Genomic DNA, 72089 nt, shown 5'->3' with positions numbered 1-72089 from the left:
AGATATATACATATTTCTTAGTTTTGTTTTGTTTTGTTTTGTTTTTGAGACAGTCTCACTCTGTCACCCAGGCTGGAGTATAATGGCGTGATCTCAGCTCACTGCAAACTCTGCCTCCTGGGTTCAAGTGATTCTCCTGCTTCAGCGTCCCAAGTAGCTGGGATTACAGGCACCTGACACCATGCCTGGCTAATTTTGTATTTTTAGTAGAGACAGGGTTTCACCATGTTGGTCAGGCTGGTCTTGAACTCCTGACCTCAGGCGATCTACCCACCTCAACCTCCCGAAGTGCTGAGATTACAGGCATGAGCCACGGTGCCCAGCCAAGATCAATATCTTTAAAACCATTAACTTTCCTATACATCTGAAAGAACCAATTAGAAATGCATAGAAAAATCTCATGTGTAATAAAAAAACTATAATAAACCGAGAAAGAAACTTCACAATAAATGTTCAAGATTACAGAGAAAACTATAAAACTTTACTGACAAACACGTTTACAAGACCAGACTATGTTGTGGGAGTTATTGTATTCACAAATGAAAAGATTCAGCAGTGCAAAGATTTTAATGGAACTAGACAAGTTGAATCTCAGAGTAATATGGAAGAGGAACCGTGTAACAATAGTCAGAACCTGTAAAGGAAAAGAATAAAGAGGGATGGTTGTGTACCCTACCAGACTTCCTAAAAGGTACAGAGACGTGCTGATTCAGGAAGGGGTGACACCATCCGTGGAGGAGATAAAGCCTAGAAACTCATTTATTTGTTCATTCAAGAATAAATAACAATTGTTGCCAGGCACGGTGGCTCAAGCCTGTAATCCCAGTACTTTGGGAGGCTGAGGCGGGTGGATCACAAGGTCAGGAGATTGAGACCATCTAAATATACAAAAAAATTAGCTGGGCATGGTGGCGGGTGCCTATAGTCCCAGCTACTCAGCAAGCTGAGGCAGGAGAATGGTGTAAACACAGGAGGCGGAGCTTGCAGTGAGCTGAGATCCGGCCACTGCACTCCAGCCTGGGCGACAGAGTGAGACTCTGTCTCCAAAAAAAAAAAATTGTTAAACTGACCAGCTATGTTTTTGGCATTGGAAGTTTGGCATTGGCAAGTTAAATCCCTACCAGTACAGCATTCACCACAAAATATGTTTCATCTCAATTAAAGTCCTAAATACAAAAAAAAAAAAAAAAATGCCAATAAGGGAAAAAACAAAAAAGAGAATGTTGAGATAGAAAAGACATTCTAAATATGGTATAGGCTGGGTGTGGTGGCTCACGCCTGTAATCCCAGTACTTTGGAGGCCAGGATGGGTAGATCACTTGAGGTCAGGAGTTTGAGACCAGCCTGACCAACATGGTGAAACCCTGTCTCTATGAAAAATACAAAAAAAATTAGCTGGGCTTGGTGGTGAATGCCTGTAATCCCAGCTACTTGGGAGGCTGAGGCAGGGAAATTGGTTGAACTCGGGAGGTGGCGGTTGCAGTGAGCCTAGATCTCGCCATGGCACTCCAGCCTGGGCAACAAGAGTGAACCTCCATCTGAAAATAAAATAAAATAAAAATAAGTAAAATAATATATAAAGGAGGAGAAGACATCTCAATTTGTCTACTTTGAAATTTAAATAACAAAGCTTTAAGACATGGGACTAATCCGAGATAATATGTGTGATTCCTATCACAGGCAAGAGGCTAATTTCCATAGTAAATAAAGAACAGCAACAAATCCACACGGCAGATGTTCTTTCACCGCACCCAGGACTCCTGTGTTGGTGTAAACAGCTGGTGTCCATCCTATGGGGGCAGGTGTTTGGGCATTTGAAGATCCAATGCCCTCGTGGTTGCCAAATATTTTGGACATTTTCTCTGAACATCAATAAGAAGAATAGACAAATAGACAAAGACACTGAATAGGTAACTCATACTAAATGAAATTCAAATGACTAATAAACATGGAAGACATTTAGGTAATAATTAAGAAAATCAAACCTAAAACTAAATGAGATGCCCTGTCTCAGCCATCAGCATGGCCGGTAAGTATGGTGATGGTGTGGGAAATGTCTATTTGACGTTGCCTCCTGGAGTGTGGAATGTGCTCAGTCCTTGAATGACTGTTCGGCATGTGTATTACACTCAACATGCATTCCCTTTGTCTTAGTCCCTTTTCTGTTATTTATAACAGAATACCTGAAACTGGGATATTCATAAGAAAATACATTTATTTCTTGCAGTTCTGAAGGCTGAAGCGTTCAAGGTCAAGGAGCCACATCTGGTGAGGAGCCTTCTTGCTGACGGAGAACTCTCTGCAGAGTCCTGAGCTGGCCCAGGAGACCACATGGCGAGGGGCTGGGTGTACAAGTTCAAGTTCTCTTCTTCTTCTTATAACTCCGTGATAATCTATTAGTTCATTAACCGATTAATCCATGAATGAATTATTCCAATCACCTCTTAAAGGCCCCACCTCTCAATACTGACACCGTGGAAACTAAATTTCGACAGGAGTTTGGGAGAGGATGAATATTCAAACCATAGCACCTTTTGACTCATAAATCTCACTCTTGGCCAGGCACAGTGGCTCATGCCTGTAATCACAGCACTTTGGGAGGCTGAGGCAGGAGGATTGTTTGAGGCCAGGAGTTTGAGACCAGCCTGGGCAACATAGCAAGATGCCATCTCTATAAAAAATAAAAAAAGAATAGCCGGGCATGGTGGTGTATGCCTGTGGTCCCAGCTACTGGGGAGGCTGAGGTGGGCGGATCACTTGAGCCCAGGAGGTTGAAGCTGCAGTGAGCTGTGATCATGCCACTGCAATCCAGTCTAGATGATGACAAATTGAGACCCTGTCTTAAAAAACAAACAAACAAACAGACCAAAAAAAAAAAAAAAAAAAAAAAAAAAAAAACGCCTCACTTCTTTCATCTATCCCAGTGGTTCGGAACAGTCGGGAAGGCCAGTTTTTCCCCCAGGGGATATCTGACACCATGTGGGGACATTTTTGGTCGTGACAAGTAGTGCACACTACTGACACGTAGTGGGTGGAGGCCAGGGATGCTGCTAAATGCTGCTAAGCATTCTACAGCACACAGGACAGCACCCCCCAACACTAAAGAATTATCTGGCCCAATGTGTGGACAGTGTTCAAGGTGGAGACCTGATTCTGAAAAAATCCTCACACGTACACAAGAAGCCACAGCTAAGGATGGTCACTGAAGCATTGTTTGTGGTGGTAGAAAACTGGAAACAATCTAAACGTCCATCAGTGATGGAAGAAGGAGGTACAGAAATGGATGCGGGCACACTGTAGAACTCCGTAGCGTTCGGGAGAGAAGGCACACTACCCAGGCTTGGAAAGGTTCAGTAACTACAAACCCAGCCTTCCATGTAATCAAGCATCAGAATGCTTACAATAGAGAAATTATGCCAGTGACTGCCCTCCAGTAGCCCAAAGGGGTGAGCTTCCACCCTAAGGAGGACTCATCACCACTCCTACCACCCTCTGAAATGTTGATGCCCTCTTAAAGGGTCAGAATGGGCATCTTGCCCCCACACACCCTGAATTGAGATTTCTAGACACTCTGTTGAATGTAGAGTGACCTTTCTGCAGTTGTAGGCATTGACCACTAGGTCAGCTACGTCCATGGCGGCTCTGCCGCAAGCCACAGGTACCTCAGAGCTGAGAAGAGGACCGCGAGACCAGTTCTGAGGCCCCCTTCAGCTTCCTCAGGCACAGATTCTTAAATTGTAGTCTGGAAAAGACTGTTGATTTAGAGAACAGATGTGACTGTGCTATTATGCTCTTGCCCAGTTTCATTAGCCCCAGCACCTGCAACCACAGTCCCCAGCCAGAATCCTGGGCAACACAGCAAGACGCCATCTGTACAAAAAATTTTTAAAAATAGCCAGGCATGGTGGCACGCATCTGTGGTCCCAGCTACTAAACCAGAGTTCCACAAAATAACCTTCTCTCAGGCCTTGGAGGGGGTGCCTCCAATCTAGCTATTAATGTCTTCATTAAGATCCAAGGGCTTCTGTAACAAAATACCACACTCTGAGTGGCTCGAAACAACAGAAATTTATTCTCTCACAGTTCTGAAGGCCACACGTCCAAAGTCAAAGTGTCAGCAGGGTTGGATCCTTTTGGGGGCTCTAGTGGGAATCTGTTCCAGGCCCCTCCTCCAGCTCTGGTGATTGCTGGCAATGCTTGGTGGTCCTTGGCTTGCAGACATACACATTGCCCCAAATCGCTCCAATCTCTGCCTCCATCTTCACATAGCATTTCCCTCTGTGTTTCTCAGTACAAATTTCCCTTTTCATTAAAGAGGTCAGTTATTGAATTACAGACCACTTTAATCCAATATGACCTCATCTTAACTTGATTATATCTGCAAAGACCCGTTTTCAAATAAGGTCACAGTCACAGATTCTGGGGGTTAGGACTTCAATATCTTTTGAAGGTAATAAATTCAATCCTTAAGAGTCCTTGACCTGCACACCAGCTAAACTGAACTAGGAACCTGGCTAACAGGATGCAACATTACCAACCTGGTTCCTACCTCACAGACAAGAGGAGCTTCCCCAGCCATACCCAATGGGTTGATGTCAGGTTGACCAATGTCATTCATATAGGGAGCCCATCAGTCTTAAGAGACAGGGGAAGACCAGCCCTAATGGTAGAATCTCCCTCTTAGCTCCATTCTCTGGGCCCAGAAGGATCCTGAAGAAACTGGAAGAGACACAATCTATGTTCTGTGTCGTAGTCCATTTGGGCTGGTATAACAAAATGCCACAGACTGAATGACTTATCACATAACAGAAATTTATTACTCAGAGTTCTGGAGGCTGGGAAGTTCAAGGTCAAGCTGCAGGCCGATTCAGTGTCTGGTGAGTGCCCATTTCCTGGTTCAGGGATGGGACCTTCCCACTGTGTCCTCATACGGCAAAAGTGGCCAGGAGTCTCTCTCAGGCCTCTTTAAAACACTCATCCCATTCAAGGTCAGGTGCGGTGGCTCACGCCTGTAATCTCAGCACTCTGGGAGGCCAAGACAGGCAGATCACGAGGTCAAGAGATCGAGACCATCCTGGCCAACAAGGTGAAACCCCGTCTCTACTAAAAATACAAAAATTAGCTGGGTATGATGGCATGTGCCTGTAGTCCCAGCTACTCAGGAGACTGAGGCAGGAGACTCGCTTGAACCTGGGAGGCAGAGATTGCAGTGAGCTGAGATCACATCACTGCACTCCAGCCTGGCAACAGAGCAAGACTCTGTTTCACAACAAACAAACAAAAACAAAACACTAATTCCATTCATGAGGACTCCACCCTCATGAGCTAATCACCTCCCAAAGGCTGCACTTCCAAACACGCTCATATTGGCGATTAGGTTTCAACATACTAGTTTGGGGAAGACACAAACATTCAGTCTGATCATTCTGTCCCAGCTTGAGACTGCAGCCAACAGGACAGTGTGAGGGCACACTGAGTGGCAGACTTCTATCTAAAAAGATGTCTAGGGAGCTCTAGCAGACACCAGGAGCAGCAGGGAGCTCTAGCAGACACCAGGAACTCCGGGCCCCCAGGTTCCTGATTATCAGCCTGGGGTACTGCTCTGGTTCTTACATCTGAGTAGCCAATCAGAGGATTGGGGTAGGCTTTTAGAACTGCCAACCAGCCCCATCCTCTGAACTCTGTCAGTGAGGCCAGCAACTGCCATTCCAGGCAGGCAGCTGAGCTGAGGAGTGTGAAGCCACTTCAGGGGTAGGGATCTATATAAGTATGGGAAGCTAATTGTCTTGGATGAGGACAAAGTCTTGACAACTTCCAATGGACAGAATCCTTGACAGACTTTCCTAGGTTGCCATGAGGACAGGATTGGCCCCAAAGTTGGGAATCTGACTTAACTCAATCCTGTGGACTGAGTTGTCATCTAAGAAACTAGTTACAAATAAAGGCAATCATCCAGATCTTTCTAATGGAGCCCATTCGATGAGCTGTTGGTACTCCCCTCACCCTACACATGCATGGGAAGACTTCAAATAGTAGCTACTGTGACACCCTTAGGGGTTTGAAGCAGGGATTTAAGACAGGTTCACTGTGTTGGGGCCACCATCATCAGCTCAAAGGCATTTTCCTGCTAGTTACAATATGTGGTCTAAAATAGTATTAAGTTGCTTACCTTCTTCCAAATGGCAGAGTGGAGAAAGGAAGTGAATAAAAATCAACTGCAGACTCTTTCCCTCCAGCATCTTTTAACCCTGTCATGTTCTGAAGGGTCAGTGTCTTCTGACTTTCACGGTTATAGTCCATCTCAGGTGAATGGGCACAGGCGAGGAGAAGGCGCACCTGAGCTGCATCTGCACCAGAAAAAGCAGAAGGAGGAAGGGCTCAGGATGGATTTCATCCTTCACACCCCAGTTGGGCCAAATCAGGAGTCTGTGACATGTTTCAGAGCAATTTTCCCAGCTTGTCCATGTACGAATCGTTTTGGCAAACAGCTAGATTTTTACCTCCTAATTTAAAAAAATACTTCCTAATTTAAAAAAATACCTAAAGAATGGTTTGATGCATTACTTCCCATGATCACCTGAGCAACCCTTGCAGCAATTCTCTCAGCAGAATCCTTGTCCTTCACACTGTGCATTTCATCTGCTCTGTTTCCTGTGGAGGATAAGAATTTTTAATCCAAAGCAGCAGAAAGAGCTTTGTCCAAGTCACAGCCTCAGGAGTAAAACGAAGGGTACCGGGCGATGCCATGGGATGACAGAATACAACTGCCTTTGATCCCAGCACTCTTGCTGTGTGCCCAATTTGTACAATGAGCCAGAGTCTCTCAATAGTAAAGATTAGTGGAAGCGGACAGCTCTGCCAGCTTCCTGGATGCTCTCCTACAGCCTTTTCCTCCAGGAAGGATGTTTCCTCACCTGCCTGCCGGCACCTCCCCACCATGCCACCGTCTCTGAAACACGCGAGAGCATCGACGCTCACTGTGGTGCCAACAAGCACTATCACCACAGAGCAGCATGACTGTTAACCGTCTGAACACGGTGCACCACCGAGGTCACCAACGCTGCTGCCCAGAATTCAAAAATAATGGACTCAGGGCCTCCAGCCTCCCTGGTGTGTTTTCACATACAAGAAGCTGGGACAGAGGGAGAAGGATGGAGCTGCATCCTCTGAACTCAGTCAAGGAGGCCAGCAACAGCAGGGGAGCTGAACTGAGGAGTGAGGTGTTCCAAGCTGAGGGAGCCCCACCTTAAAGGGGCCGGGGTTCCCTCTAAGTATGAGTATGGGAAACTAATTGTCTTGGATGAAGACAACTCCCAGTGGAAAGAGTCCTGGATTGGGTTTCTTGGGTTGCCATGGGGGATAGATTGGTCCCAAAGCTGGAAATTTGACTTAACACCATCATGCGGATTAACTAACCATCTAAGACACCACATGGCTGCAAATCCAGGCGACCATCTGGATCCTTCTGAACAAGTGTTGTCATAACCCGACACTGGAGAAAATAATCTTGTCCTGTGTAGCTGCACTGGGACAGGCTCTTGGGAGCTTGCGCCCAGATCCCCGGACTCCGCCCCACATGCTTTTCCCCCGCTGGCTTGCTCTGTATCCTTTCATAGTAATGAACCATGCTGTGAGGATAGCACCACATGATAAGGGCTGTGAGTTCTCCTGGGAAAATCACCAACACTGGGGGTGGTCTTCAGGACCCTTGACACAAGCCCCAGGGCCAACAACTTCAAAAACATCCACAAACTGAAAGCCACTGTAAAGGAGAATGTGCCAGGCTCCAGGAGCCTTCCCTACACAGACTCTGGGGTAATTCAAGCTCGCTCCCCATGGGGCTTTGGGGCAGAGAGACCCCATTCTGCCCTCCGGTGTCCACGGAGTCCCCGATGAGCTGAACACCAAATGCTCAGAGGTCCCGGCCACAGGGATCAGTGTCCATCAGCACCCTGGTTCATTCAGGGTGGACGCTCTGACCAACGGGTGGGGTGAGAAGCCTTAAAAGCAGCACACCTCAGGCCAGGGCAGGCCACACCCCCACACCCTGACACAGCCTCAGGACTTGGAACCTCCGCTTTTCCAATACCCAACATGAAGGAAAAGCCCACCTCTGTCTGCCCGTTCTGTGTTTTCTTCGATTCTGCATGTCTGCTTGACATCCACAAGGCCAACTGTTGGCCAAAGAGATTCCCTCCTGCTACGAGGCAGCTTGGTGGACCCCACTGTATTAGTCCTTCGTGTTGCTGCAAAGAAATACCTGAGACTGGGTAATCCGTAAAGAAAAGAGGTTTCTTTGGCTCGCAGTTCTGCAGGCTGCACAGGAAGCATGGCACCAACATCTGCATCTGGTGAGGCCTTGGGAAGTTTCACTCATGGCAGGAGGCAAAGGGGGAGCAGGCACCTCACCTGGCGAAAGAAGGAGCCCGAGAGAGGGAGGAGGTGCCAGGCTCTTTAAACAACCAGAACTTGTGTGAACTCATAGTGGGAGCTCATTACCATGAGGACAGCAGCAACCACTGCAGGGGCATCAGCCCTCATGACCCAAACACCTCCCAGCAGGCCCCCCTCCAGCACTGGCGGCCACATTTCAACATATTTGGAGGGGACAAAACATCCCAACCCTATGACCCCCCCACCTCCATATCTGACACATCCAGCAGCACTCCCCGTACCCAAGTCACTCCAGGGCCAGGAAGCAGGCAACTAGAGCCCCACTGCAGCCCAAAGCCCACCGAATGATTGGTGCTGGCGGATGCTAAGCTGCTCGCCTCCCTGCAGAGGACACCCCCCATGCGGGCTGAGGCCTAACCCCTCCCTGGCCCCCGCCTCCTGTCTCCTGGCCACCCTGACACGCTGGCTAGAGAAGAGGGCTACTGTGTAATGACGAATCAGAGCAACTTGGGGACCAAGTTCCTGCCTCGTCCCCCAGCACCAATGCGGAGGCCTCGTGGGAAGGGTAGCCATGGAGCCAGCCCAGACTGGAAGACACAAGGCGAGTCCCACCTGTCCAGCCCGCTGGTACCTCCGCCTGCAGGATGTGAAATCACAGCAAAAAGGAGACAAAGATTACTCTAAAGAGTGGAGAGAGGGCCCGGCGTGGTGGCTCACACCTGTAATCCTAACACTTTGGGAGGCCAAGGTGAGCAGATCATGAGGTCAGGAGTTCGAGAACAGTCTGGCTGACATGGTGAAACCCTGTCTAAAGATACAAAAAATCAGTCAGGCGTGGTGGTGCACATCTGTCATCCCAGCCACTCGGGAGGCTGAGGCAGGAGAATCGATTGAACCCGGGAGGCGGGGATGCAGTGAGTCGAGATGGTGTCATTGCAATCCAGCCTGGGCGACAGGGTAAGACTTCTCTCAAAAAAATAAAAAAAAGAGTGGAGAGAGAGAAAAGACAGTTTTGTGTTCTTCTGTGCTGATAAAATAAGAAATATTTATTCTCTGCCAATGTAGGTTTTGAGTGTCTACTTATAGGTCATTCACCAAAACTGCTGTTCTCTTAATATAGCCATAAACCTAACAACCAAAATAAGCCAGCTCCTAGGACCCATGGCTGGCTAGTTGGCCACCCACTCCCAGCCTCTCCCATGTCCGGGAGGGATCCTCCTTGTCACCAGGCATGGCCCTGGCTTCCCGGCCTCACTCGCTCCACCCCACACAGCGCACTGGTTCCCTGAGGGAGAAGTGGTCTCGGGGTGGGGCTCCTGTAGAGTTCAGTGGCTGTTTTGCCCCCAGGGTTTCCGAGGCAGGTGCCTGGGACATTTCCCTGAGGCCTGCATGGCACCCAGCTGCTCCTCTGCATCTGCCCTGGACTCCAGCCTCCAGGGCCAGTCAGAGCCTCGGTCACCTCCTCAGCCCTTGGCGGTGACAGGGAAATGTCTGCTGGCGGTGAGCCAGGGGCCCTCCAGCAAGTCAGTGCCCAGGCAGCCAGACAGAGAGTGCCAGGGAGGGGAGAGGGAGGGAGGGAGCAGCAGAGGAGCAGGAGGTCCTAAAGGCTGCGGGCTTGGAGGGTAAGGAGAGGCATCGGCGAAGCACCAGGCAGTTTGCAAAGTGCCCTGCGCCAAGGCCTGCATCTGGGCTCCACCGCTCCAGGCAGTAAGTCTCATTCTCCACCCAGGCAGAGGTCACAGAATGCCACTGCCTCAGCTCACAAGCTCATTGGGGAGTGAGACGGAAACTGGACCCAGGACCCTGCATAGGCGGCTCTCTGCTCCTGTTTCCATTCCTGAGGTTTTGAGGCTGAGCCACAGGCAGATTCCAGGGAAGAACAGACCAGCATCCTCAGGGGGCCCAGCCCCTCCACTCATCAAACTCATGTCCCCCTCCCAGCACACTGGGGACCCTAATGGCAAAGCGGGCACCAATCCCCTGCCCACACCAGAATATGGCCCCAGAACTTGGTGCAAGTTCTGTTGGGTGAGTACAAGTCTGATTTCAGCAATTCTAGCAGCCCCTCCGGAACCGGTAGACTCCCCTGGGGAGCAGGAGGGACCCCAAGATCCCCAAGGTGCAGCATCTGTAGCTTCAACCTCATTGTCACTGTTAAAATTCTACAAGTTTTTCTTTTTTTCAATGGAGTGAAAAATTGCAGCCTCATGTCCCTGGGCCTTTTTTAAACCTGAATAGCTGGGGCTTTAAAAAATATTAATTCACAATCTACCTTAGCCGGGGCTCGCCTGCTTCATGGAGTGACGTGCTGCCGGCTGCAGCAGGCAGGCTGGCAGGGTGGTTTGACCACAGAGAAACTCTGCAAGGCTGAGGCAACAGCGCCCCCTTCTTCTCGAGGGTGAGACTGCGCAGCACAGCCAGAACTCCAAGGGCCTGCACCCAAGCACCAGGCCTGGCAGGCGGGAGGGAGCTCTCAGCCAGACTCCACGTGGAGGGGGTGAGGGGCACAACATGCCCACCCCGGACCCTGGGTCACCGTGCAGTGTTCCCTGCTGTGCAGGAGTGGATGGAGGCCTGGCTCACCTGAGAGGCAAGACAGACTCATCAGTAAGTGTCCTATCCAGGAACTTAAGAACTGAAATGAAACAGAACATTGGCAATCACCTGTCTCATTGTGGCTCCAAGTTGCCTTTCTCCTGTGCTGATGAGCTAGGAGGCACTTTTAAAAAATCAAAGAGGGGCCGAGAATGGTGGCTCACGGCACTTTGGGAGGCTGAGGAAGGAGGGTCACTTGAACCCAAGAGTTTGAGACTACCCTGGGCAACATGGCAAAACCCCGTCTCTACAAAAAATAATAATAATAATTAACTGGGCATGGTGGAACATGCCAGTAGTCCCAGCTACTCTGGAGGCTGAGATGAGAAGATTGCTTGAGCCTATGAGTACGAGGTTGCCATGAGCTGTGATCACACCACTGCACTCCAGACAAAGCAAGCCTGTCTTTAAAAAAAAAAAAAAAAAAAAAAAATCAAAGAAAATCATCCAGGATGGCAACACTTGAGTGACTTATGTTACAATTAAATGAAGGACCTTAGCATTGTATTAAATTCTATTACAGACAGTGCTTGACTTAATGATTTTTCAACTTTATGATGGTGTGGAAACTGTATGTGTTTTGGAGAAACCATACTTAAGAGTACCCATACGACCATTCTGTTTTTATTTCAGTAAACCACACACTATGTGAGATTGTGTACCCACTGATCAACCTCTCTTCATCCCCCTACTCCCAATCCCTCCCAACCCGTAGTAACACCAGTCTACTCTCTATCTTCAGAAGATCCACTTTAGCTCCCACATACGAGAACAGGCAATATTTACCTTTCTGCTTGGCTTGTTTCACTTAACATAATGGCCTCCAGTTCTATCTGTGTTGCAAATGGCTGAAGAGTATTCCACTGTGTATTCATACCACATTTTCTGTATCCATTCATCCACTGATGGCCGCTTAGGTTGATTCCACATCTTGGCTATTGTCAATAGTGCTGCAATAAACATGGAGTGCAGATGTCTCTTCAATAATTTTTTCTTTTGGATATATGCCCAATAGTGAGATTTCTGGATCACCTGGTAGTTCTAGATCAGTAGGGACACTAAAGTTTACAACAGTCCATTGTATATTTCAAAATAAATAGAATAATTCCAATGTTTTTAGCATAAAGAAATATTTAAGGCGATGGATCTCCCAATTACTCTGATTTGACCTGTATACAGTATATGAACATATTAAACTATCACATGTACTAAAATATGTACATATATTACATCAATTTTAATATTAATAGAATCGGCTTGTGTTAGATGATTTTGCCCGACTGTATGCTAATATAAGTGCTCTAAGCACATGTAAGATAGACATTCGGTAGGTTAGGTGTATTAAACGCATTTTTGACTTACAATGGGTTTACTGAGACCTAACCATAAGTCAAAGAGCATCTGTAGGTACCTAGATTTCAATTTTCCTTAATAAAGGAAACTTGAGTCTTAACTCTCCTTCCTGCTGCCTTTTTCAAGGTAAAATATTGTTCTTGTTCACTAAAGCTCTGCTATTTGCTTGCTACTGACTTTCTTTGGCATGGAATCACAGAAGCACAGAGAAGCATGACTGCCTCTCCACAAGCCAGTGAAACATCATCAAGCAATTTCTACATGCCTGGCAGTGGTGGTCCCATAAGGAACAGACATCCACGCTCACAATATATTGAGTAAAGAAGATAAATTTGAAAAGTTAAATAACGACCCAAGAGAAACATGTTCATATAATGAATAGGTAATTAACTGACAGATATGGGAGCCAACACTAGAGAAGAGAAAAGGAGTCCTCGAGGCTCTCCGGGATGCAGAGCCGCACTGCACGTGGAAGGGGTGGCTACCAGAGCGGGTGGACAGAGGTGGAGGAGGAGGGAGTTACCCGGAGGACAGATGGTCCCCATTCACAGAGGACACTCGGAACAACAGGCAGGGGGCTGTCCTGTCCCTGGGGACATACAACGGGAGACAGAAGCCTCAGCGCCTCCCTACATGTAGGCACGACCCCTTCTGTGCCAGACCAGCCTTGGGTCTTTGACCACTTTGAACAAGCTAGAAATTCAGGACACGTAGAGGGGGAGACCAAACAAGAAATGTCCCAGCCACCCTTTGTGCTGCACCCAAAACAGTGCTAAGCAGCACGTGGACCTTATCCCTGTGGTGTCACCTTTGGCCAGAGGATGTCTCCTTATCAAAGGGTCAAGCACTGTGGATCCCGTCCTGCCACTGCCTTTGAAAAAGGGTTCTGGGGCCCCCACCAGAAGGAGCCATGCTCTGCCCAGTTCTGAAGTCCCGTTCCAGGCAGGATCGTGGCCATCCCTATCCGTGCTTTGGTGCATGTCTCACGTGACAGGTCCTGTCCATGAGTGGTGGTGAAAAAAATTTCATGAGTGAGGCCACCAGCATTTTAAAAAATTAAATAGAACATGAAAGACAAGAGTGACTGTAGCAAGGGAGGTCATGACTTGATAAACATGAACAGTTACAGTGGCAAAGTAAGATGAGCTCCTCTGGCAAGGCAGCCCTGGCCACGTGAACAGCGATGGCTCCCAACCTGGCCACACGGGAGACTCGCCTGGTGCTCAGAGCTCTCCGGTGTGCAGGCTCCCTCCTGACCGTTTAATTCAGTCTCTGGAGGTGAGCCCCGGCATCCATGGCTCCTGGAAGAGGTGGCACCCAGGTCTCAGCACTTCCTTCTTAAAAGCAGGGCCCTGATGTGTGCCTCCACGCATTGCCCACAAGAAACAGCCATTGTGTACTAGGGGCTGTCCTGGGCCATTGGGGGTACACTGGCCGAAGAGGACTAAAGGATCTATAGTCCCCTGGGCGGGCCGTGGGAGAAACGGGTGCGGCTGGTAAGGTGAGTGGAGCAGGCCTGGGTGCGGCTCAGGGAGGGAGCTTTTGGGTCCTGGAAGCACAGCCCCGGGTGCAGTTGGTGAGTGTGGCCTACGGGTGGGCACCAAGGGGCTCCTGCAAGGATAGTTTCAGGTCTGTTGAATCCAATAGCAAAACAGTGTGGGCTTTTTTCTTTTTCCATTTCATTTTTCTTCAGTCATTCATTTTTGCCACATTTTACATAACTACTGATACATGACTGACTATTAAAAAATAGTAACAAGCCACTCAGGACAGATCAACAGGGAGGCAAGCATTCCAAGGGCAGAATGTCTCCAAAGACCTTGAATACCGGGTCCAGGGGCCAAGACTTCCACCCGCAGGGAAGCCACAGCCCGCAGCAGGCATCTGTGCACAGCCACTCCAGCCATGCTGCCCTGGGGCTATGTCTGCAGGCTGAGCTGTAAGCTCACCCGATACCTGTCTGTGACAAAGACTTTGGTAACAAAGCGGTGAAACCAGCACCCAGGTGGGGCCAGCGTTCCTAAGGGCGCAGGGAAGGGACTCCCCTGAGATCTCCAACCTGTGCCTTAGCTGGATTAGGACAAATGACCTGAGTGGAGCAGGCTCCCTTCCTGTTTCCTGACGGGCCCATTCCGCCGTGCACAGCAACCAGGGTGGGAGTTGCAGGGCTCTGGGGGAAGCTCCCGACTCCAGGTATGGGATCCAGGGCTCTGATCAGTCCAGCAGGCATCTATGCAAACCACAGGACACCCTCCTCAACCCCTGCCCAAAAGAGCTGAGAAAATAAAAATGAGAATAAGAGTGGGAAAGAATGGGTGGTTTCCTGGCTTAAAGATGGGTTCCATGGAAAGTGAGGGGTTCCACAGGGCATCCCCCAAAATCCGGCAGAAGGGAAAGGGAGTGGAGCAGAAATTCAAGCAATGAAGCGATGTCCCCTTTTTCCTCCCTACCAGACTGCTTTAACCAGAACCACCCATATGGAGTTTCACATGAGATTTTGTTTGAAATATGTGTTTCCTGTATATATCAGTTAAAATTGTATTCAGCTGAGAGCCCTGAATATCAGTGGCATAAACAGATGCGGGTGTCTTCTTCATGCAAATGTTATATATGAACATATAAAGAAGGCCCAAAGCCTCACAACTCTGGGTCCTTTCCAGCTTCCTGCTCTGTCAGCCTTACTACACAGCTAGCCGCTTCATGATTACAACATGGCTGCTGTGTCACCAGGCATTGCACTTGAATTCCAGCCAGAATCCAAGGAGGGAAGCAAAGTACTTTATCCCAGAAAAGTTTCATTCCAAAGGAAAGCACTCTGTTGCAACCACCCCTAGCTGCAAGGATGTTATACAAGTTATCTTTTCAGCTGTGCACCCTGCTGTCTAAACAAAGTTGAGCCAGATAAAATACAGGACACCCAGTTAAATTGCCCATGCAATATTGGAACATCCACCAAAAAAGTATTCATTGTCTACTTAAATTCAAATTTAACTTGGAGTTTTGCGTTTTCATTTTCTAAACCTGGCAATCCTGCAAGGAAAATGGATATTGGGTAAGTAACTAGCAGTATCTACCTACCATGCTGCCCTAAAATAGTAACCAGAACGCCAAATGACAGCATTTATTAAATGACACTACTTTTTCTTTCAAAATGTTCGAAGCTCTAGAGCAAGAATCTTAAATACCAAATAAGCAACATTATAAATTCAAAGGCAAGAAAAAGGGAAAAGGAAAATAGGAAGCCATGTATTACAGTATTTTCCCTTTTTGCCTGTCATTAAAAATGAGTTCTTCCTGCCACTCCCCTTTAAATTGACAGGCTTGATTGCCTGCGCCGGGCCTACCAGGTCTAACCACATGAGTCGATGCGGCCCAAATGCTCACATCGGGCCTGGCACGGCTCCAGGTGCTTTATGTGCGTTTAGTCTGTACAATGGCCCATTGCGAGGCTGAGGAAACTGGAGCACAGGAGTTGAGTGACATGCCCAGGGACACACAGCCAGGAAGCAGCAGAAGCGAGACTTGAAGCCTGTGACGGTCCATGGAGATCCACCCTCCCTTCTGCTCTGTGAACTGCCTGCTCACTGGTCCCCTTCCGGAGAAGGCTGTCTCTCTTATACCCGACTATTGATGACGATGATTTTTCTTTCACATTTGGAGACACTGAGAGGGAAATACCTATTTTCTAGCAGAAATAACTGCCGAGCGGCAAGATTGGAAGGGGAGGCAAAGGCAAGATCCTGGAAAGCTTTTTAAATCAATTTAAAGATTTGGGGTTTGATTTCCCAAAACAGAGAAGCTGTACTGATTATGTTAGTTGCTTTCAGTGGACACTTGAACCAGCAAGAAAAAGCCTGAAGCACAGAGTGAGGCTGTTACTCCCTTCTCCCCTGCCCTGCCAAACCCTTCCAGGGCTCTGCGTACCCCAGCTCCTAACTCCAGCTGTTTGGCCCTAGGCCCGGGCTCTCCGCTGGCAGGATCCTATCAATATTGGCCACAAAAAGTCCAACTGGAAGCCTCCCACGTTTCATGAGCCCACGTAGTTCCACCATAACCATTTCAACACACAGGGCCAGGCTGGTGATGCCGCTGTCCCTGAAAGGCTCCCACAGACGTGAGCCACGGGCACAAGACGCATCTTCAGAACCTGGTGAGACTCAATTATAGCGTAAGCACCAGTGTTCTGCGTAAACTCACAGCAATTTCTCTACATGTTGTCAGACAACAAAAAGGGGCCACAGGCCTTTGCAAAGAGCAGCGGCGTGGGAGCCAGGCCCAGCACACTCTCGGGGGCCTGGCAGATGTGCCACGTGACCTTTAGAAGCCCTTCCCATCACAGGACTTCAGTTTCTCATTTTTGGGGCTGAGCTGCTCTAGCTGATTCTTAAGATTCCTCCCAACTTGAAAATTCCAACAGTGACATGGCAGGATGTGCGGAGGTCTCCTGTCTGTTGAGGAGACCTGGATTCGGTCACAGCCACCTGAACTCATTACCACAAACCTCGCTCAGGACTTGATGAAATACAAGCAGGAATGACAGGAATCTGCCTCGAGTCATATACCTCTCAACCAAGTGTGAGTGACCCCACAGCACCTATGACGACCTGAGCATTGGCCGAGCTCCAAGCGTTCCATCTCAAGAGGCCTGGGCAGAGGACGCCATATCCACACTGGCAGGAAGGAACCCTGGGCAAGCTCACCCCACAGCCACGTGGCTTCCTAGGAGACAGGACTCGACCTCCCAGTGCAACTGGTCCACACCCCCTTCCTTTACCTAAGAACCCATGAAAAGCCTTGGTTTCTTGCCCTTGCCTGGAACTCACCCCAAGACCTCTGAAGTCCTTAGCTGGTCCTTCTCTAGGATCAAGTCATGGGGTAAGTAAATCTCACCATGAATGACACCAGGCAGTTTGCCCTTGCAACCCAGGGCTAGCGGGACCCGGCCCTCCCAAGCTACCCCTCCCACACAGGCCCTGGAGACACAGTGCAGGCAACATATTTTGGGGCCATTCTTAAACAACAGGCACAGCCCCCGGCGTGGTGTCTGGGATGTGTGTGTGTTTAACAGGAGCCACCATCCATTCTAGGCAATTACCTTGGACCAAAGGTAGTCAAAGTCACCTAAGGCTTGGGAAGAATCTCACAAGTTAGACAGCAAGAGGATAATGACACACACATGACAAGTTCTCAAGGCTTAGGGCATCACAGGTGACCCAGTCACAACGAAACCATATCTGGATTACAAATGTCGCCACGTCCCCTGCGTACGGTTCATGCCCAGGCCGAGGCACGCTGGGCACAGCGTTTACAGAGATCTCTGGGTATCTCACAGGGTAAAGAGGTGGCACTCGAGACCCCGGACAAATCAAAAGGAATGTACAAAAGCTGGTCATGAGGGGGTTACCTGTTACCATGAAATCCAGTCCACGGGGTCCCGAGATGACGTGGTGGGCTTACTGATGTTCACGCAGTGGCCTGGACAGGTTCACTCTGCCCCCAGAAAGCCCTTACCTTCCAGTACTCCCAGCTTCCGAGGACAGCGGGACCTAAATCTGACACCTCAGATGCCTCTGTGGGGCCTCAGGCTCCCTGGTAACGTGGCTGCTCCAGTGGCTGCTCCTGGAAGCCTCCTAAAGACAGCTCTCCCACAGGCAGCAGTGGCTCAGTAGGCAGCATCACCACCCATGGGGAAATCCGGGGCAGGCCGAGAGTGCCCCCCCACAACACCCACCACTCCCGCCTCCAACAGAGGCTAACTCAGCCACATCTCCCCACTCCAGTGCCCTGTACCTCAGCACTGTCGTGGGCTCCTCCTCCAGATGACCCTGGCTACAAGCCCTCCAGTTCCCTCGGAGGCCCAGCTCAGCTCCTGCCAGCCCCACCCTGGCCATGGCAGCTCATGCAGACCCTGCACAGGGCTCGGCCCCCTGGAGAGGCTTTCGAGTCCCACCCAGCTGCCTGCCATCTTCCCCACAGCACCACTAGGCAGTGCTGTCAGCAGCTTCTGCACCCTCGGAGGAACCAGGTGCCAAGAGGACAGGGCTACTCTGTTCTTTGGGTGGAAGGAATGTGTTTTACCCACAACACCCACCTTGACAACTGGAAGAACTCTAGAGTTGATAGTTCTACAACATGCACTCAAGGGGCTGCACAGGCTGGGACATGCAGTTCTGTCACTTACTGGCCTAGAAGAATTCTTATACCTTTCCTTATACATTCTAAATGTCGGCAGGGCATGGTGGCTCACACCTGTAATCCCAGCACTTTGGGAGGCCGAGGTGGGCAGATCACCTGAGGTCAGGAGTTCAAGACCAGCCTGGCTGACATGGTGAAACCCCATCTCTACTAAAAATACAAAAATCAGCCGGGCATGGTGGTGGGTGCCTCTAATCCCAGCTACTCAGCAGGCTGAGGCAGAAGCATCATTTGAACCTGGAAGGCAGAGCCTGCAGTGAGCCGAGATTGCACCACTGTACTCCGGCCTGGGCAACAGAGCGAGACTCCGAGACTCCGTCTCAAATAAATCCCAAACGTCAGTTCTCAAATAAATCCCAAATGTCCGTTACATTTTAAGCTACATTATGATTGTTTGGTTTGTAATGTCTTGTTTGCAAATGATGCAATGTTGACCTAAAAGAAATGAAGAAAGTAAAATGTTGCCCCTGGGCAGTCTAAGTACACAATATCACATAGCAGCTTGCCAGAAACTGCATGTAAGAACCATTTAAACAGTTTTACTGAATTTCTGTTAGCATCAGAATATGAGGACAGAGAGCACATTTCTGTTACTGTTATACAGGCCTTGTGCGTGCAAAGCCTAGAACCTCCACCCACTTTTTGTTTTTTGTTTTGGAGAAAGGGTCTCACTGTGTCACCCAGGCTGGAGTGCAGTAGCACGGTCTCGACTGACTGCAATCTCTGCCTCCCGGGTTCAAGCAATTCTCATGCCTCACCCTCCCGAGTAGCTGGGATTACAGCTACTCGGTGAGTCACCATGCCCGGCTAATTTTTGTATTTTTACCTCCCCCTACTTTAATGGACCAGTGACAACATAATCTCCCTGCCGCAACTTGCTTTATAGGACTGGGATCATCTGCCTTCTTTTGAATCTTATTTAGAATAACTGGTTAAAGTATTGCCCTAATTTAGAAATTCAAAACTGAAAATGTGGAAGCCGCTCTTACCCTTGAAAGCATACACTTGAACACAAACACAAAACTGGTTTCCAAAGTTTATTAAAAATCAAAGAATAGAAAAACTTTACATAAAAATATGTCAATTTTAGCTTCCATATTGTTGTCCACACACAAAAAAATCGAAACATGATATCTTTTGTCAAACCTGTAGCACACAACCACAGTGGTAGCCAGGCCAATTCATCTGCTTCACCATGACGGAAATGGAACATGGTACCTGTGTCTATGAATCGAGCTTTAAAATGCACACCCCACGGGACACTCACTGCCGGCCCCGTAGTGGTTTCCTTAATGTGGGTTTACAGTCAATATTGCTAATGCGTAGAGATTAGTACAGGCCTACAGATCAGTTTTTATAAATATTCTTTATCAATAGGTTCACAATTTAAATATTTTAAATATTTTTGATAACTTTCGGTCATCGAGAACTGCAGACACAGTGTGCTACTCTATTCTGGAATGCCTCCTAGAGAACCTGCAGTCGCAGCCGACAGCTCCCAATGACAGAGTGAGCCAGTCCTGCTTCAAAAGGGCAGACCGCAGACATTTTAAAGCTTGTCCTTGCTGGGCGTCCATCACATTCAGAGATCAATCTAGAACTCCCCACTGCTGCACATCCATCAGATGTCATGGTAGTAAGTATCTTGTCTCGACATTCTCCACTAGTGGACTTCAAAGACCAACCTACCTGTAGTGTTTAGAAAGACCAGACCCCCATTTTAACAACAGGAAGTCAGATGGCCTACAAGATGCAACCAACTCCCAGGACAACTGTGGTGCTCCAAAAACTCAGGGTTAGGCAGGATGGATATATTCTTTTTCAAAAAAAGGTAACAAAGACAGTGGTTGTTGTGGCAGAATACACTTGCATAGTATACCTGTATGCTTCCGACGTCGGGCGCCAGCGGTCCCGGCCCCAACGCTGGGCTGTGCTCTCCTGCGACATGATCCATTAAAACACTCCCCACGGCGCACTGGGCAGCTGAAGCACTTCTCCTAGATTTGCTCTTAACAGAACGAATGCATACGCTACAGATTCCTCAATGGAATCAACAGAATTCCTTTCTCCACATTCCTAAAACTGGGTACCACGGTCCGCAATAATAGTCACCAGACCCATCATCACAGGCTATGTCACTAAAACTGACTGAAGCATTTTCCAGTTCACATTTTCCTAAAGATTTTATAACGTGACAACCCTTCTCTCCTTAGAAAGTTATACTTCTGGCACTTGAAATGCTGGATTTGTTGTCCAGTTTAAAAGAACTGAAAACCAAAACGTTAAAACTCTGTGGTCAGAGCAAGACAACGGGCCTGGGGCCCGACAGCAGGGCCACGGGCAGTCCATCAGGTGGCTCTGGAGCCGAGCCCTCTGGAAAACCGTCAGGGCGACCTGACTCCTTCACTCACTCCGACCAAAAGAAAAGACATCAAAATAAAACCCCAAACCCCTCATCATGGTGTTTGTAACGATGCTCGTCAGACAACCAGCCGACACGATGACCCAACTTAGAAAATGCAGCTCGGGAAAGGACCTAAGCTTGTTTAAAAAAAATTCCCTCCTCCCTTAAATATAACTTATGTGAAAATAGGAAATTAAATAAAAAATATCTGAGTTATTGCACAAATCATAAGTTTTCAATATTTACATAGAAAAACAGTTCTGAAATTTCAAACAAAATGTGAGGGCAGTAAAACAATGACCTCCCAAGCCTATCCATGGAGGAAAGACACACGAACGGGGTTTGATCTCCTCTGCTGCTTTGACAAACAGGAAATGAAAATAGCAAACCGCGAAGGAACAGACACGGCTACCGCAAACCGCAAGCGCATGTTCACGTCCCTGCAGTTCCTGAGCCTGACCTGCCTCAGCACTGAAGGAAGAATCCTGGGAAGGCAGAAAACAACGTCCACGTTTAATAAGGCTTCACAGATGAGCACAACGAGCTGTTCTTGAAGATGGACGCGACCACCACACAAAGAAACATGCAGAGTGATCAGCGGCGGGCGTGCCGTGAGCCCGGCTGACGTGCGGGGTGCTGGTCTCGGTTCCCCTGCCGGTGGCCGAGGCCGCGGGGCAGTCTGCGGAGGGGTGGGGGAGGCCGACGCAGCCAGGAGCCATTATCTGCTGAGGCTCACGGGCAGACTGTCCCGCGTGTGTGTGTGTTTTTTCCTCCTCCATCCAGTGCGGTTATACTGGTGGTGTCCCCTGTTGCCCACAGGGGGCCGCACACCTCCGCTACCCACAGAGCTGTAGCCGCCGCCTTGGGTGTGGCCATGAGAGCCCTTCATGGACAGTTTCATGCCGTTGTGCTGCTGGAGAAAGAGAGAGACAGCAATGTTGGAGCCAGACAACAGGCACAATGCCCACGTCCTCCGGCAGTGACCACACTAAGCGCCGACGTGATGTTACGTAGGGAGGAGGGATGGACACCTGCCCTCTGGGACTTTCCAACTCTTCCATTTGAGAGAAAAGTATTCTTCCCATTCTGTGACTGACTGAAGGCAACAAGCATATACCAGGACCAAACCACACAAATTCAGCAGAACCTCACTTCTAACTTGTTCTACTTATCCATAGAAATAAGAAGGTCCCTGGCCAGGTGCCAGTGCCTTGTGCCTGTAATTCCAGCACTTTGGGAGGCTGAAGCAGGCAGGTCACTTGAGGTCAGGAGCTCGACACCAGCCTGACCAACATGGTGAAACCCCGTCTCTACTAAAAATACAAAAATTGGCTGGGTGTGGCGGCACACACCTATAATTCCAGCTACTTGAGAGGCTGAGGCACAAGAATTGCTTGAACCCGGGAGGCGGAGGTTGCAGTGAGCTGAGATCACACCACTGCACTCCAGCCTGGGGGATGGAGTGAGATTCTGTCCCAAAAAAAAAGAAGTAAGAAGGTCCCGGTCATGTTCTTCCCCCAACTGTGACCTTCTAGAAACAAGTGAGTCACACGTGCCAGGGCCTGGTACTCTCGCCCTCAGCAGCCTGTCAATCCCGGCATGCAGCAGCCTGTGCCTGGGCTGCACCCAAAGCACATTCTCCACACTGCAAAGTCCCGGCCAAGCAGACTGAGAGGAAACACACGCCGGCTTTAGGGAAGTCTCAGAGAAGGACAAACAGCAGGAGGAGGCTGGGAAAGCAAAGCCAAAATGCAACGAATGAGCTGCTGTGCGAAGTTGTTCTTTCACCCTGAATGTGTCTATCGGGGATGCATAAATCCAAGAGGAAATGTTCTATGACTTAACTCCTAAAAACAACCATCATACAACACAGGGCCAAAGACGCAAGCCTCAAGAATAAAACTTCCTGGCAAAGTAGGATTAGACAAGCAAAGGAGGAGTGGAGTAGAGTAAGAGGTGTGGACACCGATGAAAGTACCGAGCATCCGCACAGCCCAAGGGAACATCACGCATGACAGAGGCTGACCTGGAAGATCCTCGTCATGGCTCTCCCAATCATTCAGGTACTTCAAGAATATAGGAACCTAACGTGACCTGTTTTTTCCGTGCACACAGCTGGACTTGTGAGGAGCCACATGGGCAGGCATGCCAGGACCCTGCTGAGGCCCAGCACACAGCTCTGCCCACCCTGACGCTTGCTCCTACCCCAGGTGGGGATCAGGCAACGTGGGAATGACAGCAGCATACATGGGACATCATGGCAAGATCTGCTCTTGGTTTTATCATTTGCTTCTTAGAAACCAAGGTATTTAGCATATAAATGAATTATATAAATGGGAAAAGAAAAGTCTTCATTTTGAGCCTTATTTCAACTTTTAGTTTTATGCTAATCAGTTCAACAGAGGAAATAAGAAATGTTTGTGGCAACCAATTAAACTATATCTTACATCTTAAAATAGTTTAACTTTTTAAAGTTTTGTTTGGAAAGACAAGCAAACATGAGGCTGAATGACAAGAAAGCAAATTCCGTTTCAAATGATCTCTCTGGAATTCTCTTTGGAGGAGAAAACATTCAGCACCACCTCTCACACGGCAGCTTGAACAGGTGAACGCACCGGGAAAGAGCTATACCTTATGATACAGATGAGGGCTCGAGAGCGGGTTGGGGGACGCTGAGGGAATGGCCGGGGAAGACATGTGGTGGACGGCCTTCAAAGACGCAGTTCCTTCTACACCAGCTTGTCTGCAAGGAACAGGAGCAACCCCTAGGGTCGGTGGAGGTATAGTAAACCTGGTCTAGGAAGAAAACGACAGAGACAGCCATGGGTACCAAATCAATCACAGGAAAACCATCCGGCTTCTAAAGCTCAGCACAGCCAAAGGGCAGCTCATAAATGGCACAGTTGCATGTGGGCTCCATAAAGCAGTTTGTTTTACTATAACCTAACAATATTGTGCTTTGAATTAGAAATACCTCATATTCTGAAACAGCAATTAGAATATAAAGTATGCCCAGTAATCCAAGTCATAAAGTTTAAAACTCATTGAAGATCAAACGATTCAAAACATTAGCATCATCAGAATAACAACTGTCACCCCCGTGATGAATCCATGACTCACACACTGAACTCGGGGTCAGAGACCGAGACTGGCCCGACTGGTGGCCCAAGGGGCCGTGGGACGGCCGGCAGTTCCATCCTTGCCTGCTGTCCAGGTCCCGGGCTGCTTCTACATCAGCATCACCTATTACTGTCAGCAGCAGAAGCACACTAACAAGAACCCCTTTTCTCAGACTTGCAACACTGACCTCGTTGCATCTTGGCATCCCATGCATTTACCCCAACCACCTCTGGAGATCGACTGTGGACAAGAGTCTTCTTAGATAAGAACCTAGAAACCCTCAGCGTCCCTAGACTTCACGCTCGAACCACACAAGCAGCCGCAGAGCGTGGCTCTGGAGCTCAGCAGCCGCACTGGGCTCTCAAGGGCCCCAAGGCTTGTGGGTGGTTAAAACAAACACCTTTGTGACACACGGCCCAGGACGTCAGGGCCAGTGTGATGACCATAAAAAGGCAACCAAGTTTATCTGTGGTATAATTCATTTTAAGAGTGTAAATAATTGCCTCAGAATTTTACATTTATGCAGTAATTAGACACGTTATGGTGTCTGGCTGGGCCATGGCTCTGCTCATCAACTCTGTGGGTCATTACAGAGCCAGCATTCCAGAAGCTCTGCCAGAATCAGGGTGGATCCTGTGAGCATGTCTTCCCCAGAGCAGAGTGCAAAACTCCAAGAAATGAGTCAAGATACTTTTGCATATACCTACATAGTTTTATGCTCAAATTACACCCCACATTTCAGAAAATGGTTTTAAGTCAATTAACATGTTGGGTTTTATACCCACACATATTCCAGTGATGTAAAATCGGAAGTAGATACAAAATTTAGTATTTATAAAATTCTCCTTTAGATTTCTAATTTTATCTAAATTTTAGAAACAGACAGTATATTCTAACAGAAAAAGCCTTAGAAAGTATGCCTAATTTGAAACATGAAAAAAGTCCAATAAGTTCACATTAAAACTTTTAAAAAGTCTCAACACTGAGATTCTGAGAGGAAGTAGGGACAAGTGTCTGGCGCTGCCTGGTGCCCGGCTAAGTGGGTCGCGACTGAGTCGCTCTCTCAAGATGACCCTCGACAGCAGTCTCATGCTGGGGCAGTGAGGAAACTTACAGGAAGGCAGTCGACCTGGCCCCCGTGAAAAGCCACGGCAGCACTCGAGAACCACAGTCTCCTCGCTGCTGAAACTATACATGGTGGGCCTCAACACCACAAAAAAGAGGATTTTCTAGAACAAGACAGCAATGGCCAAAGACTCAAAAAGTTACTCTTCAAATTCAAAGGACCATGAATCTCTAGCGCATATCACAGCTTGGATGCCCTTCCCGGGGCCACCGCCGGGAAGGGCACCAGAGGGCCACATACCTGGTTGTTGGTTGTCATGATCAGTGTTCTGGAAGTGGTGGGCTGAGGTTTGCCACTGGGCATTGGCAAGGCGGTGGGTAAGCCGGCCATGAGAGGAGCTGGCGCTTGCAGACTGAACTGGTAAACACTAGGCGTTGTGCAGGGCGGTGTGTCTGAATCCTTGAACCCGGTACAAAAAACAACAAGGACAGCTGTACCACAAAGGTGCACTACTACCTCCTTCAAGCTATGAAAAGAAACGCCTGCCTCCAGGCCGGCTATGAAAGGTTATCTGAATTAAGTCTAACTTCTGAACGGGCAGCCCAAATCTACCCAGGCTTCCTTCAAGTAATTTCATCAAAACTGAAAAAGAATGTTAAAGGAAATACAGAAGAGATACTTGGATTTAATTTTTTTTTTTTAAATCTGTGAAGAGGATTACTGCCCTCGACAGCCGCATGAGCCAGACAGGTTCAGAAGGTTCACAGTGGGGGAAAGGAAGCCTGGTGCCAACATCATGGGGCTGCCCCCCACCCACTCCACACACATAAAAGGAAACAAAACCTGAGCAAAACTAAGGGGGAGATTTTAAGCTCACAGCTATGGACATTTACCAGAGACACAAACTATCCAACAGACACGCGGAGGAGGGGAGGGCACTCACAACGTCACTCCCAGAAAGTGAAGACACAGATGAGGCTGAGGAGCCTGAAGACAGGAGCTGGGGGCTGGACAGCGACAAAGTCAAGCGCTGGCCGTAGGGAGACTCGGGCTCTCGGTTCTGCGTCTGCTCCCCATTGCACGTGGCTATTCGCTCTTTAATCTTGATCCTGTTGTCTGTGGAGGGAAAAAGCCTTGGTTAATAACTCCTGAGAACTGTGGCGTGGAGCCGCCCCGGCAGCATCAGTCATGGGTTCTGCTGAGCCGGGAATGCTGCTAATGTGACTGACAAACCCAACATTAGGTTTTGCTTAATTTTAAAAATTATAGTCAATTAGTTATTGGAAAACATTAAACATGCTTGTAACAACTTGGGTATGCAAATCATCTTCAAATGTGAACTTTCTAAAATCTAAATATAGATCAAGTATTTTTTATGAAAATTTGGCACCCATATAAGGATGTACTGTAAGCACAAATAAATACACACTGGATTTCAAAGACTTAGTACAAAAAATGGCTATAAAATATCTCAATCATTTTTATGTTGATTACATGCTGAAATGTTAATATTTTGACTTCAGGTGAATAAAATCTACCAAAATTATTTTACCTGTTTCTTTTCACATTTGACACGGCCCTAGAAACTTTGAAATTCTATGTGTGGCATGCATTTGAAATTCTATGTGTGGCATTGTTTCTACTGGACAGTGCTGCTCTAGATCTTATTGTGTTTTTAATTAATGCTCATCAGAAAAACTAGCTATTTTCTTAATTTGACCAATTTACCACAAAGGAATAGAGACACTTCTGCATGAACACGCCAGCCAGTGGTTAGGATGAACACAAATGAATTAATCTCTCACCCATCCCCGGCGACGGGTGGGCTTTGCTGCCCCACTTCTCTTTGATCCACCTCCGGTAGTCAATTACCTCCTGAGTTACTTTGATGATTCTTCCTAAAGTACTGCAAAGGGACATTGTTGGAGATCAACAGAGTACAACAGGTATCAGGGAGTTAGAACCCCTCTTGAGCAGTTACCTTATATACCTTATACCCCTAACAGATCATCTCACTAGGTGAAGGACAGTAGGAAGGGAGCTAAAATACATTTACAAATATATATGACTTCTCATGATTCAGCTCCAGCACACCCTGGATCGTAGTACAGAAGACCACTGTGAAATGCAGCTCCAAGTAGGGGAGCGTGGCCTTCCCACCCTCGATGGTCACACAGTGCTGACATTTCACTTCCCACTGCACAGGCAAGAATGGAGATGGTACCGAGATGAGTGCCCCACACGGGGCCCAGAGCTCCGCCTGAAAACACCGAGCAGACAGCGGCTCAGGAACACACAGAGCTCCAGCACCACCAGCGCCTGCAGCAGCTGCTGAGCCAGGCCTCGAAACCTGTTTATTCCATCATCCACCATGGAACAGATTTATCAAACTGTTTCAAATTCCACTCTTGATGACCACGTTACTCTTCCTTCCCATTCCTATCTCATCTCCCACCCCCTCCAATCCCACCACTACCACCACCACAGCATCATCTGGGTCAGAAGTAAATACCTCTGACTACATTTTGGGACTGTAAAAATGGCCCAAAATGTAGAACAAGGGACGAGTGTACATAAGAGAAGATGGTAGGGACTGGGTGATCAGATACATTCACTTAGAAAGTGAATGTTTATGCTTTCAAAGCTGGAGAAAAAGCATCATGTTCTAAAGTTTTGAAAGCTAGAAATCACCTCTCCAAAACAAAAGACCCTGAAGAAAATGTCAAATCTCCAAGAAAGAAATTTTCAACTCTCAACCATGGATGAATCCCATACAGCCATCCCACATTCCTAGAAGGCCTTCCTTAACCAACATATCCAAATTCTACTGAAATACGACAGAACATCCCTTCATAAATTTCATGGAGGTAAATGACACAGGAAAGGGGTAACTATCATCCCACAGGCATGCTGAGCCCAGACACAGACACGCAACCATTACCTTTCGGCGTCTCTGTTTGGATAGGACCTGGCCAGCGGTGACACGGCATGGCTGAGCACTATGTAGGCATAGTCGAAGACCTGCTTCACCTGCATGGCGCCATAGGAGCTCCGGCCAACATCATTCCCTGCAGCAAAAAGGCTATGTCAGACTCTCCCCACACGCACATCATCGTCCACATTTCAGATCTTGTCATACAAGTGACTCTGAAGCAGGCCCTCACCAGCAAAGCCCAGACAGGCGAACACAATGGGCACGCATGGCAGTCGGCACTAGCAAAGGCCCTGTCAATCACCATACACAGGGCACGGTCTGTGAGTGCCGAGGGGCCTGGTCTGCATAATCATTGCCCACGTGCTCACGGCCCACCTCATGAAGGCAGCTGCCATTCACAGACGGAGCGACAGCTCACAAAAAGCCCACTCTCCAGGTGGCAGACACACAAGGAAGCCAAAAGCTACCATTGTGCAGACCGGAGCACTGACCCAGTGTGATCGCCGATCTGACAATCAGGAGGCCTCACAAGGCAGTCAGAAGGGCAGCTAGCCCCAAGTGCACCCCAACTCAGTCAAGACTAACGGAACCTGCAGGAAGTGAATCCTTTAGAATGGAATGTGAATTCTCATGTGTGGAAAACTGGGACAGCAAATCAAAGAAATCTGTCACAGAAGTCACCAAGGAAGTCAGTCAAGAGGAGCTTACTTTTCATCAGAAAAGCAGTTTCGAATTTTAATCTACATACAACTCATTCTTCACAATCAGGTTAAGTGTAGATTTTTTTTAAAGGACATATATTCTAAGTACTGGAATTTTATCTTTTCTAGGTTTATATTATATATCTCAATGATTATGTGGGTCTTTGTTTTTTTGAGTACATTTCAGTAGACACTTGAAGACAATGGCAATGTCTCCAATGTGACTGATCCAACAGACAAAAAGATGGATGATACACTGCCACACCGTGCTACCAAAAAAACCACTCAAGAGCCTGCATAAATCACGCCATCTACAAGCAACAACAAAACACATCAGCCAATGTGTTTTCCCTGAGATGATCTTTAGGAAATGAAGTCAAAAGCCAAGTGACTAACAGGTTTGTGTTGTGGGATGTGTTCAACATGATAACAATAATAAACATTAATATCCATATACGAAAAAAGTGGAAAAATACATGTCCAAATAAAGGGATTATGGCATCTACTGTTTTTCTATATTACATACTTCTGGGAAACAAATGATTTAGAATGAATACGTAATACTTCTGTAATCAGAAAAAAAAAAGATTTTCCTTAATTCTGCTTTATTACAGAATGTAAACAGTTGGAAAGACAAAAGTTAATTAGAAGCATTAAATAAGGATTTCTCAAAATGTCATTATTAACTGGTTAGTATAAGAGAAACCTGTGGCTGGGCATGGTGGCTCACGCCTGTAATCCCAGCACTCTGGGAGGCCGAGGCAGGTAGATCACAAGGTCAGGAGATCGAGACCATCCTGGCTAACATGGTGAAACCCCATCTCTACTAAAAATACAAAAAATTAGCTGGGAGTGGTGGTGGGTGCCTGTAGTCCCAGCTACTCAGGAGGCTGAGGCAAGAGAATGCCGTGAACCCGGGAGGCGGAGCTTGCAGTGAGCCGAGATCATGCCATTGCACTCCAACCTGGGCGACAGAACGAGACTCTGTCTCAAAAAAAAAAAAAGAGAAACCTGCATCAAGAGCAAATGAATTGCCCGAGGCTCTCAGAGCCCCAACATAGCCCCCGCACCTCCCCCTCACCCCCCGAGGCTGGCCTAGCTCCCAGCAGTGGAGGCCGGGGAGCCCTTACCTGGCAGCAGGGGGTCCTCAATGCACAGCATCGACGGTCTGTACCCGCTGGTCATGGCTTTCATGATCTCCTCTTTGGCAATATAGGCACCTCCTTCTTTGATTCTAATACCGGTTTTCAAGTAATTAAAATTTCTTCCATAGAGTTCAAAAAATTCTACAAGAAGCATTCCAAGGTTTTCATCAGCTCTCCGGGCATCAATTCTTGGATGCAACTGTAAAAGCAATGCACCCACAATTTGTATGGATTCATGGCATGTTCTAAAGAAAATAGGATGCAACGAAGTCTGCCGTCCAGCAGCCTCTTCAACGCAATACCAGTGAGAGGCACTCGCTCACTCACCAGCACCACGAGGAAGCCTGAACAGCAGCCTCTTCAATGAGGAGTGTTCAAAAGGAATACAATGTACTAATCTCAATTTTATTGTCGTTTAATTTTTGGAATTGTTAATCCATACAGCAAACTTCCTGCAAACACAGATACCTGATTAACCAAATATTGGCAAATAAGTTGACTATATTCTGCATAACTTAGTTGTCTGGATGGTAGATGTAATTTCAGATTCTCACCGTCCTAATTTCGTTATGCTGAAGTACAACCAACAGGGGTCAGTGTTAGACTGAACAGTATGGCGGTATCACGTAAAACCAGAAAGTGAAATGACTGATTTCAGCTGAGTATAGGTCATCAGTATTACATCATAATATTTATAGCAAGCTTCCATCCTGCTTGCACACAGATGAGCACCACTCTCAGTTCAGTGCCATATCGTCTTCAAAAAAGGCATTGGGCTTGTTCTGAACTAAACCACTGTCCACCACACCTCCTGAGGGTCGTAATTCTCAGCTGTCCAGACCTGCATTACCCACATGTCTATTTAAATGAACTAAAACAAATTAATTAAAAATCCAGCTTGCTGCTCTCACCAGCCACACTGCAATACTCAGTAGCCACATGTGGCACCAAGCCCCTTGCCGGACCATGCAGAAGTGGCCGTCACCATCACAGAGAATTCTATCGGACAGTGCCAACTAGAAAGGGATGGACAAGGGCACATGAGAGAAATCCCTCAGAGAAGCATGGTGCTTGAAACTATTTATAACACAGAGTGCCAGGAGGAGCTGCAGCTTGAAAGCATACAAATGTTTTTAAGTTTCAGAAGAATCCCGGAGTTCTCTGCATATTTCCACCACACAAGAGGAGGATTCCAATTCTGGCATTACCTTTATTCCCTTCCTTATTCCTTGTCTTTTAGCCAAAATCACATATCCAAGAACCTGGCCAGTGGCAGGGTGGGCCTCCTCCCCTCACTCAGTCAAGAAACTCAAATGTTGCCACAGTCACACCGCTGAGGCAGGACAAGCTCTGGGCACTGGACAAGGCACAGGGATGTGGCAGTGAACACAGGAATCCGACTCATGCTATGGTGGCCTCCTGTGGGGTCACAGGATCACTGAAAGGACCCCCTGAGGGGGTGGCAGGAGGCCCTGGGCCCAGGCACACATGGCACATGCATGATCAAAGTATTAAGTAGCTGTTGTTACTACAAGGCCATGAAAATAGTGCAAGTCAGGAGTATACTAGTAAAGAACAGAGGCCCATGTTTAGTTCAAAATAATGTCCAAAAACTATGGAAGAAATGCTATACACTAATGGCCACATCTCAGAGGGGAAAGTGAAAACAGGACAGTGTGACTTGAACTGTAAGAAAACAGACATGGAATTCCATTTTCACTACTCTTAAAGCATCTCTGCAGAGACAGACCAAGGAAGCTGCGATCATCACAGGTGGTTACCCAGTGGTTCTACTATCATAGCATTCATGACAGTGAGAACATTACCAAATCATGAACAGAAACGGCTCGCTCAGCACAATCACAAGTACAACATTAATGGTAAACATGGACAAATCCAGTTGTGCAGCTAAATTATATAGGCAAGATTTTGTAAAGAACAGAATTCTTCACTCAAGAAAATATAAACACAATACTGTTTCAATTAGAGATGATTTTAAATGTTTAAAAAGTGTTAAGTACAGTTTATCAATACATCACAGCATTTAACAATATTTTTTAAAACACATCTGTTTTCTACTGATAGATTTTCCATGTTACTCAACAAAATAAGGACCACATATAATTTCAGACAAAATAATGAGGTTTCATCAATTGAGAAACCAATCTTGTAAATCCTTTTCTCATATGTGGTACCAAACTTTATTCTGAGACAATTTTTTTTCAATATAAAATCACAGGCAAGCACCAAGAAATGTTTATTGTTTACCATGAAATGGACATTTCTGAATATAGAGAACTCCTTGAGCTTGCACTGATGTGCACTGGACCCACAGAACCAGCTGGGCACCCCCGCACTAACAGTTACACCCAGTACAAAATGAGCTACAAAGGAGCCTCCAGAAAGGTGCATTGATCAAGAGGGTTTTAATATAAGAATCAGAAATCAGCCTCTAACAAATTGAAACAATATAGTAAAAGGAGAGCAAAGGCTGCTGGAACCCACAGGACAACTGGCTGGAAGAGTCTACTCTTACACATGTCTCAACAGAAACGGTCTCAAGAAAGCATACGTACCTGTAGAAAGCTAATGGCCATTAAAATTAGGCTGTATGAGCTAATTCCACCTGTAAAAACTTCATTCAGGTCCCTCTGCAGAAGGAACTGTTTCAATACTAAAATCAAGTAAGGCAGCAATGAATATTTCTGTAAATTCCAAAAGAAAAAGATTTATTGAGTAATTACCATACTTTCAAAGAGATTTCACATAGCAAATTACACAAGACAGAAAGGAACGTTTCCTCCATCCTCTTGCCCATCTGAAGACTCTCAGTAAGTCTCAAACTTTGGTTGGGAGACGCTAAGAATTAATTTCCTGAGGGGCTTGTGAAAATCGAGACTGTGGAGCTCTCCCTCGGTTATGACTCAGCAGGCGTGCACCCCCACCATGAAGAGTCCACAGGCACAAAGGAACTCAAGGCGAAAGGCGAAACCAGCGCGTTCGCTGGAGTATTTATGTGCTTGCTACGCAGGCCGTGAGGACAGTGGGGGCCTCCGGAGCAGGAGAGCAGAGTGAGGGTGGCAAGGAAGGCAGAGCGGCAGGAGATGACAGGAGGGAGGGAAAGCCTGGCTGCTGCTGTCCGTGTTGTGCTGGGGGCAGACGTGCTCCTTCAGACCAGATGACAAGGGGGAAGGGGGAACCTGAAGGGCAAGGCCCTTGAAAATGGAACAAGACGGGACCAGATTGCAGGGGTGGATTTGCCCCTGCTAAGGACTACAATGGCCTCTACTGTAACAGGATTTGCCCCTGCTAAGGACTGCACAGTCTCTACAGTAACAGGAAGAAGTCACGACCACCCAGGGGTGGGTCTGCCCCTGCTAAGGACTGCATGTCCTCTACTGTAACAGAAGGTCACGACCACCCGTTTAAGACCATGAACATGGTCAGAGTCCCAAATACATCAGCTCAACCAAATCTCTCTGCCCATCCTCAGGCACTGAGACCACCCAAAGTGAGTATATCTAAGACAGTTCATGATTTATCAACTTCCACTGGACACCTGCGCAAAACCTGCGAATGAGGCACGCTGAGCTAGAAGCAGTCTCTTTGTAATAACTAGAAACAACATTTTAACAAAGCCCTCTAAAATAATTGTCAACTTTATAAAATGGTTACTCAAGAAAAGCAAATTTTAAAACCAGCTATGTAATTTCAAAGTATCTCTAGAAATAGTATTGTAGGAGAAATAATGTAAGTGTAGTCTGTATTACGAAAGACCCCTGTGTGCAGCTGACAGCTGTAAACATCTGTAGGAGAAATGCCGCCGAGCATAAGCACTCCAGTCCTGCACTTTCGCTGCGCGAGGTCACCAAGCACAGTACCTTCATGTAATTCTTGATGAACTCCGCTGCCCGGACGCCCGTCTCCATGTTAAAGCTGATGTCAACTTTCACTTCAGTCTCCTGATCTGTGAGCTTTATTATTGGTACCTGTAAAGATTTCATTTTAAGAACTGCTTTAATATGCAGGACTCTCCACAGCCAGGCATCAAAATGCTGCCAAAGCTGTACAGAGGTTTGGTGTTTTTTCTTAGTAATGAAAGGGGGTCAGAGAACATTGTCAGCATCAGTAGTCCCTGAATCCAGGACAACTCCCAGGCCCCAGCCCCTCACAGCAAGGCCCACGTTCTGTCCCGCCCCTGCAGCCCTGCATCAGCACCGGAGGTGACCCAGCATCAAAGAGAAGTGAGGGGAGGGAGCCAACAGGGAACATGATGAGTTAGTCTCTGCCACGCCCACCCTACGTGCTGGGATGGGGAGAGGTGCCTGGCCCCCAACTTCTATTTGGTCGAATTTTTGAAATAATTTAATGTAACTTCAAAGCCGTTTTTTAAATTGTACGTTATACTGATATTGTTTCTCCAAACAATACTGATATTGTTTATCTACTTTAGGTTTTCACTCTTTAAGATAATTTTACCAAAAAAAACTTTCCCCTAAAAGATTCAGCAAATAAAGGGCTATTTTAGAAATATTCTCCCCAACAAGAACTGTCACCAAATGGCACTCAAAACCTGCCTCAGCAACTGTCCAGGCCACACTCACGCCCCACCACCCACCCCACCAGTGAAACTGTGTTCTTCCAGGAAAAAAGGCAATGTCTGGTTTCCTTCAGCCGTGAAGCATGAAAAACGGAGTTCCTTTAACCAAAACAATCAGGGTCTGATGAAAGGTTTAAACACCAGTGAAAGGCAACACAGGGACGAGGCATTCAGTACACTCCTATTCTGGGCTTTAATGTCTACACTTGAGGGCAAACCACCAAGGACTCAGCGTGTGAGGACAGGCCAGTGGGGCCAGAGTCGCCTGGACGCCACTGCAACCACCAGACAGGGTAAGCTCTGGGGGCCAGCACATTCTAAGAAGGCAGAGAAACAAAATACTTTCCCAAAGAACTCATCAGAAACTGCTTTGGAAGAAGTCAACACTCGATGGCTATGCCTTCCCCGACACTCGATGGCTATGCCTTCCCCGACACCCAGAGTTCAGGAAGCAGCTTCCTTTCCATCTCATGGACTCCTCCCCACAGTCACTCCTGCCACTCTCCTGCCCTACTCTTGCACACACTCACTCACCGCAGCAACCCCAAATCCTGAGGTGAGGAGTAACACTGGAACATTCAGTTTTGGGTTGTCCTTCCAAACAGACAAGCTTTCACCTTAAACTCAGCCCTCGCCCTGGGGCTCTTGTGCCCATGACAGACCGGCTGTATGGTGAGGACGGTCCCTGGAAAGGAGCAGTGGCAGGCTCCAGGCTCTCCCTGCAGTCTACACTGGCCTTCAGGCAACAGAGGAAGAGGTACTTAGTAGCCAATATGCGACAGAAATGAGGTCACTGGGACGAAGCAGTTACTGCAACAACTGCTCAACCTACTGTGTGTCCTCAGGACAACCGGACCTTAGTTCTCTACTCCAAAGGTGGTCGCCTGGTCAGGATTCCCATCCACCTCCCCGCTGCCCCTTGGCACACACAGAGGAGCAGCAGACAACAGCGGCCTGGGCTAAACGCAGGTGCTGCCTCGCACAGCCGCCAACCCACCTTGGGCTAACTACCTCACCTCTCTGCACCTGTTTCCTCACCTGTAAAATGAGAAGGGCAACAGTGTCTGCTGATGAGAGTGGCTGGGAGAGCTAAGAGCAATAAGGCCCATAAGCATTTGAGAAAGTGGCCAGCCAGGGCTTGTCTCATGCTCATGAGAAGAGCCAACAGCCCCTTTTGGAACCTGGGCCTGGAGGGAGCCTCTGGTGCTGCCTGCCCTCTCTGGTCCACATGACAATGACGTGAGCACGTGTACTTCGTTAACTTTCACCAAGAGGTGCACCTGGTACATGTGCACTTTTCAGTGCATATATCACGTTTTAAAATTTGCCCCCAGTCCCAATCAAAAGCACCTGACAAGGAATCACCTGAGAAGCATGTGAATGCCCCCTCCCCTACCACCACACAGGCAGGAGGAAGCTCCCGCCTTAACTGACGCTCTGCTAAACACTAGGAGGATGTGAATCACACACTACATAAGTTGACACACAAATTTAAAAATGAAATGCTAGCCAGTCGCACAGGTGAGCTAAGAACTGTCATACGACAGGTAAGTACCTCCCAGTCACTGGGGGCTTAGAATCTTGAACTGACATAAATTTTTAACAAGTACACACCAGAAACAGTCTCATCTCCACACTTCCCCCAAAGAGAAGAGGCTTTTCATATACGTATATATTTTGGAACAACGAAGGAACAGCTAAGTTGTTCCTCTTGAATTTAACGTAGCAAATGGTAATCATAAAAACCATGGTTTAATCATTGAGCCAAACACTCCAAAATGGGCAGCACCTGAATGTCAGTGTCCGCTTTCAGATATGACTCTCCTTTCCTATTCATCCTAACATGAGTAGACACAATCATATATTTTCATTCCAAGAACAGTTTAATGGGCTCACAAATCCCAAAAGTTCAGACTCACTAAACATGTTCTCAGTTGGTGATCATGACTATAAAACAAAAACATAAAACACTTGTCTATACCAGAAGCAGATTAATCATCGAAACCGTAGCCAATAACTGTGTAAAATACCACGAGCTCGTGACACAGGCGTATCCTGTAACCACCTGGGATGTGACGAGGATCCTGCCCAGTCAGAGGGGCCAAAGCCAGGCACTCACCGTAGCCTTGTCAAGGACTTTGATGGAACACGGCTCAGCCACATTGTGCTTCCGCAGGGCTTGCTCCAGCAGCTGTAAAGGAGGACGCTCCCATTTCCCGAAGACCACCAGGTCTATGTCGCTGACAGAAGAAAATGCACGTCAGCCACTGGCTCCCCTTACCACAGCCTACACACTCATGTGGGCAGGATAAGCACCACCGCACATGTGCCTGCGTCTCCCCCAAAGGCCAAGACACAATCCCACTAGGCTATGGCCCCTAAGGAAGTGAAATGCAGTTCATAAACTACAGCAAGTCCTCGCTGAACTGAAGGGAAGACTTCCATAAGATGGAAAGCAAAGGTTAAATGATTCTCCCAACAGCACTAGGTATGTGAGGGGATTCAGATGAAAACGCCTGCCCCCAAAGCAGGCTGAGGCCCCGCTCTCCCAGCACCTACTCCAGCACTACCTACACTGGATCACTCCTGCAGACTCAGGGATTCCTGGATACCCGAACCTGTTCAATTACCCATTGGCCCTGCTAACATCAACCCCCAAATCCTGAGATTAGAGCCTCTTCAGCCTCCAAATGCTAACTAGCAGTGGGTTAATAGAAGGTAAACTTTTAATGAGACAGTGCACGGAAATTTATTTGGATACCAAGAATCCTTAATGAGAAAATACCAGTTTACATTTTAGAATGCAAACTTGTTTGACATTTTCTTATCAGGTAAAAACCCTTAGAAAATACTATTTAAAGAGAATTTTGCTTGAATCTTCATTAAAACATAAGATCAATTTTTCAAACACATGTTCTAAAGTATCAGCAGAATGTCTTCTATTGCGTTTACTTCCCACAGTCCTCCCACCTGTCTTCTTCACGTTTCCAGCACCCAGCATTTTTGCACCCCAACAAATTAAGTGTGAGGCAAAATGCAAAGCAATGAATTCATCATAACACTAAATTAAATCTTTCTGCCAATTTCCTTCTGTAACCACAGTCTTTTCCTTCAGCTGGCCTTTTTCGCCTTAGACTCAATTACAAAGAATCTACTTGTAGCCCTTAATATCGCCCAGACACCATCCCAGCCTCTAAATAAGCACAGACACTAGCCCACGCCATGCAGTCTGGTACTCACCTAGTTGGAAGATAGAGACCTGTACTAAAGCTGCCAAATATCTGTACCTGAAAGAAAGAGAGGTTGCTTTAAAATGTATACCACAAACCAAGCAGTCACACTACCATTACTTCTTACTACAAGAAAGCCCTCACTATACCCTTGGGTAAAAAATAAAACTACCTTGGAAACTGATGGAGGGGACTGTGTAACAATTAACCAGAAAATTCCCTTTAAGTTAAAGACGTGCCCCAAAAAGGAATGTTTAAAAACTCTAAGTTAAGAGGTGAAACAAGTCTCGTCTTCACCCTACAACCCTTCAAAGCTGAGGACTTTCCAGAGCTAGCTTTGAACCCTTCAACCTCTTCTTAAACCCACAGCTAAGGCACTGGGGCAGGGCCTTGTCCTAGGGCTCTGAAGTTTAAAGCCAAAAATATGTATCATTTTTAAAGAGGAGCAGAAAACTGGGTCGTCCTTGCCCACCACCAACCAAGAGCACACATGCCCCTCACAGCTAGAGCACGGCCAGCCCTGCCGGTCCCCTGAGCCCAGCCAGCAGCAGGGAAGGCTGCTGAGCAGAGCTAGCCAGGGGCAGGCTTCACACCGCCTGCACCAAGCATTCCAGAAGGCCCCTCTCCACATGTCAAAAACACTTGTTCCTTCACCGCAAGAGTGGTGTGTGATGAGGGAACACTTCCAAGTTTTACAAAAATGAACACATTATATGCTACCATGTGTGGTGGTGGGGAAGCAGGGGTGGGTGACAGGGCGAAATTTCTAAATTTAAGGTGAACTTAAGAGAAACAATCACATCATTCTCCCCGCTCCAAAAAAAAAAAAATCCCTCAGCCAATGGTCCTCGCACTTGAGTGTGCGCCAGTGTCACACAGACCCGCGGCCACCGCAGGTGTCGAAGGCATCAGGTGCAGGTGGGCCGGGGGCCGTGCATTCCTAGCATTGCAGGCGACCTGGCCTTCTCAAAGCACACTTGGAGAACTGCTTCCTCGGGCCGACGGGAAAAGGTCTCTGTGGATCCAGCCGACCCATCACCACAGGGCGTTTAAATTTACTCGCACATGACTTGTGGCACAGAACCCCAAAGAACATACTCACATCAGCCGTCGGCCAAAGGTCTTTAACAACAGTTTCGATCCGTTTCACCACCTCTCTTCTCATAGCTGCTTCTTCAGGACAAGGGGACATGAAGTTATAAAAGTCAATTATTTCCTCATGTAGTCTAATGGACAAAAGAGAAAACATACTAGAGTTACAATGAAACGTCACCACGCTTTCTGTTCTGTTCTTACATTAGGATGACACTCAAACATATTTCTGGCCACGAAATTCAGTTTCATTTCTCCTCTGAAAGTATAAAATGAAAACTCTGTGTTCAACAAACTTACACAGTATGACTTAGCAACACTAAACAAGTGAATTTTGTCAATTCCAATTATCAATAAATTTACAACTGGCCTTTAAAGATTTATCAAAAAAAATCATCTCAGTGATTCTGCACTGAAAAAAATGAGAGAATTCCATCCAGGAAGTGTGAAAGCAGCTTTCCAATGAATGTGGCACAGTCGGGCACAGGTCTGAGGGTGGGACCCAGCTCCAGTGCATGTCCCAAGGCCCCATCAGCACCTCCCTGAGTAATTCAGCTAAGGAGGATGGGAGGGACTGAGAATGGGCCAAGGTGTGGGGAAGGAACACGTGAACAGGAAAAAAGATATGTGAGTCCTCAGGGGCCCGGCGGCCCAGGTCGCCCAAGCTACCTGGTGACCATCCACTAAATCCAGGTTCCATCTGCCAGTCTCAGCAGAGAGAAACAGGGTCCCTGGAGGCAGAAAAGTTGATCTAATTCAATACTCAAGTATTCTCTCCTTAAGAGGCCAACAAGGAGGTCAACAGCCAGATGCCTGTGGGATAGGAGTAAGTAGGGCCTCTGTCTCTCTTAACAAAAAACTAAAGCAGTGTTTTCAAGCACTAAGAGCAAGGCCTGGAAGACGCCTCATGCCGCCACCTCAAAGGTGCTGATGTCCTGTCACCCCATGGGCTCCAAGAGCTGAGGTCAGCCCTGTGGTCAGTGGCACCAGCCTATGTCATGAGTTAAGGCTGAAGCCTACACCGATGACTGCAGGAAAAGTGCTGTCGTCCTCCTTTCCTTTAATAGATTAATTAAAGATGGAGAGAGGAGAAAGCAAATTATCCAGTCCCAGGAATTATAACAAATCAAACTCATCTGCTTCCTTAATGCTAGGACTCCTAGGAATTATAACAAATCAAACTTGCCTGTTTCCATTCTAAGTTTCACTAATCAAGCAAACAGCAGAAGACAAAACAGGGCCAACGAACAGCTGGCAAAGTGGAAGCATATAGCACCTCTTACAGGACCCGCCAGGGGTGAGTCCAAAGGTGAGTGGCCCCGCGTCAGCCTACAGTTTGGCTCTTGTGTAAAGTTAATTTCAACTGTCTCTCACCTGAAGTATCGCCACTTCCCACCCTGCCAAAAAAGTCATTTGGAGGAAGCATTCCAAACTGCCCACAGAGGGTTTAAGGCTAGGCTGCAAGCACACATGAGACTCCAGTCGCAGCAAATAAATGCTGGGCACCCTTGCTCATGAAGCACCTGCAAATCAGGCCATCCCTGCAGCCTAATTTTATCTATCACATTTAATTTAAAAAAACATGTGTCTGGATGCGGTGGCTCACGCCTGTAATCCCAGCACTTTGGGTGGCTGAGGTGGGTGGATCACGAGTTCAGGAAATCAAGACCATCCTGGCTAAAATGGTGAAACCCCACCTCTAGTAAAAATAGAAAAAAAATTAGCTAGGCATGGTGGCACGAGCTTATAGTCCCAGCTACCCAGGAGACTGAGGCAGGAGAATCACTTGAACCCAGGAGGCAGAAGCTGCAGTGGGCCGAGATTCTGCCACTGCATTCCAGCCTGGGCAACAGAGCAAGACTGTCTCACCCAGAAAAAAAAAAAAAGGTAAGAAAACACGTCACCCTAACCATGGTCCCAATTCAGACAGCCACCAGTCCAGCTGTTAATAGATCCCAACATTAAAATATTTTTTCCAAACTGAACAAACTACAAGAGCTTTGAAGTAAAGCTTCTATCTTTTCAACAATTACTGAACACCAACTACATACTAGGCATTTAACTATCTTTTCTACCCGCTCAGTAGGCCACTTTAAAGTCTGAGATGTTACCTAAAATTTCCTACCACTTAGTAATGTAAGCAGGACTAGACATGGCACGTTAGCAGGTTAATATCCACCCCAGGGAAGAGCCACAGGCCAGCCTCTCTCCAACAGCAAGAGCGTCTGGGTGGACCCCTTTACCTTCACCAGTCACTATCACTGTCACTGCAGAGAGCTAGGCACAGGCCTGGGCTCTCCATGAGAACAGCACTGGGAAGTCTGTCCACCTAAACCACTATACCACGTGGCCTCCTGTACCTCACAGTCCCGTTCTGAGGATAACAACAGGAGAAACTTAGAGAGATTCTAACAAAGATGCAGGCTTGGAATTATTAAATAATTGGCCCAAAGTCATGGAAGAATACCAAGGCTAGGATGCTAAAATTCTATCCACATCCCCCAGATTTAACTCATTAAAGCATACTATAAACAGGGCATTCCAATTTGTCAAAATGCCACTCCAGGTTTCTGCCTGCAGAGTAGAATGTACTGTCAACTTTAAGTTCTACCTGAAGTAACAGCAACATCAAATAGCTTTCAGGACCTGTGCAGCCACATTCACCACCCTCCGGGGCATCCCCTACTATCAGGACATGCTCAACACTCCAGGAAAGGAAGAGTATGGAGATAACACCTGCTGCAATCTGCCTCAGACACACAAAATCAGCGTAACACTGCATCTGTTTTTGTCAAATGTCTGTTCCCTTGCACAGAGAGAAGAGGGGGTGGCCTGGTATTCCTCCCCTAAAACAGGAGAGATTAATGGCGAGGCGTGGCCTGCCCGTGCTCCTAGCAGAAAGGGGGCTCAGGGGAACACGGGGCCTCCTGACCTTGGCACTGTGTCCAAACAATGAGGGGCACTAATAACCACACCTGTCTAAAATTTGTAATAAAATGTACCTAAAAGTGAGCAACTGTTGTAACAAATATTAGATAATAAGAGCCAAGAACAATTTTGTTTTGCCTTTTCAGAACAGAAAGGACACAGCCGGCGGCCCGGCCATCCATGCCTCTTGGATAAGGGAGTCAGACAAGAAGGCTCTGGCGAAGCGCCCCACTGGCCCTTCTCCCAGGAGAGTGGGGACCAGAGAGGTGCCGCACGACGCCGGGACTGCGCACGAGGCAGAGCGTGAGACTGATGGTGGCCGCAGGACAGTACCAACCATCATCATAAAGCCTCTGGGCTGACCTGCAAAGTCCCTAGTCTGCCTTCCGCTTGGCTCTTTGTGAGGCCCTCAGAGGGCGAGGGGTGGGGGCCAGGCAGCGAGGGGGAACACTGACCAAACTGAGAAACAGTGCGCAGTAAGAGCAGCCCAACAAAACCCACATGAGGGCACTGTCCAGCCGTGCCCACCCAGCGGCCTCCCTGCAACCGCACGATCCTGGAGGCCATCTGTGGATGGACGCAATGGCTCACTGCTCCATCTCCGGTGCCCAGAACAGCGCTTGCCTGTGCATGGAATGAATCAATCAAGTTTTGCTAAGATATTTTGCTGACCTTGTCATTGCTCATATACATTCTCTATAAAATGACATCTAAAATTAACATTCTGAAAATATTTTACCTCTGCACTGAATAATTTGATCTGTTAGCAGAAACCATTTAAATGGCCAACTATCCCTTTAAAAATGTAAACAGTCACTAAGTGTTTTGGATTATCTCATTCAATACTAACATTGCCAGGACTTTTCACTGCCTTAGAAAGCTGTGCACATACCTTCACAGAAAAGCCTTGCTGACCACAGACCATGCCACCAGTGCCAACTACGACATACCTCCTTTACTCATCTATGACTTCAAATACTGAATATACCCACTGCTTCAATTCTCCAAAAGTCTGTTACAGAAGTACATCAATGAAAAGTTTTAATCATTTCTTCTCAACAAAACAGAAATAAGTTTAGTCTTATGTTCGCACATACCAAACCTCCAGGGAATTTACAACTGGCAGGATGTCCACATAAAAACCACACTAAAGTCTGCTATCCACAGACCAGTCATCAAAATCTTTTAAGAGCTCAATTTCAGTTCTGCTCACTAGTGTTCAGTCTCTAAATCGAAGAAATTTCTATGCATCGACCATAATAGAATATATCCTTCTACAGTGGATAACAGAGGTGGCATCTCAGAACCAGTAGGACACACTGACAGCCCGAGGCAGCCCCAAGGCCCTGCTGCCCCCCGAGCATGCCATCATCCCCGTCCCCATGAGAAACGCTGGCGGCACGTCGGGAAGCAGTGCCAGCCGGGAGGCGGCCTGAGCACCCTCCCCTGCAGCCTCAGGCAGCCAGTGAGACCTGGGAAGTGCCTGGGAGGGCTTCTTAGGGAAGGAGCTGGCACATAGCCCTCTGGCCTCGCCCCCTACTCCTGACACATTAGGCTGGCACTCTCCAGCTGGGGGCTGCGAGTGGCCCAGGAAACTCCTTTATGATACAAATCTCATTCTCAGCGGAGGAGCTGAACGGACAAACTGAGGTGGGGCCGAAGGACACAACTCCAGGAACACTGCCCCCAGAACCAGGGGCAGAGCTTCCAACCGCTCTGCGGTGACTTCCAGCCTCGTCTTAGATTTTGTCACCATTTTGAGTTGGCTGTGGTGTAGAAAAGAAGTAGGATCTATAAATGAAGCAAGCCTCTGATGCTTGTCTCCGCGAGGTGAAATCCCGGGACATTAGCAAGCCTCCTGCCCCACACAGAGCAGGGGCAGCTTCCTGACCCATCACTATGGAGCAAACCCTGAAGGATTCATTTCCTGGTTATCTTAAGAAAAAAGGAAACGGTGACAGCAGAGTTTTTTTTTTAGTGAATTTTCATTTTAATCAAGAAACTACTAGAAAACAGAATTCTGAAGCATTATTTCCTAGTGTGCTTTACTAAAAATTAGAGAATAAAGTTCATTGAAAAACAACAAAAGATCACTCTTGTTTACAATCACTACCTTGCAACAGTCCAAACCCATCAAAAGGTAACGACTGACTTCTCCATTTAGTAAATTCCCGATTTTCTGCTTTTAGTACTAAAAAGCAAGATCAGCAATGTTTTCGTATTTTAGTTATCTGGTATATGCTTGCTGCATGTATTTATGAGACCCAACTTACTGAGCTATTTTAAGAGCAAAAGAAGGATCCTACAGTTAGAGAACAAAACTATATTATTCCATAGCTAATAAAGCTATTGATGAAAACAGATGACCCATTTCAGGGCATGATTTTCGGCTTTAGAAGCTGAGCTAATGGGATTAACTGGTTTTCCAGTTTGTCCAAACTTGAATTAAAGCCAAAGCCAGGGAGGACTGGCTGGTTTTGAAGCTGGGGCCAAAGAGGTGAAGCAACTCCACCTGTCCCCTGCCTCACGCAGATAGGGCGCTTCGTATCCCTCCCAGGGCAGAGCTGGCTCCTCCTCCATCTCAGCCCCAAGGCTCTGCCCTGCCTTCCCCACAAGGCACAATTTCTAAGTTGTTCAAAAGTGACTTTTTTGTAGTCTACCGAAGAACAGGCAGCTGCACTGCAGTAGGTAAAGGACAAAGGTACTAAGGGGCACAAAGGCAAAGGTGACAGCCCTGAAGCCAGGACAGCCTATGTAAAATAAAACACTTTAGAAAGAACAGTGGGGCCAGAAGCAGCACACCAAACACTTTATAACCCAGGTCTCTGGGTGGGGAACATACAGGAACATACTATGGGTTTGCTTGTCCAGGACGTTATCCTAGACTTTAAATCCAGTAGCTTCTTTTAAGCAAAGTGATGGTCAAAGGTCAGATATCATTCAATGTTTAAGGGAAAGGAAAGGTCACAAAAACGAACACGCCCTCCTCCGATCTGGATACAAGTTGTTTCCAGCCAGGAGTGTTGGCCCAGGTCTGCAGACCCAGCTAGTCAGGAGGCTGGTGTGGGAGGATAGGCTGAGCCCAGGATTCAAAGCTACAGTGAGTGGTGATTGCACCACTGCACTCCAGTCTGGGCACCAGTGCAAGACCCCATTTCAAAAAAAAAAAAAAAAGGCTTCAGCACCTTAAACCCACTGAACATGAGGAGCTGCACTCTGAAGAATGGACGCTTCCAGTCTCCCAACTCACTGAAATCTCACAGCTCTCAACACTCAGGTCTACAGTTCTGTCCATGTTAATTATGTGCCTCAGTTTACCTTTAACACCCCATTAAATCTCATCAATCCTGAATGCTAGGGAAAAAGTGATTTTACAAACTGCATGTGAGTTCAGTTCCCAGTTTTTTCCACTAAAACGTAAAATGCGACAGAAAATACTGGAAACTCACTGTTAATTTATTCTCTCTCTCTTCTCCTCCAACTCTTCCTTCAAAACCCTTAAAACGGGTGGTTTCTCAGAAATTGAAGTTCCTTACCTCAGCTCCACAATGTTCACTATACATTTTTGCCCAAAAAAACAATGTCTTAGTGAAAATATTTGGAGTTAACCACTGCAATTTTGTAGATTTTGTAACATGCTTTGATGCTATTACACCAAAACCACAACTGATTCAGACACTACTACGTTGCACTGATAGGGTCTGGATTAATATTTAACTTTAGGAAGAGTGGGTTGCTAGAGCAAATCTCAAGTACAGCATAATGAGGGAATGACTGCATTGCTTCTATTTTGAGGGATCAATGATCCTCTTTAAAGCATCCATTTACTGATACAGTTAATGAGCTGATTATAAATCATTTTATTTATTTTTAATTACATTACAAGGCAACTAATACCTGCACAAATTAGAAAATCCAGAAGCAGGACTTCAAGGCTTTTTTTTTTTTTTTCTTTTTTAAATCAAGGCTCGAAAGAAGGAAAAGGACTGAAACTATAAATGAAACCCTTCGTGTTTCTAGGGCTGCCAGTCAGCTGCTTTTAGTGTCTGCCTCAGTTCCACCCACTCTGGGCAGGGAGGGACCTATCGATGTGCCTGTCTTTCTACACAGCGGCTGTGAATGAAGCTGCAGGCTCACGTGTAAGGAGAAGGCCAGGCAAGGACCCAGGAGAATCTGCTGCAGAGGGAAGGGGCGCCTGACAGCTACCGACAGAGGAGGAGGGCGCACTCCCCTGGAGGAGGAGCAGGAGCTGTGAGCCTCCTGAGACAGCCAATGTTAACTTGGTTAAAAAGGTTAAGACTGACTACCATTCACAAAACAGCCAGGGCAGAAGGGTTCTGCAGCTTAGGCATCAATGTGGAACTCAGATCTACAGGAATTCCACTCGACAAGTGTAAGCCTTTTTTCCCCTTCCTTCTCCCACATCTCTCCTGGGATGAGCCACAGAGGATCCTGGAGCAGGTGATGTCCCAGGGCCAGTCAGAACCTCACCGGAGGGTGAGCAGAGGTGCCTTTGTGAGTGCTGGGGGGCATGATACTCTTTCACCCCAGTAGAGCAAACCCAAGCACACGGCAAATGCCATGCAAAGGTCCTGGGGCCACTCGGAGCGGGGAAAAACACCATAATCTCCTCTTCCCCTCAGAACAGAAAGTAAGAAAGGGCTTAGGTACCAGAAACTTGTAATAATTAAGCCACAGGAAAAATACTTAACTTGGGAATCTGCATTGGTTCTAAGCCCACTGCTAAAGAAGAAAATGAGGCACCAGACCAGGATGAAGCTCCACATCTCACAAACTGAGTCGGCAGATACCCCAGCAGTGGGGCCAGAACTACTCAGAACCACCCCACACCACAGGAATCACCAGGAGCAAACCCAGGGGAGGCACCCCACCTGCTTAACATGTCCTCAACCCAGCTCAGCACACAAAAAACAAAAAACAAAAAAAAAACCAAGGGGTTCAGTCTCCCAATACTGGAGTCTGAAGCAACCCACAGCGCAATCAAGAACCCAGACTCTGAAAGAGATTAAGGAGAGGCCAAGAAGACGGCACTTCCTGAGCCACATCTGCTCTGGTCCACCTGCCACCCCGTCTGGCAGTGCAGCCACAGCATCACTGCTGACGACCACAGAGCACCTCTGGGTGCTCCGAGGGAACCGCGCCTGCTGTGAAACTGCATAACTGCGCCCGGAAGCTAGCTTGCTTGCTAGCTCAAGCAGCTGATCACTTTTGAAATGAAAGCAGCTATACTTTGTCTTTCCAGATATCCTTACACTGGATGAAAGATAAGAAGCGAACATCATCTTTTGAGGTAACAATACAGAATAAGAGCCAAGAGGCTAAAAACATTAATATTCCGGGACACTACACAACACCCGCATTACCAACATTCACACTAGATCCTCCCAAATAGTCTTTGAGGCAAGTACTACTATTTTCATGTTACAGATGACAAAACTAAGTATTCATCAGGCATATGGTAACTGGCCCAAGACTATACACAACCAGGACTCAAGTCTCCATCTTGAAGTCCGAGCCACTGAGCTGGAAAGCACACTCAGGAAGGAACCCAACACAGAAGTAGGCCAGTCCTTTCCTAAAGAGTGACAAGATGTAAATATAACTCCAATTATTCAGAAAATTGTGTACATCTATCTATACAATATTTTAAAGTTGTTTAAAAGAGCTTTTTAAAGACAGGAGGAAATGCTAGCAGCATTTTTTTTTAATGCAAAATGATACATTTGCTACATATTTAAAGCAGCATTAAAAGTGACAAGAAATATGCTCAAATGTTAACAATAGAAAAATTATTGGTAGTTTCTGTATTTTCCACATTTTCTTCAATGTGGACATTATTGTTTTCATAATCCTAATAAAGGAAGCGTAATCATTTCAGTTTTACTAATTCATACTGCAAAGGTCAAAGAGCAGACATCACTGTGCCCATCTTAAGTCTTCTGTAAGAATTTGGGATCCCGCAGCCTTTACACTAAAGTCACACCAGCAGGGGCTCCCGCTGGGCTCTGCCACCCAGCACCACAGGACCTCATGCTGCTGACCCTGGGTCAGCTCCTAGCCCCGCATGGCTAAAAGGCCCCTTCGGCCGTCAAGTTCTGGGTCTGGTTTAGAAAGTTATCCCATACCCCAGACTGCAGCAGTACACGTCCCTGCCCTGCCAAAGGCAAGGCCCCTGAAAAAGCTATCCCACAATCGCGAAAAACCTCCAGATGCAAAGACTAAACACCGGAAGAGCTATGTGAGGAAGGAGTTCTCTCAAGTACCCCAACCACACTAGTAAGGCCAACCAGGGTCTCTCGACCATGCCAGCTCTCAAAGGCACTGCTGCCAGGGGGCTGTGCTGAGTGGGATTCCGAGGCTACATTATATAGCCTTAGTAGAAAAAATTGTTACTATTCATTGGTGATGAATACTCATTAGCTGACATTCATCATCTGCCTGCTGTGACCAGGCACTCACTGTATGACACGCTTCACTAAGTCTGATGAAACCACCGTCACCCCATTCTACAGATGGCTCAGAGGCAAAGCACCTGCCTATACTTCGCAGGTGCCATGAGAGCCCAGGCAGCAGCTGCAGCTCTGCAGCCCCTGCCCTCCACACAGTCAACCCCCTGAGGCCCCGCCAAGATGACAGAAAACAACTATTCAAGAAAGGACTATACAAAAGGCTGGAAATCACCAATTACACAAAGTAAGTATGACTGAGTGAGAGAGAGGGAAAGAGAAAAGAACTCACTGGATCCAAAAATGTAAGCCAATATTAAAGCACAGCAAGTAGATGGGATTCGTGGTCTGCAGTTATTTACCATGAGCCTCTGCATAGCGCACCCGGTTGATACAGACAGTAGAGCTGTGGGCAGGATGATGATGCGGTCCCTACTCTCACTGAGTTTATATGGGAGGGACAGGGGGCATTATGGGGGAGATAAGTAGCCAAAATAAACCAAAAAGTTGCTAGGCAGAAATTTAAACTGGTAACCACAGCTGTGAACTTTAGGTTGGGTGGTCAAGGAGAGCCTCCCTGATACCAAGGGGCTGGAACTGAGGCTGAGACGGGAAAGGCAATGAGCAGCCAGTTGTGGAAAGACAAGAGGACAGCACTCTGGCACAAGGGACAGCAGGATGGGGCCCCCAGGTGGGACGGACTAAGAGGACACCAAGGGCACCGGCACAGCCCAAGTAGTGGAGTCTAAGACCAGGCCTGAGTGTACCTGTTCCCATGGGCCAGCTACAGAGCAGAGAGTCCGAAGCCTGGAGGAGATTCAAGATGGACCAAAAGGACTAAGCCCTCAGAAAGTCAGGATGTAGAGCCCAGCTGCCAGCAAAGGCCCCACTGCCTCCCGCTGAGCCTCGGCACTCCTGAGATGCCAGGCCCTCAGCCTGCCTGCAGCCTGGAAGGGGAGAAGGTCCCGGGGGGAAGGTGGGAGGTGTTTGGTGAGCAACACTAGGAAGGGCTTGGATGAGCGACATCCGTGGTATGCCAGCTGTGTGAGGGCAACACAGCAGAAAACGGAAAGGAAGAGGGAGCCCAGCACAGAAGAGCACAGGAGCCAGGGATCAGAGAGGAAGCCCAGGATGCCCTGCTCTACAGAAAACACAGAGTAAGGACACATCAATAAAGCACAGGGTGGACAGAGACAAGGAGTGGAACAAGAGCGAAGCAGCAACTGCACTAGGGTGGCAAGCTGGGGACCAAGGCAGGCAGAGCCCATATACTAAGAGAGCTAAGGTCACCCCGGGAGGCTGGGCCAGGCGGGACGCTCCCACTCACAGGAAGATGGGACCAGTAGTAAAGTACCCAAGGCTCAAGAGAAACCCCCTGCCACGTTAAGGCCAACCTCAGTCTACACCCGGATCCTCAAGCAAGCAACCGAGGCAGCAGCTGGGCGCGGAAGCGAGGGCGCTCAGGACAGCTGTGCAATCAAAGGCAACCGCCCATCCCTGGGGACTGGGTCTCACCTTTGATTCCACACAACCCTCCAAGCCAGAGAGGACAGGCAACATGCGTGAGTTCTGAAGCAGAGAGTGGCCCAGGCACATGGCAGATTCAAGGAGAATGACCCCAATCAGCTCTTATTTGGGACCCTGACCATTCAACACACATGACAAAAGGCACCAACAGTGGCTCCCACCTGCAAACGCAGTGGAGGACAGTGGATGCCAGGTCAAGGTGGCACGGCACGAGTCACAGCCAGAGGACACTGCAGGATGCCATGCGGGACCACAGGGCTGAGCTGACCAGAGGCAATGCTGGGTATGTCGCCTCAAAGAAACTCACCAGAAGCATGAACCACGTTAGGAACTTAGAAACCTCAGACAGTAGTCCCAGGAAGCCTCCTGGTCATGAGCATGAGGTCTGTGGAATATGCTGCAAATCGTGGTTTCCCAGGCAGAGGCGAGACTGCAGACCCTTCAGGAGCCCGAAGTGAGTGGGGTCAGATCGCGTCCCAAGTATGACATAGGGACGCAGCTGCCCCCACATGGTGCTGTTATGAGGACTTAATGAATCCACACTGGGAAGTGCTTAGCACAAGCCCTGGCCCTCAGTAAGGACTAGGTGCAGTAGTGGTCATAACTACAAACTACAGATGCTGAAAATTCATGGACACAGAAACACCACCACTGGGCACCACAGGAGGGAGAAACAAAGGCTGAGCCTCCAACCTACACAGCCCAAGCAAACCAAGACTTCATCAAAGATTTTACTCTGATGTTTCTGCACTTAGCCACTTACGGTTTTCATGTTTTATGTTCTTAGCCTCGGCACTATCTCTTAGAAACCAGTATTTCCAACTGAAGTTAGACATCTTTCCCTTTCAAGCAAAATTAATAATTTGGCAAATTTATGTAAAGATAAGACTTTTAATGTAAGTATTTCTACTGACCAATCCATGTGTCCATCTACACGAGCCTAGAGAGGTCCTATAGTGACAGTCACCTAATTGTCCTTCTGGGTGGTGGGACTGAGTGACTTCAGAGCTTTCTGCTTCAAAAAACAAACCATGAATCAGTTTTATAAAAACAACGTCGTCATTTTTTAGTTAGCACGAAGTATTCTTAGAAACAACCTCTAGCTCTAAAGCGATCAGCAAATGGCAGTGTAAGACGGCACACACAGCAGGTGGTCCCCAGCCTCACAAAACAGCCTCTCTCCAACTGGTGATGACAGCACCAGGTCCTCCTGTTGGGTTGAGAGAAGTCACCCTCAGAATCCTCTTGGGAAAATTAGGGCACTAACTGTCCATCCCTGGAGTGTCTGAATCATTAGGAGACTGGGCAGGCCCTCAGACAGCATCAGCATCTCTCCTGAGAAGCCAGATATCACTTCTCTGGACCCAGAGACTACTGGAACTCAGCATAATTGTTTTCCTTTTTTTTTTTTTTTTTTTTTTTTGAGATGGAGTCTCACTCTGTCACCCAGGCTGGAGTGCAGTTGCGTGATCCCGGCTCACTGCAACCTCCGCCTCCTGAGTTCAAGGGATTCTCCTGCCTCAGCCTCCCAAGTAACTGGGACTACAAGTGCGTGCCATCACGCCCAGAGAATTGGCCAGAATGGTCTCGATCTCCTGAACTCGTGATCCACCCCTCTCGGCGTCCCAAAGTGCTGGGATTACAGGCATGAGCCACTGCACCCAGCCTGTTTTCCTCTTTATTAGCTTACCTCTTTGGACAATTCTTGCTTTGCTCTACATCTGCGGTGGCTAAAGAGGCAGGCTATGGAGTGAGACTACCTGGACTCCGACGCCAGCTTTACACCTACCAGCTGTGTGACCCCAGGCCAGCTATGCTGAGAACAGCCTCTCCCAGGAAGGTGGCAGGAGACACTGCATAAAGGGTGAGGGCTCAGTCAGGCCAGTAGAGATTACTACTGTGGCTAGGACTGTACACCACTCACTTGATGGCAGCAAAGGAAAAGCTGAGGTCCCCACCTGTTAAGGGAGGCTCTGTGAACAGCAAGTCATCTTCCCCAACCACAAGCCTTATTATTTTATTCTAAAACCAATCCTAAAAGGCTCTTTCTACTCAACAAGTCCGCAAGCTTCAGTTCATTCCATGCTTTCATCTCCCTGGACAGTTCCCATAGGTTCCCATCTTTAGAGTATGGTCTTGGCGCTCTATCCTTCCACCCATCACACTTGTCCTTCAGCATGAACATCAGTCTCTTGTGAGTCAGAACCACAAACTCTAGATAGATTCACCTTTTGCTTTCTTCCATGAGGTAACTCGTAATGACACTTTAGAATTTCTTTGCATTTCACAGGACATGCAAGGTATCCTTTTCTATGTTTTTGGCCATCATTTCATCGTTGTCCTTCCATTTTTTATAATGTTTTACATAAGTTTAGAGACATTGCCCATAACCAAAATACATTTTACTGTGTTGCGCCACGGGCCCATCTCTGCCCATTCAGAGGTCTTGCGTGGCTCTTCACTCCAACATACCAGTGCCCTCTCTGAGGGGGTGTGGGAAGGAGCCCAGGTTTGCACACCATGCAGACCTGCATCTGGGCACCAGCGCCTTTATTTTCTAGTAGCGGCTTGGGCAAGACGCTTCAATCACTTAATGCTTAATTTTTCTTTCTTGAAAATGAGTTATTGCCCAGGATTGCGAGACTGCAGGGCAAGCCCCCAACGCAGCAGTGCTGACTGAGGCGGCTGCGCTGCCAGTCCTGCTTTTTCAACTGCCGTCAGATAAAACAGCGAGTAAACAGCTCATCAGATGCTCCACTTTTCATAGAATGCAACTTCTAAGAATACTCCAGGTGACAGAAATCCCGCTGCCGCACTGCAGCCTCCCTCCAGGCCAGTTCTGGAACACCTCGAGAAAGCACGAACCCAGAGCGTACTACTGCACAGGACTGGCTTCCCTCCGAAATCCTCAACACTCCCCAACCCCAGAGCTGTCAACTTTGTCCTGCGGTGGCTGTCAAAGCACTCCGCCACATCTGAATCTAATCTCTTTAGGAAAACAAAGCAAAAGGCCCTGTACTAACATATTTGAACCATACTTGTAGAATGAGTTGCTAGGTTCCATCCCCCGCATGTTAGCGACGTCTTGTTCACTGAACAGTTAGGAGTAAAGTGTCCAGATGTCAGCCGTGAATTGACATTTCCAAGTGCAGTACCTTTTGCCAGGTCATGTCAGCCTGTCAAGGCTTCAGTTTTCTATCTACAAAACAGGAGTAATATCACTCATTTCATGGGTCAGCTCTGGGAACTCAAGGAGCAAACTCACGTAGAGAGCTAAGCCAAAAGAGCCCCACACACATGAGCCACAGTGGTGCTGGTGACCAGGAAGGCTGTTCAGAGAAGGAAGTGACCGTCTGCACCATCATTAACCTGCGTGCAAAAACGCTGAGAGACCTATCACCTGCATGCTGGACTGGAGACACTCCAGGTCACAATAGTTTCTCCGTGTTGCTCTGTGTTGCGCTGCTATGCACCTATTTTATGCTTCATGTGCTATTAAAACAGCGGCTGTTTGAAAAGGATTTGCATTGGAAACTCAAACAATTTCTAGAGCTTTCACAGTGGTAACTTGCTGAGTAACACAGTTTTTACTGTTGTATGAGTTTCAATTTATTTCAGCAACAGTTACTGAATCAAACACTGTTTCAAATAGAGTCTAAAGTTACTGCAGTTCAGAGCTGTCTAAATACATGGCCATTTAAATTTTAATTAAAAGTAAATAAAATTAAAATTCAGCTCCTCAGTTGCATTTGTCACATTTCAAGTGCTCAAAAGTCACATATGGCCAGTGGCTACTGTATTAGTGCAAAACTAGAATTATTCCCTCTCCACAGGAAGCTCTACTGGACAGTGCTGTTCTAGTTGCCTTCTTAATGTTCCCTGGCCCTTAATTTTGTTTTCCTTCACTATACACAGAATACTATGTTAAAAGCTGGAAGAGTTCAGAAAACACTTCATTGACTCCTCCTACTATGTGCACAAAATAAAAAAAAACCTTAACCAACTTTAAACGAGTTACACAGAGCAGCACATTCACCCCTGACCAAATACATCGACAGTACCCTTGCCTCTAGGGAGATGAGATTCTTATTTAAAGCTGTAGAACAGTGCTGATGTACCTTCAGAACAGTTAAAAAACAAACAAAAAAAACAAAAACTAAAACACAAAACTAGAACAGACATTATTAAGGCATTGTTAAAATGTTTTAAAAATAGAAAGGTATCTTTCAATTCATAACACCCCTCCAGCCCCCCACTCCCACAACTCAGAACATTCAGTCTTTAGCAGTTTTCACTTTGATCTGAAAGTGAAAGCTGTATTTTCAAAAAACCAAGAAAAAGGCTTTTCCTGTCCAGCTGGCAAGAAGAAGGACTTAATTTTTGGTTTCAATTTCCTTAAAGAGAGGAGAAAAGGGCAGCGGTGGCCTTTTTAATCTCTTGCATGACAACTCACAGAGTGCTTCCAAGTCTTTTTTTTTTTTTTTTGAGACGGAGTCTCGCTCTGTCACCCAGGCTGGAGTGCAGTGGCGCGATCTCCACTCACTGCAAGCTCCGCCTCCCAGGTTCAAGCCATTCTCCTGCCTCAGCCTCCTGTGTAGCTGGGACTACTGGCACCCGCCACTGTGCCCGGCTAATTTTTGTATTTTTTTAGTAGAGACGGGGTTTCACTGTGTTAGCCAGGATGGTCTCAATCTCCTGACCTCCAAATGCTGGGATTACAGGCGTAAGCTACTGCGCCCGGCCTCTTCCAAGTATTTCATGTGCTCTAAGGTGGGTGCCACAGGCTCCGCTTCACAGGTGGGGAAACTGAGGCTCAAGTTAGAAACCGTGGCGAAACCAGGCAAAGCCAGACCTGTGAGTGTGTGACATGGGCTGATCGAGCTAGGCTCTCAAGAGCCAAGCACGTGGCTCCCAGTGCTCAGAAATGGATTCCACCCAGCAAGTTTAAAGCAGAAACATCAAAATAATTCAACTTTTCATTTCCCTTAAACTACTACATTCTACCATTCCTTCAGATCAACAGGATTCAGAAATGTTACACTGATCTGAAATCTCTTTCAAACGGAAAGATAGAAACCACCTAACACCCACATCCTAGCATTGGGAAACCAATTCCAATCTTAAGCCACGGGAGAGCCTAACTGGTTATGCACAGCAGCTGATTTAGGAAAGAAAAAGATCACAAGCCCACAACAAAAAGGCATGTCGTTGATAATCAAAGACATTCTCTGCCAACAGGGACAGTCAGAGCTGCTCCTATCTAGCCCACCCTCTCAGCTGAGAGATGGATAAACTTCTGCAGAGATCCACCCGGCCCAGGCCCGGATGTGGTCCACTCCCTGGCTCACTGCCAGCAAATGCAGTGCACATCACCAGAGTACAGGACACCAGGGACAGGCTCACAGTGCACTCTCTAGGTGGCCCAATGGTGGACAACTCATCTCTATACTTCTCCAGGCTTTCTAACTTTTCATAGTTAGGTATTAATTTTTATAATAAGAGCGAGCAGTTAAAACTAAATGGTGATGTTTTTCAAATATAGTATAGAATTTTCCTGAATGTTTTCTGCTCTTGCATTCTATATTGTAAAAGAGAACATTAGTTTAGCCACTCTCCAGGAAGGAAAGCAGATAAACTGCAACAGACTTTATTTTTTAAAATTCTAAGACAAACAACAAAAGTTTCCCTTAGCATTTGGTTTATGAATACTCCGCAGACTTGCCATCCCCCACCTGCCCTCCTGAGTTGGCAGATCCTCTTTCTGCTCTTCTTTCTTGGGAGATACATACTTAGTGGCTACCGTGTGCTTGGCACTAAGAATGCAGGCTACAATACAGCTCCTTCTTCCCTGAGGAGACTCAGGAGGGCAGTGGGGTCAGCTTTGTTATAGCAGCAGTAACTCCACAAGAGCCAAACACTCAGAGGGGCTCAGGAAGGGACAGAGGGAAGAACCATATGGGAGTTTTCTTGTCCCTCCTAAAGGAGGCATGGTGCTCTGCAGCCAAGGGTCTGGGGAAGCCAACATTCCTACGAACCTGGGCTTGCAGGACAAGTGTCCCCCACACCTTCTGCAAAGATGGACTGCTATGAATGTAAGAGAATGTTCCAGAGGTGACTCTTGGGTAAGTCATCGACCCCCACCTGCATAGGAATGACCCCTTTCCTAATCTAGCCAATGCAGGACACCTCACAAACAGGACTTTTCAATCACTGTAGTTTCATATATTCACATGGCTTTCCTGCAAACTTTTCTTAAACGACATATTTTAAAGAATGTCCATCTGAGTGCAGCACAGAGAGGTTCTCCTGGTTATGGTGGCTGCCTGAGTTCAGCAGTAACCACCAAGCCAGAGGACGGAACCGGCAATCTGCAAGAGTCATTGCGATGGGCTGGAGTCCAGTCAGGGGAAAAGTGTTGGACAAGAAGAACCACAACCCCCTCATCAACCGATTCCATGCCAGGGGAAGTCTACCCACAGAAGAACCTCCTCCCCTCAAGGTCCTACACCCTACTCCTTGGAACCTGTGGCTCCGATGAGGTTATCACACCATGATCATGTTGTATTACTACATGACCTTCAGGTAGGGAGGTTATTTGCAGGAGCCTGACTCAATCACACAAGCCCATAGAAGCAGGGGGCTTCTATGGGCTTCTAAGCAGCTGGCAGGAAACGTCAGAGAAATTCAAAGTACCTTGCTTTGCAGATGGAATGCAGGTGGCCTTAAGAAGCTGAGAGAGCCCTACCCAATTCCCCTGCTGGCAGCTAGCAATCAATCAAGGACTTCGATCCTGCAAGGAGCTGAATTCTAACAATAACAGGAATGCGCTGGTAAGGACCCTGAGTGCCAGCTGAGAACACAGCTGGCCAACACCCTTCAGCCTTGCAAAACCCTGAGCAGAGAACCCAGCCCAGCCATCCCTGATTTGACACACAGAATCCACAAGACCATAAATGAATGTTCTTCTACGCCTCTGAGTTTATGCTAATTTGCTACACAGCAACAGAGAACTACCACAACATAGAAATCTCAAAAATAGGATGTTGCATGAGTGTACATCCCCAGTGTTGGGAGAAAAGGCATCCTGGCCACCTCACTCAGGCACATGTTCACAACAGGTCAGATAATTTGGGCACCTGTCAGCGCTGACCGAGGCCACCTCTCTGCCCTCCCTGAGATGCCTCTCAAGGCAGGCTCAGAATGGCAGCTTTCAAAGAGGGCGAGGCTTGCCATCCAATTCACTGCAGAGAAGAGAAAGCACTGACAAGCCAGCCACACCTCCTAGAAAGGGCCTCTCCACAGTAGCACTGCAGCTTCTTCAATCTTCTGCGAATCTGGGTGGTCTGACTCTGCCAGCCCTCTCCACCGTTAGTCCAAATTCTGGTTGCATCCTCAAAAATCAAGTTTCTGAATTTGAATATCAAGGTGTTTTTTTTTTTTTCTTAAACAACCTTTTTTACTCCACAACTACAAAATCAGATCCTAAACCATATGACCTAACTGAGGCATAAAAAGTTCTTATTTTCCAAGGATAACCATTAACTCTTCTCCCACAGGACACTTACATGAATCCATTTAAAATGAAGACAAAATCTCATATTAAATAGTGACCAAAGACAGTTTGAGACTTTACCTGGAGACACAAAAATCTTAGAACTTTTTACTTTAAAATATTTACTTGAAATTACTTAAAAAAATTATGTCACAAACATGCATTAAATATTTCTGAGAAAAAGCAAATGACACTGTTGTTCCATCACACGCTCATAGCAGCAAGACAGACAGAACCCACTTTGCTTCACTGACTTCCACCGCATGAGCATTAAGCCTTTTTTTTTTTTTTTTTCTTTTTGGAGAAAAGATTAGAGGCCTCTCATTCCCAGCCAGTTTAATACTCCAACCCTCCTTTTCCAGAGTCTGTCATGCCCCCCCGGGCAGCCCCTTCTCCAAGTGTCAGCTGTCCTGACCTGGCCAGTCCTCATCTATCAGTGACCAGACATGTGGTGCAAGCAGTTCTCCAGCAAAACTTTCCTCAACTCCAGCACAGCCTGTGTCTTGCACTCGATTTTCAATTTCACCTTGTGGAGCTTGGCAATGGAACAAAAGACAGGAACAAGTGATGCTATTACTAAATGGGAGGAGTGTTGGAAGAGTTAATTGATGGAATTATGAAATTAATCCCTCCTCCTCCTCCAACAGTGCAGAAGCAAGTATCTGCTTAGTGTGATCATGTACACTTCTCTCCACAAGCTTGTACCTCGGGGACTCAGACAATGAAACACAGAAAGCAAGGTCCACACGTGCCACCGCCATCCTTTACGGCAGGTCTCACGACAACCTTTCTCATGTATCCTGGACACTCACAGGAAGGTATGGGAGGGAAAAGCCCCTAGAGTGATGCCTCCCGTGCTCTGCAGCAGGCCCTGCTGAGCATCACAAGGATGTTCCAGACAGGTCACACCTGCTCTACTTTATGTCAGTGAGGTCAGGCTAGAGGGAGAGGAGGGGATCCTGGTTGCGCCTCCAAGCTCTGACTCCTTTGCAAGAAAGAATCGAAAAAAAACATGCACCAAGTTGGAAACGACTCTCACCAGGGGCCTTGTGGGATACGGCTAACCATGTCCTATGCTGACAGTGGTCAGTCTCTCTCATACGTCAAACGAAGAATTTCCTTTGAGTTAACAGAAGATATTAAAAGATGAAATTAAATATCAAGAAACCTGCAGAGAGGAAGCTGCAAACACCTGCTGCACACTGCAGGCACACCTGAGATGGCACAGCCTTCGAAAGGCCAAACTCTGAATAGAAGCTGTTCAAGGCCCGGGACACCTGCACATGTCTTCGTTCAACTACACTCTTCCTGGGCCTCTGTAACACACCAGGAAGGATGTGGTCAAATAGCTGAAGGCCATGCTCCCACTCTCACTTATGCAAGACTTTTAACCTGAAGAGGTTTCCAAAGCTGCTAGAATGACCATGGCAAAGTAACAACAGCCCAAAGCCCTGCTGGGTCAGGGCATGAGAGCGCGTGCAAGTAACAGCAGCCAGAGCCTGGGATGCAACGGGCCCAGGGCCTGTCCACACACCTGCCCAACATCTCAAGGTCAGAAGCCCAGGTCAACAGCAGAGCTCAGGCTAAGCACACCATTACCAAAACAAAGGCTTGGGATTTCAATCAAACAATGGAATAAGAACCAGAGCCAAAAGGAGCATTTCACCTCCTCTCCTCTGAAGGTTCTTGCACCAATCCCTGTACTCTTTCACCTGCTTTTTCTTCATCCTACTTGAGCAGAAGGCAGACTGGCAGTCTCACAAGGCCAAGCCACCAGGCAAAGTGTCCAAGGACAGAAAACTCCTCCCCAGAGAATGACAAATAGTGCGGGTTGCCACATGGCTACCAGGCAAAGACCCAACTGGGTTCAGCCAGTGCTCCGCAGCAGGCTCATCCTCCCATGAGGAACGCACACTGCATTTTCAGAAGTGCACGTCCTGGGACTATATCACAACCCCAAGCAGCTTCCCAGCAACAAGATCCTTTACTATTGGTCAGCTCAGGTGTGCCTTTAAAACTCAGTTATTGGGATGGCTGGGTCATATGGTACATCTAGTTCTAGATCCTTGAGGAATCGCCATACTGTTTTCCATAATGGTTGAACTAGTTTACAATCCCACCAACAGTGTAAAAGTGTTCCTATTTCTCCACATCCTCTCCAGCACCTGTTGTTTCCTGACATTACTGGGTATATACCCAAAGGATTATAAATTATGCTGCTCTAAAGACACATGCACACGTATGTTTATTGCAGCACTATTCACAATCGCAAAGACTTGGAATCAACCCAAATGTCCATCAGTGACAGATTGGATTAAGAAAATGTGGCACATATACACCATGGAATACTATGCAGCCATAAAAAAGGATGAGTTTGTGTCCTTTGTAGGGACATGGATGCAGCTGGAATCCATCATTCTTAGCAAACTATCACAAGAACAGAAAACCAAACACCGCATGTTCTCACTCATAGGTGGGAACTGAACAATGAGATCACTTGGACTCGGGAAGGGGAACATCACACACCGGGGCCTATCATGGGGAGGGGGGATGGGGGAGGGATTGCATTGGGAGTTATACCTGATGTAAATGACGAGTTGATGGGTGCAGCACACCAACAGGGCACAAGTATACATATGTAACAAACCTGCACGTTATGCACATGTACCCTACAACTTACAGTATAATAATAAAAAAAAAAAAAAAAAAAATCCTAAAAAAAAAAAAATAAAACTCAGTTATTTCCTTCTCTAAGCCACAACTGAAAGACTTTTTGGTGGCCTTTCTCAACGCTCTGGGTAAGCTGATGGCCAGAAGAAAGTTCTAGACAGAACTATTTCTTGACACGAAAAGGTTAGTTCATGTAGGACCAACGGGCCATGTGGAAATGATCACTGGGGGGACCTTACCTCCTCTAGTCATAGGCCCAACTCTACCACCGCTTAGGTTTACTTCTGAAAGAGCAGCTTGAGGAGCAGCCCAAGCAGAGGTCACCATGCCCTTCTAGGCCCATAGCAGGTAGTCCTCACAGGCCCCTTTGGGCAGAGACGGCAGGAAGTGGATGCACCCAGGGCCATACTGGAGGCATGGTACACACCACCCGGAGACAGGCAAGGAGAGGTCTCCAGCAAAGGTGAAAAGGAAGGTTCCAAGAGCATGACTGCAGCATCAAACCAGACCTCCTGACGGGCTTCAGAGCCCTCTCTTATGCCCTACACCATACTGCCTTACAGCTGGGTTCTAACAGGTTGGCAAGGGGTGGGGTGTGGGGCCAGGGGCCAGGACCCAGGGCCATCTGAGTAGCAGAACCCTGCAGGTGTTGCTGAGTTTTAGGCTTTAGACTTTAATGTGGGGGATTGGAGATGGAGGAGGTGACATCAGAGGGTGAAGAGGAACCTGACCAGACCTGCCGGCAGAGAAGATCACCCCATTAGCAGTGATGGGAAACGACTCAAGCAGGACGAGAGTGCATCGAAGGCACCTCCCGCTGCTTGAGCAATCTCCACAGAGGTAACAAGAGCCTGCCTGAGGATGAGGTGTGGAGAGATTAAAAGGGCCAAACGAACACAATCTGATGATTGACTGGGCGTGGGTGACGAAGAGCATGAGAGGGGACCTGCACAACTGAGCAGGGTACTCTTGTGCTCTAGGAAGGGGGCACTTGTAGGCAGGTTTCAGGGTGGGTCAAGATCATGAGATTGTCTCCATATCGTCCCTGCACCAGATCCCCAGATCCTAACACAGCACCTGACCCTAGTGGGCTCATTCATTAACAAAAGCAACACGACCTACCAGGAGGAAACAGCTTAGGGAGTCCAAGTGAGATGCGTGGGGCCTGATGTGCTACCGCTAAGAGCAGAGGTACAACCCAAGACTTGCAGAGACGACATGTCTGTTTTTTCTAGTGCTAAGAGACACGGAGCCCATTCCAGTTCCATAACAGGCTGGAAACCTAAAGGTCCTCCCAAGCGAGCCCTGAAGTATACATTACTATACATCAAGAAGAAACCGCTTCCAACCACCTGCTCTCAGAAAGTTCTACAGGTAAGAACTGGAAGGAGAAGAGTCTGCCCTCCCGCCAGTGTCTGCAATGCATGTTTACACTTCAGGGAATTTAGAAGGCATCACTTGTAGCCCAAGCCAGGTGAAAAAAGTGACAGAACATGCGGCTATTACAGTGTATCACACGCTTTAAAGAAATATCAATTCTGTTTCCCAACATACTTCACATGAGAAACAGAGTTACAAGAAAAAGTGTACTGTAACAACTCCCAACACCTAGCAGTTGTGGTTATTCCAAGGACTCTACTGCATGTAACAACCCTCATACCCCGGCAAATCCTTCTTTTTTAAATTGGGGGAAAAAATCGTGCAAGGAAAATTTATCGTTTAAGTCTTAAAATACTGACACACAACCCACACATAAATTATTTCCAGACGCTCAGAAAAGCCCAAAATGGCCAAAGGGCTGCGTCAACAGCATCACACCTGAACAGCCTCACCTGGGGCAATTCCAACCCCACACACACACCACCTTTGCTTTCATTCCTCGCCGTCTGTAGGTGTACTAAATATAAGTAAAGCCTCTAATTCCCTCCAGGCGGATGTGGAAGTATTTAAAATAATAATGGCATCTTCCAAAGAATAGATATATATGACATATCTGTTTTTTTCTTTGAATTAGGCCAATATGTATACACTACGCTTATGTTAACTGCAGCACGAAATTAAAGCACACCCCCCCCCCATGAATCACCTCTAAATTGACAGTTAAATTTTTGTTTTAAATGAAATAAAAAACGTTAATATTTACCTTCGACGTGATCTGAGTTCCTGGTAATGCTAAATTATTCTGCAACTTAACTTAATGAAACTCCACACTTACCTACGCCCCACTTTAACAAGGGGTTCCTCACTTGCCCGGAGGCGGGGTGCAGGGGGAGAGTCGATTTCCCTTTCCAGTCTCAAGAGTAAAAAAGACAAATACCTACAGGTCCTATTCAGCAGCCCCTTTCTTGCATTGTTACTTGCAGGATCTGGGCAAGTCACTCCATTATAAAACAGTTTCATATTAGCAAGAAAAAAAAAAAACAACAAAAAAAAACTTTCAGAGCAGAGTCGGGCCTTGGCCTTCAACATGCATCCTCCAAAAGAAGCCCGGGCGCCTGTAACCCGTGTCTGCACCGCGGGCGCCGGCCAGGACCATGGTTCCCGCCCCCGCCCCCGCGGCCGCCCGGTGCACTCACCCCTGGATGCCCGGGCTGTACGCGCGGCTCTTCCACGGGGTGCCGGGCCGCGGCGCCTGGGCCCCGGGGCCGCCCTCTCCGCTGAGAGCAGCCGCGCGGCTGCCGGACAGCAGGTAGTTGAGGCCGTAGGTGCTGGCCCCTGTTCGCTCGGCGACCGGGGTGGAACTGGTGCTGCGACGGGGAGCCAGCGGGCGCGGGGCCGCGCGGCCCGGGGTGCCCGTTGGCTGTGCCGGGGGCGCTGGGCGCGCCGTCGGCGAAGTTGAAGAAGGAACCGCCGCGGCCGCCGCCCGGCCGGCCCAGCGAGGCGCTGCTGGAGGACGACGACGAGCAGCCGGGGCTCTCGGTGCCCGATTCCGCGTTGGACGAGGACGACGACGAGGACGACAGCGACGGAGACTTCCGCAGGCGCCAGCGCGCCCTCGGCCGCGGGCCTGCCGCCGGGGCAACGCGGGGGCAGCGCCGCGGGCGCGGCGGGGCCGGGAGGCGGGCACGCGGCGGGCAGCGTGGGGGCCTGTGCCACCGCCCCGCCCGGCCGCTCCTGCCGCGGCCGCCGTGTCCAGCGCCGCGAGTTGAGGCAGAAGTAGGACGTGAAGCCCGGGAGCTGCCGCGGCCCACGCCCTGCGAGGTCTCCCAGATCTGCATCCACAGGGCATTGGCCGGCCCCCTTCTGCTGCTCGGCTGATCCAGGCCATCACGCGCGATCCAGTCCACGCACCGCCCTCGGGCGGGGGCCCGCGCGCCCGCCCACCCCGACGCGGCCCCTGCTCCCGCCGCGCCTCTGGAGGCCCCGCCGCGCGCGCGCACGACGGACGGACGGACGGCCTGGGCTGGCGGCGGCGGGCGGGCTGAGCCCCCCGGCCTCCTGCTCGAGCCGCGCCCCGTCGGGCTCCGGCGTGGGCGGCAGCGGCGGTGATGGGCCCGGGCAGGCCGCAGCGGGCGGCTCCGGCGCTTGGCGCGTCCCAGCGGGCGGCTGCGGTCTCGGGGGCTCCCGCTTCACGCGGCGCGGGGCGGGCGCGGGGGCCGCGGTGGCGGCGGCGTTCCACTCGGGCCGCGGGGAGAGGCCATCGGAGAGGGGCGGGCGGCGGGGCCGAGGGGGCGGGCCCAGGCGCCGCGCGGCTGAGGGACCCGCGGGAGGCGCCGCCGCCCGTGCGCCCAGCCCTCAGTCACGCTCGCGCCGCTGGCTCCGTGTTCCTGCGGCGGCGGCGGCGGTGAAAAGACACTCTCGGCGGCGATAGCGCGGGGGAAGGAGGGGGCCACCGCCGCCTCCGCTCCAATGAGGGGCGGGGGAGGGGGCGGGGACGGGGGCGGCAGGAGGAAGCGCGGCCTCGGTCGCCGGGCCGCGTCGCCAGTGCGCACGCGCGGCCGATTTCAAATCCTCACTAGACACCGCCGCTGTGGTTACCGCGCCTGCGCGTTGGGGTCCTTCGGCCGCGGGCGGGGTGAGGGCGTCAGAAGCTACGCGACTGGGAGGGGCTGGAGGGAGCGGCGGCGGCGTTGAGCCCTTCTAGACTAGGCCGGGGTTGGGAGGAACGGGCAGCCGCTGGAGGGCCCGCACGCCGCCCTCTGCCCGCCGCGGCGTGCAGACCTGGGCGTGCAGACATGCGCGCTAGGGCTGGTGTTTTCGGGCTGCCGTCAGGGCTGCGCTGCGCGTGCGCGGGGGCGGGTGGCCGTCACCGCCGGCGGTGGAAGTTTCCGCGCAGCCAGGCGAGGGCCGCGGACGACACCGCAGGCGCTTCCCCCCGCCGGCGGGCCGTGTCTCCTGACGCAAGGGCCGGCCCCGGTCACAGATCCCGCCCCAGGCCTCTCATCCGAGGGGCCGTGCAGCAGTTCACGCTGCGCTCTCCGGGTCCGCGCGCCGGCCCACGTGCTCCCTGCACCTCGCTGGGTGAGCGGCCCGCGTGCAGTGCCCGGTGACTGGCTCCGCCGCTCCGGAGCCGGGAAGGACGGGCGGCGGAGTCCTGCTCTCTAGCGGGTCTGCTTACAGGCGTTTGGTTTTCTTTTTTAAATGATTTTTTGTGCGAAAAGTGAAGTGAAAACGTCCAAGTTAATTCCCTGGACAAAATGGGCAGTGCTAGCCGAGGAATGGCTCGTGGGCGGCGCGTCCGGCCCCCGGCTTCGATTTTTCCAGCTGCACGGAGCAGACAGAAGTCGGTAGGAAACCGCCCGCCATCCACAGCCTGCTGTTTGTCATCCCGGTGTTCCGAGCGCGATGGAAGCCGAGTTGACAATGGCACTGGAATACAGCGTCAACCACACATCCTGTGAGGTCCAAAGCAAACGCCAGTGTCGTTGATCATCGCGGTGCCCCGCGAGCCTGGGCGACGTGAGGCCCCGCGGCTGCCGCCCTGTCTTCAGGGGGAGTCTCCGCAAATGCACTTCCGGGCCAGGGCCCTGAAACCGCCTTAGCCCAGTGGCGCCCGGGCTCCAAGCCTTTTAAGTAGAACCATACCGGGCTTTCCTACCGGCGTGTTGTAAATGCTACCCCCTCGTCTCCAGCACAGATCAGTAGACATTATTAAGCACTTGACCCTCCAAACATCGCTCCAACAGGAAAGGTACGTGTGTTGCATACAAAGGCTTTGGGGCAAGTGGGGGTGTTTAATAATAAAAATGAATGTTTCAGACGTTTTCAAGTACCTGCGTATTGTACATGTAGAAATCATGGCGAAGGATTAGAACGTGCATTCAGTAAACTACAGAAAATCACAGACAAGTCAAACAGCCGTTATTCGGGAGCTCTTTGCTTCCCAATGGCTCAGTCCAAAATCCTTGGTCATGCCTGGCTCCTCTCGCTGTCCACAATGAACACATACTCTTGGCTCCACTGCCAGAAACATCTAGAACCCGACTGCTACCCCTCCTCCTCCCTCCACCCCTCTTTACGCCCTTTCCCACCACCTGTCCAATTTAAAGCAGTGCCTTCTAGCTGGTTTCCCACATTCTGCCCAGCTGCTTGTGTGATCCTTTTTAAAAAAGAAAAAAGATGTTACTATTAAAAATCAGCTCATGCTACTCTTAGAATACTATGCAGCCGTAAAAAGGAATGAGATCATGTCCTTTGCTGGGACATGGATGAAGCTGGAAGCCACTATTCTCAGCAAACTAACACAGGAACAGAAAAACCAAACACCGCATGTTCTCAGTAATAAGTGGGAGCTGAACAATGAGAACGCATGGACACAGGGAAGGGAACAACACACCCTGGGACCTGTGGGGGGTTGGGGGAAGGGAGAGCATCAGGGTAAATAGTTAATGCATGTAGGGCTTAATGCCTAGGTAATGGGTTGACAGGTGCAGCAAACCACCATGGCACACATTTACCTGTATAGCAAACCTGCGTGTCTTGCATGTGTATCCCAGAACTTAAAATTTAAAAAAAATCACTTCATGCCGCTCTTCTGCTCAAAACCCTCCAGTGGCTTTCTTTCTCACTCAGCATAGTGGAACAACCTTGCTGTGACCTGCAAGTCCCTTATCCCCCGGTCCTTCCCCTCTTCCCCCGACCTCACCTCCCAGCGCTTTCCCTAACCCAAACTATAGCAGCCAAAAGCACAGCTGGCACCCTCCTGCCTCAGGGCCTTTACACTTACTGTTCCATCTGCCTGGCGTGCGTTACCCCCTCCCCATCTTAGGACGTCCGAATGGCTCTTTAGTCTAAAATGCAAACATAACCCTCAGCAGCCCCTGTTCCCCATTCGCTTTTTCTCCATTAGTCTCCTGGAGCTGTGTAACAAAATATCACAGACTGGGTGGCTTAAAACAAGTGCATCATGCTCTCACAGTCCTAGAGGGTGAACGTCCAAAATCAAGTTTGAGGCCGTGTGTCCTCTGAAGGTTGTAAGGGAGTCTGCCCCATGCTCTCCTCTCAGCTTCTCGTGTTGCTGGCAAACCATGGCATTCCTTGGCTTGTTGGTGCGTCACCCAACTCTCTGACATGTCATCGCATGATGTTTCCGTGTGTCATTGGCTTGTAGATGCATCACTCCACTCTGTCATCATCATCGCATGGCATTTTCCCTGTGTCCGTGTCTCTTCTAGAAAGACACCAGTGGCGTTGGATTAGGGTCCCCCTAGTGTCTTCCTCCTAACCTAATTACATCTGCAAAGAGTTTCCAAATAAGGTCATATTCGCAGGCACCCAGGGTTAGGACTTGAACATATCTTTTTGGGGGATACTATACCACCTCGTTTATATTTTATCACATTTATCATCTGTGTCCCCCACCCCATTAGAATGCATGCTCCATGAAGAGAGGATAGGAATGGCCTGTCCCTGCTGTGCACCAGCTCAAGGATTGTCTGACACATCAGTCCTCGGTGAACATTGGCAGAATGACTGGCAGCTGATTGATTGGCCCAGCAGGAATGGACACGTGCAGTTGCCCTTGTCCAGCTTCCAGAATCTGTTACACAGGTTGTCATTGTTTAGGTACTTTAAGTTTTTCTTGATTGCCTCAGAGTCTGTCGTAGCAGTTTGCCTCTAGCTAATCCTCCTTAATTTGGTTCACCAGCCACCAAACAACATTTTGTAATTAAAGCCGAGGTTTTGTTATTTATATGATTATAAATATTTTTATGTAAATTAAAAACAGTATACACACACACATATATATATATTTAGAGAGAGAGAGAGAGACTCACTCTGTCGCCCAGGCTCCAGTGCAGTAATGCAATCCTGGCTCACTGCAACTTTCACCTCCAGAGTTCAAGCGATTCTCGTGCCTCAGCCTCCTGAGTAGCTGGGGTTACAGGTGTGTGCCACCGCAGCTGGCTAATGTTTGTGTTTTTAGTAGAGATGGGGTTTCACCGTGTTGGCCAGGCTAGTCTTCAACCCCTGACCTCCAGTGATCCACCCCCCTCAGCCTCCCAAAATTCTGGGATTACAGGCATGAGCCACTGTGCCCGGCTGCAGTATATTTCTTAATGCAATCAAGAAACAATACTGAACGTAAAATGCAGTTTTTGAGATGCTGGGCGAGGGAGATCTTTCTCTTTATCAATCTCTACAGATAAGTGCAGCCCATTCTCCTTTTGGGCCGAAACCCTCTCCTCGCTCTCTTCTGATATTGGAGGAGGAATAATATTAGAAATTACACAATGGTTTTAGTGATTTGTTCCCATTAAAAAAATGGTTTACAAAGTGTATTCCATGGACTACCCATGCCAGAATTAGCAATGCTGGTCAAAATGCAGATACCTGGAGCTCACCCAATCTACTGACACTCTCTAGGAGCAAGCCCAGGAATCTCTATTTTAAGTAAATTTTCTGAGTAATTCTAAAACACAGTGAAGTTTGAAAACCTCTACCTAAACCAGGGAGCCCAAATTCAATTGCTCACAGGTGCCCAATAACTGAAAGTGTGTAGGTATTAGTCAGCTACCGCTGGGTAAGAAACCACCCCAAGCTTAGTGGCTTAAAGTAAGTGTTTGGTATTGCTCACAAGGCTACAAATCAACTAAGTGGTTTTGCTGCTCTGGGTCAAACACAGCTGATCTTGCTCCACTCAGCTGGCCGATCAGCTGAAGGCTGGCTGAGCTAGAGTAGCCTGGCTGGCAGCTGGGACACCAGAGTTGACAGAGTTGACAAGGACCATCAGTCTCTTGTTATCCAGCAGGCTGACTCAGGCTTGTTCTCAGGTGGCTGAACAGGGTTTCAGGAATGCAAATAGACATGCATGAGGCTCAGAACTGGCATGCCATCATTTCCTTACCATTCTGTGAGCCAAAGCAAGTGGCAAGGCCTTGACAAGTCAAGGAGTGGGAACGAAGCCTCCACCTCTTGGTGGAAGGAGCTGCATCACATTGCAAGGGGTGTGGGGCACTGGAAGGGGGAGAATGAGGAGGCTGAATTCTGCTAACCTCCACCTCTGTTATCACATGACATCCTCCCCTGTGTATCTCTCTATGCCTTCTCTTCTTGTAAGGACATCAGTTATTGGATTTGGGACCCACTCTAAATTCAGGATGATTTCATCTGAAGATTCTTAACTAATTATACCTCCAAAGACCCTATTTCCAAATAAGGTCTTGTTCTGACATTCTGAGGACACTAGGAGGTTGCATAGTGTCCTCCCAAAATTCACCCAGAATTTTGGGAAGACCACTGTGCAATCTACTCCAGAGACTTAAATAAAACAAGAAAGTTATTTTGCTCCCGTAATAAGAAATCCAGCAAGAGAGGGCCATTTGCATGGTGACCCAGTGCCCCGGGATGTCTGAGCTGACCTGTCTGACATTTCCCTGGGCCTTTACCTAATGGCTGCTCTGGCTCCAGCTCTCATGTCCACAGGAAGGAGGTGGGGGAAGAAGGACAGTGTCTGCTGTCTGTGACCCTTTGTATCAGAAAAGCAAACTTTTTCCAAGAAACCTCATGTTAGATTTGTCCTCAAATCTTGTTGATTAGAGCTGGTTATAAGGCCACCCAGACTGCAAGAGAGTCTGAGAAATTGAGACACAGGATGAGACACAGAATGATCATGAATGACCTAAACCAGTCATGAGTATTGTTCGTGCTGGACTTATGACCATGTTGAAAGAAACTGGGTCTGTTAGAGAAGCAGGAAGTGGGTCTCATATCAAGCCAATGTCTGCCACCCACAATCTCATCTGAATTCAGTCCATACGAGTCTGTTTCTGAAAGCCTGCAAAGACCCTGTTTCCAAATAAGGTCTCGTTCTGAGGTTCTGGGTGAATGTGAATTTTGGGAGGACACTTTTTGGCCTACTACAGAGACTTGAATGTTCTGATGAAATCCAGTTTTCAACCTTGAATAGAACAGCCCCACCAAGAGAATACAACCCACAAGAAATGCCTCTTCTTCCCAACTACTCTAGAGCAGGATTGTCAACCAGAGCTGACTGTGTCTCCCAGGGGACATGTGGCCATGTCTGGAGACAACTTTGGATTGTCACGACTGGGGTAATTGCTGGCCCCGGCGTCAAGCACACACAGATGACAAATTCCATCTCTGAGTGAGGGCCCAAAGAAGCTCCCAGCTCAACAAACGGAGATGTGTGTGATGTACACGTGTGTGCAGGGTACCAGTGGGAGACAGGGCAAGGGAACCCAGAGGTGTTGCCGGACTGATCCTAGAAGATGCAGAGTATTAGCCTAACAGAGGAAGGACGTTCCAGGATGAGAAATGGCCAGAGACACAGCCCTGAGGACAGAAATTCCCCAGGGCTCTCAGTGGCCAGGGCCCGAGCATGGCAGCAGAAATCCAATGTGAGGCTGTTGGCCAAGGCCAGGCACAGGAAGGGTGTGCCATGTGACTGTCCTTTTAGGGGTACCATTAAAAGATGTACCCTAAAGAGGGTTATGGTCTGACATGCATTTTAAGAAAAATTCACTTTGTCTTAACAGATGGAATTATGAGAGGGCACGATTGAAGATGGAGGTAAAGGTTAGGGGGATGGCCTATTGAGAGAAACAGAAAATCAGTAATGGGCACAGTATTAGGTATGGAAAGGATTGTTTAGGAGAAAATAAATTAGGGTCAGTCATTGTTGCTATAAGAAACGATCTCAAATCAGGGTGGCATGACATGTTAAGAGTTTATCAGAGTGGTATGACATGTTAAGAGTTTATTTCTTATTCACTTCCCAGTCCACCGCATGGAGCCTGGGGTATGGGGAAGGAGAACTCTGCTCCACACAGTCATTCAGGGATCCTGGCTCTTTCATGCAGAAGTTCTGCTGTTCCCTTGGGCCCTGGAGTGTTCAGCTAGTTCTCTGCAGAGGGCCAGCAAAGGGGTGAGGGGAAGAAATAGGATGGAACATACTGCAGGAGGTTTAGGGTCCAGGTCTGGGGGTGGCCAGCACATCATTCACACGCATGTCTTGGTGGTCAGAACTCAGATATGTGGCCCCATCTAACTTGAGGGAGGCTGGAATATATAGTCCAGCTGAGAGCCCCAAACACAAAGGAACTGGGTCTGGCAAACACACCACACTGACTTTGCCACAACATGTATAGGAGGTAAAGTCTTTGGGGTTCTGTAATTGATTCAATGTGGAGGAAGGAGAGAAGAAAGATCAGAGAGCTTCCAGGTTTCCACCAAGGAGGTCGGAACAGGATGCCTTAGATCGTGAACACAGGAGCCACTGCCTGAGCAAATAAGATGGTGCGTTCGTTTTAAAATCACTGTGTAGCTTAACACTCACTGCCTGTTTTAATATGTGTCCTGCATTCCATTTACTGGAGAAATGTTTCCTTTTCTTTATTTTTTTAAATGAATATAATTTACAATGTAAAAGGTCAAATAACATGAAAGTGAAACAGAAAAACCCTCACTTTTCAATATTCCTTTCTCATCTAATGAAGACCCCTTCCCTTCTCTATTTCTCCTGGCTCCCTGCCTTGGGCCTAAAGCAGCAACAAGAAGCTTTCCTGGGTGTTTACATTACAACACACCAGACTGCAGGCACCGCCACCCCAGACACTGCCTGCAGCTAAAGTCACCAAGTTTTCCATGCCCCCTAACTGAGGTCACTGGCAGCCCAGCACCAAGCCTCACTGTCACCAAGGGCAATGGGTTAGTAGGCATGGCTCCGCACAGGTAAGCAGTTCTAGGAAATGGAAAGAAACCCAGACCATCCGTCTCAGGGGAAGTTTGCTGGATTTTCTCTCTGTTTTAAGAGTCTTTCAACAGGGCATATTCTCAAATTTAGATTTCTGTTTTTGTTAAGAACAGTGGCTGTGGAACCAATTCACCTGACTGCCGTCATTCTGCCATTTCCTAGCTGTGTGGCCTCAGGCAAACTGATTAAACTTGCTGGCCTCAGAATGGGGAAAATTGTTGTAACTCATGCTTGGGATTATGTGAAGATGAAAGGCAGGCATGGCCATGAAGTGCTTACAAGAGTGACCGGTGCGGTGTACCTATTCTGTGCGTCCTACCTGTCCGCTGTTACTTCTCTGTGATTTTTAAAGGAGCTGGAGTTTTCTTTCAGTCTTCTGCTTCTCCCGTTGCTTCCTCTCACTGAAGAGTCAGTCCATGGCTTCTGCTCTTGGTTCGGGCTCCAACTTCCCCATTAATGGAAGAGAATGGCTCTCCTGCTCCCGCTCTAATGAGCTAATTAATTTTTCTATTTCTCTAATCATTCTCTATTCCCTGCCAAACCCTCTGGGTGTCTGTTTTGTTCTATTGTTCAAGCCCGGACTTTGAGGGTAGGGTAGGGGCATCGCTAGTCCCCATAATTGCTAATCCAGGCACTTGAGTCATTATCTTCTACACATGACACTTAACAACCAGAGGGAAGCGCAGCCTCGTGGGCCTCAGAAAGGAAACCACCCACAGACTTGTGCGCCTTCATCGCAGGCCGGGCCTTCCTTCCCCCATGGTAAGAAAGTGAAGACTTGGAGATTTGTGAGTCAAGCGATCAAGGTCAAATTGACATACTCTAGAAGATTACATGCCATGTGGAACAGTACCGGGCAGGGGACCCATTGGGACAGGGGCTCAGTTAGGAGGCTATGGCAGTCCCGCAGGAGATTCTGGAGGTGGGGGTTGAATGGGGAGCAGCATGGATTTTGAAGTA

General features: G+C 48.3%; 1 protein-coding gene across 1 annotated transcript; it reads right to left on the bottom strand.

Annotated features, from left to right (window-relative positions):
• Window positions 1-19560: 19560 nt before the first annotated feature.
• Window positions 19561-63213, bottom strand: TENT4A (terminal nucleotidyltransferase 4A). Its single transcript, XM_021939223.2, is given in 18 exon segments — window positions 19561-21854; window positions 23573-23737; window positions 25428-25586; window positions 26071-26243; window positions 26933-27033; window positions 28069-28195; window positions 29894-30107; window positions 32485-32613; window positions 33790-33897; window positions 36628-36748; window positions 37749-37795; window positions 38841-38964; window positions 62551-62688; window positions 62690-62998; window positions 63000-63058; window positions 63060-63115; window positions 63118-63145; window positions 63148-63213. Coding segments are annotated over 18 exon segments (2298 nt in total). The 5' UTR covers window positions 63193-63213; the 3' UTR covers window positions 19561-21659.
• Between the last annotated feature and the right edge of the window lie 8876 nt (window positions 63214-72089).

Source organism: Papio anubis, chromosome 5 (assembly GCF_008728515.1).
Source record: "Papio anubis isolate 15944 chromosome 5, Panubis1.0, whole genome shotgun sequence".
Lineage (NCBI taxonomy): Eukaryota > Metazoa > Chordata > Mammalia > Primates > Cercopithecidae > Papio > Papio anubis.
The sequence above is the reverse complement of the archived record's forward strand: the minus strand, read 5'-3'. Positions and strand labels throughout refer to the sequence as shown.